This window comes from Suncus etruscus, chromosome 3 (genome assembly GCF_024139225.1).
Source record: "Suncus etruscus isolate mSunEtr1 chromosome 3, mSunEtr1.pri.cur, whole genome shotgun sequence".
Lineage (NCBI taxonomy): Eukaryota > Metazoa > Chordata > Mammalia > Eulipotyphla > Soricidae > Suncus > Suncus etruscus.
In genome coordinates this window covers 58,089,976-58,160,003 of record NC_064850.1, presented here as the reverse complement: position 1 = coordinate 58,160,003, position 70,028 = coordinate 58,089,976, and the positions used below count along the sequence as shown (strand labels likewise).

At 36.5% G+C, this 70,028-nt stretch overlaps 1 pseudogene; it reads right to left on the bottom strand.

Annotated features, from left to right (window-relative positions):
• Window positions 1-22,625: 22,625 nt before the first annotated feature.
• LOC126004324 (eukaryotic translation initiation factor 5B-like) lies at window positions 22,626-50,342 on the bottom strand (annotated as a pseudogene).
• Window positions 50,343-70,028: the final 19,686 nt, after the last annotated feature.

The following is a 70,028-nucleotide window of genomic DNA, read 5'->3' as shown; positions in this document are numbered from 1 at the left end:
AGGGACTAATGAAGACAATGAAGCAGGGAACAAACAAGAACAAGAAAGTCCAACAGAAGTTAGTCTGAGTCATATTAACCATTTGTTAGCCACTGGTGTATCAGTCCAGGCATTGGAAGCGAGTCGCTGCCAATCAAAGCACTGCAGGAGGGCAGGAGGGTCTGAGACTAGACAGGCTTTCAGGGATGAAAGTGATTTGAATCCCAATGGGGAGCTGATGGGAACCGTGTTCAAGAAAGCCAGCCATGGAGAGCTAATGAGGCTGTCAGGCTGTCGGGTTTGTGAGCTAACCCAAGCCCAGACCCATCAAAATGATTCAGCGGGAGGCACAACTTACAAAACAGTGATTTCTTAATAGCAAAGTTAGAAAGGACAAAATCTAGCTTCTTTCTTAAAAGGGAAAGTTATTTTCTGCAACTGGAACGATGATTTCTTTAGAGAAGAATGACAAGATAAGGAATGGTCTGACTTAATTTAGTGAATTAATTATTTTGCTGGGCAGATGAAATCCAAGAAACCATGTAAGCAAAGCAATGATTCTCATAATATACAAAACAAAATTTAAAATTAGATATTATAAAGCTGTAGGTTCGTCATTCAATGGTTCTATAAAGATGTTACAGGGGCTGGAGCAATACCACAGCAGGTAGGGCATTTATCTAGCGTTTGGCCATTTCTGGATTTGATCCTTGGCATCCCAGATGGTCTCCCCAAGCCTATCAGGAGTAATTTCTGAGTGCAGAGCCATGAGTAACCTCTGATATTCACCAGGTATGGCCTCAAATTAAAAAGTAAATAAAGATGTCACAGAAACAAGAATAATCTAGTTTTTTTTCCAAAGAACTCATAGATTGAACCACAGTCTTCCTCCTACTAAATATTTTTCCAGATTAATAAAACAAGTATCTGACTTACACACTGAATAGAAATGGGCCCTTCAAACTTTGAACTGTGAGAACACAGGAATCAGAGAGCCAAAGCGCCTTCCAATTTCAACACACACAATTTATGGGGAGTTCCATCTCCAGAAATGTCATTTCTCCCATTATTAACTGTATGACCATTTGCTTCATAACTCATTTCAGTTCTCTGTACTGTTACTGGCTATTATTAACCTTTAAGATGTAGAATTATTAAAGATTTTTAAAAGTGCTTGAGACACCCAGCGTCCAATCAATCTTAGATGTCTTTGTATTATAAGTAATTATCACTAATGGTCTCCACCCAGCAAGATTTTCTCCTTCAAAATGCTTCCATCCTTCTCTTCAATGAAAAGTGTACTGAGGAGAGGATAAGATTTGCTCTATCTCTGCCTGTGAAGTAGGTCAAGACAGCTAACTCCCACTAGTCTTCTAATAAACCCCAGGACAAATGAACCTAGTAAGCATAGGGTCAGGAGAAAAAAATAAACCTTGAGGGAGCACTGCATTATCTGCTTCCTAGGAGACCTGTGAGTTTCCCAGCATCCTAGACAATCTGGGTTGGAACAAAGATGATAAGGTCAATTTGATGGCTTTATTCCTTTATTCCTTGCAGCAGAACAATCTAGAACCCAAATGGCAATTGCACACAACAAGCAATTTACACCTTTAGAGACACACATGCATTGGATTTCTGTTGAATACTTTTAAAGGAGCTGCAATACATCAAGAAACAGCTTTTTTGAAAGAGTTTACTCACTGCTTGTAGTTTTCTTGCCAGGCCTTCTTTGATGTGATCTGCAGAAGGAACCCTTCTGTGTTCTGTGGCTCTTACAGGTGTGTCACTTATTTACTTACTTACTTACTTACTTACTTACTTACTTACTTACTTACTTACTTACTTACTTACTTACTTACTTACTTACTTACTTACTTACTTACAGGTGATACAGTAGTGCATATGGAAGAAACATGCTGTGACAATTCCTTATGTAATCTGAACTCAGACAACTGGAATACCTAGTGAGAGCCCAAATACTTTCTACTGTTATACCAAGTACAGCCTGAATTCCAAAGAAACTGACTTTTTTAGGCATAAGCTTAAAAGTTCCAAATGTTCTCCAGATGAATATAAATGATAGATTAGAAACATTCCAAAACTACTTTAATCAAAGTTGGCAGTTATAGGTTTATTGAATCTTGATCACATAATGGCTTCATGAGTTAAAATAGTTTGTGGTGTCAGCAACTGTCTTTATATTTAAGAAAATATGCAATTACTAATATAACTTTATTAGTTGCCAACAGAAAAATTTAATCCAAATCTTAATTTCCCATTTCTAGTTCATTAAGTAGTATTACCATTATATTTTTTATAATAATGTGTCTTAGCTCAGACTGCCTTAACAAAATGCCAAACAAGAAATTAGGGAAACAGAAGCCACTATTTTACAGTTCTGGAGGTTGACAATCTGAGGTCAGGATGCTAATCTGACTCTGAGTTTGAAATAATATACCTTCTATGGAGTCTTCATATCTTAAAAAGAACATTGGAGAGAAGGCCACTAAGAACTTGAGGACCTCATCCTCATGTGATAGTCTCACCCGAATTTTATCCTGCAGGCTTCAATTTCAAGTAACCACTTACTAAATGTTAGTGTTTCGGTATGTAGATTTGGGGAGCTACAAAAATTCAGACCACTATAAGTTGACCATGTAAACTATAGACTATCTGAATGTGAATTGTAATTTACATTGTTGAACACCCCAACTTCAATTTTTGTGTCTAGATATCTATGCATCCTTACCACATCCAAATGTAGGGGGTGAGAAATATCAAATCATATTCTCCTTTTATGCAATGAATTTGTATCTTATCACTATTTTCAAAAGAGTCATCAGAATTTTTTGGTACAGTCTCCTACTTCTGCCATACTTGTCATGCTGAAATTATAATTTCTTTGTGACATAAAACAGAAAACTACATACACTTAAAGCTTTCACAAATAAAACCCTGTTAAATAACCAGAACACAAAAATAAAATAAAATAGCATGACAGAACCAACCCTCATACCCTAATACTACCAACATCCATCCATACTCCTTTTACAAAAACTAATATCTCCAAATATAACAATAGCTATCTTAATGCCATTGTATTTCTAATAGTAATTCTCTGTGCTCTAGAATATTTTGTTATATGAGTATACAAAATTTTATTTACGCATACTGCGATCCATAGGTATTTGGATGATGGTCAGTTCAAATTGTACTACTACAAAAAATGTTTTGGTATATATGCATTTCTCTTGAGTGTGCTCTTACTAGGAAATTTTTGGGTCATTGGAAGTGCATAATTTTAGTTATAGGAATGGATGCTATGTAGTTATTCCAAAATGAAGAAAACATTTTCATCTATTTATTAGAATTTCTTTTTTCACATCCTTACTAACATTTAATATATTCCTTTGTCTTCAATTGTTAAATATGTAGCAGTATTTCCATGAGGTTTTAATTTGCATTTTCCTGATACATAATGAATTTATGTGCTTTTCATATGTTCATCAGAGATTTGGTAATCATCTTTTGAAAACATCTTTTGAAAAAATGCTTGTATATTGTTGCCCATTTTCTTCTTTAATTTTCTGAAATTTTTATTTATTACTAGGAGCATTTTATGTATTTTGGATAAGAACTGTTAAATGATTTGTCAAAAAAATATCCCCTATTCTAGAGGCTGGAGAGATAGTACAGTGCGTAAGGCAATTGGCTTGCATGAGAATGAACTAGGTTTTGATCCCCTGCATCAGCCCCACCAGGAGTGACCCTTAATACACATTAGTAAATCCTAATCATCACCAGGCATATCCCCCCTATAAAAACAAAATCAAATATATATGGGGTTTTTTAAACAGTTTTAGCATTACTTTTACTCCAATAAGTTTACTTTGTGGAAAAGAAGTGATTAGTTTTAACACAGTCATAATTTTTCTCTACAGTATTTTTTTATTCTATTTAAAAAATATTTGCAAATTTCAAAGTTATAAAAATCTTTTCTGATGACTTAATAGATTTATTGTTTTATCTTTCAAATTCATCATCTATCTGGAATTATTTTCATGTCTGGTTAAACTATTGCCTCATATATTTAGATGTTAGAGAACTATTTGCTGAAAACAAACAGAATAAACAAACAAACAAACAAAGCCTCTCCACCAGAATGAGTACACACGCCAGCTCCAAAGTAGCCATTAACTTAGTTCATATACCCACAGGTTTATTTCTAGATTGTCTACTCCGTTATGCTGTCTTAAATATCCTTACAATACTTACTGTAATGTCTTGACATTGGTACTGTAAATACTCCATCTTCATACTAAATAAAACCTTTAAATTTTGTCTATTTTTATTCTTTGACTTTTCCTAAAAGTATCAAACTAGTTTGTCAGTATACTCATATGCATGCAATCTGTGAGAATTTTTATGATTGTATTCAACTATAGACCAATTTCTATTAAATTTATTGATCTATAGATAAATTTATTATCACTATATTAAGTCTATAGATTATTTTATGAAATTATTTATTTGAATCTCCTAATCTGAGAATTGTATGTTTCTCACTCTTTCTCCTAATCACTAGCCCATTTTTTACTCTTAGTCCTTGTCAATTTCCTTAACTGTAGTACTGCAGTTCTTCCATATTTTTCTGTACTGTTTGGCTCAGTCCTGATCACATTCAAAGCTTATCACAACTAACACCTTACTTCCCCACTAGTGAAAATTCCCCTTTGTCTTTTCCTGGATTCTGGGGAATATTTTCTATCTCATCTTCTCATGTTTTACTTGTTCTTTCTTCTCCCTGGCACACAAATACTGCCACTATCTGCTCTAAGATTGTAAACAATTTGAAAAATAAGTATAACTTCATAGTTCTATTACTATTTCCTTATCAAATAGGTAGTTTTACCTACAACAGAGACTTTACAGAATTTCATAGCAAAATTTAAAGTGCATAAATATATATACATATATATATATTAGTACAGACTTAATATTTGGTATTTACAAAAGCTCAGCTATTAGTGTCCAGCTAGCTCAGTTGGTAGAGCATAAACCTTAAAAACACAACTGTAGGGGCCGGGAAGGTGGCGCTAGAGGTAAGGTGCCTGCCTTGCAAGCGCTAACGTAGGACGGACCGCGGTTCGATCCCCCAGCGTCCCATATGGTCCCCCCAAGCCAGAGGCGATTTCTGAGCTCATAGCCAGGAGTAACCCCTGAGCGTCAAACGGGTGTGGCCCAAAAACCAAAAAAAAAAAAAAATTCTAAAAAAAAAAACAAAAAACAAAAAAAAACACAACTGTATTCCAATTATCTCAGACAACATTTATATTGAGAAGGGACTGCATAATGGCTCTACTTTCTTTCACATGTTTATTCAATTTTGTTCCCCATAAAATGGGTATTATGATATACTTACTATGACTACTCACAGAACTGGTAGGAGGTATAGTTAATTAACATGTGCTGAAAGCACTAAAATTCTTCTCTAAAGATGTTTTATGACTCCAAAATTTCTTTATTTTATTCCCTAACAGTAGAGTGGTCTAGTTTGTCTGTTCTCAGTGAAAAATGAAAGGACATAAAGAATGGAAGCACATAAAAGACATTATGAATTCTGCAAACTTTGGAAGCATTTAGTCTTCAGATTTTGGAGATAGTCATTTTAATACATATTTTGCAAGTGTATTTAAAGCAGGGATGGCTTCTGAATTATGGAACAATTTCCTTGAATTACAGCTTAGATGTTAGCACAAAAGTTGACTACTTTCTCATGAAGATTTTTGAAATCAAATCAAATGCAGGAGCAGTAGCTCCATGTCTTTATTTAATGTTAAATTTAATTTTAAATATGTATATCAGTCAAATGTTTTTATTAGCAAATAATACCTTTAATTTATTGTGTACTGCTTAATAACAAAATCTGTATATTAACTTAGATGCATATTTACATATTTTAGCCTGTATTTTATAGGTTTAACCTGTATGGTCCAGACTTGTCTATGTATATATTTTTGTTAAAATCAGGCTACAATATCATCAAAAAACTAATAAAAATACTTACATATTGAGTTAAATAATTTATATATAATCTAAGTAGAGAATTCTTCCAAAGTCAACATAAATTTTAATATAATATTTTATTTTATAAAGAAATTGATCTAATGTAATCACAAATCACAATATTTACCTCCCCAGTGCCTTCTTGAACAAATATAAGATTTTTACAGATGGCTATTTTCATATTTATTGATGAAACTCAGATAAATTGAAGCAAAATAGACCTCAAAATGCAAATCCTAAGAATATACTATTAAATTCAATCAAAACAAAAATAATTTATATCTCACATAGTACACCAATGATGCCATGAATCAATTCTTTCATTTGTATGCTTCTAGAAAACACTGAATAAAACCATTTTGATAACACATAAATATTATAACCTATACCAATATATATTATATATATGGAATATATATGGGATATAAAATTTTAATGGTTTTGGGGAGAACATTGAGAGAATGGAATGTGGCCTATACCCAGCATCTATCATGGATTGATTATTCCTGGCTCTATTCAGAAGCAACCCTTCTTGATACTCAACGAACCACCATAATCAGGTCAAGGATCACACTGTGGTCAGCTGCATGCAAAGCAAGTGTATTACCTCCTGTACTGTGTTTCTGGTTGACAATTGTAAAGGTTTAATTGATTTTGATAGCATGCTCTGAACCAGGCTTCCAAACCATACCAATCGCTCCCTTTAACACAGGCCCACAGTTTGTTTACTGTTAGGGCTCTGGATCAATCTAAAGATGAAAAGGCTGAACCATTTCTGTGCCTGTTCATCTAGTTGCACACACACCAATACAATCAAGTCAAAAACGTCCAATTCCTGGTTTCTGTTAACAAGACAAACAAGCCAGGACAACCAATTCCTTTTCACTTCTTGATAGCTTTTTGAAGTCTGTCTTTTTAAGATCTTTTTAAGATCAGGGCTATTTTAAACCAGATTCTGGCTGCCTCTCTCAATGGACTCTTATCAATCCTCAATTTCTTTATAATGCAATTGTTAAGAGTGTTTCTAGTCTTCTCCCAATTAGGTTGTACAAAGATTTACAAAGCTACTTCCAGCCTGGGAAGACAGTCTTTATGATGGAGAGAGCCCTCAAATCCAGCCATTCTCAGTGTTTTCTACTGAAATTCAGCTTCCCGGGATGGTAATAGGTACCAGATGAAATCTTTCTTCACTAAAGGAATTCTGAGAGCTTTTCACATGAGCAGCCTGATACTTCAAGAAGAGGACAAGATGAGTGTCATTTCACAGTATAATTGTAGGAGAGAGTTTCATTTTATAGAGCATCTCTCAGTAATAGAAGTTCATGAAAACACTTTAGATAATTTAGATAATTGTTTGAAGCAATTATTCTAGAACCAAGTAAATTCAACGTGTGTACCTCCCTGATGTTATGCACATTCTGCTAGAACTATAATCCATAAAGGAAGTTTCTGTTCTAGATATTAACAAATCATGTGAACATTAATATATTAATTCATCTATGCTCTCCCTTCAATTTCTAAGTGCTTTTGGAGCTTGTCATTTTGTCCCAGTAAACCACTGAACCAAGTCATGTTTTAGAAAGATTTCTCTAAGGGTCTTCCTCATATGAAGCTCCAAAGAACACCTTTCTACAATTCTGAAGCTAGGAAGTGCTCTTTATTCCAACCTTTTTTATCTGGCTTTGGACAAAAGACAACTACAATCTTATCTCGGGATAGAATGCTACCTACAACCAGATATAAAACTATATCTCTGGTTTCTCTTTGCTACATAAATTCAATATACATTTTTATTCAAATAGTTTCTTACAACTTTTTACCTACTCCACAGTCTTTAGTTCCCAGGCTGGACTTAGATGTCAGAAATCTCAGTATTTATTTATATCATTTATGTTCTTTCAGCACCCTGTCTTGTCCAGAGTGTCCATTTCCAACTCACATTGTCATGGTGGTCATTTCTCTGCCCTAACTGCATGCTTCTATTATTTGTGGCAGAATTCCTGACATGGACCTGTCCTCCTGACCATTGTATCTATTGTCTTTGGGTAGAATTACCATACTATTTTTATTTATTTAATGCATTATAAATGAGCAATATCATTTTATGTCCATTCTTTTCCCTCTGAATCATTTCACTCAATATAATACTTTCCCAATCATCCTTGTATGAGCTAAGTTCATGATTTCAGTTTTCCTAACATCTGAATAATATTCTATTGTATAGATGTATCACAATTTCTTTACCATTCATATTCTCAGATACTTGGATTGTTTCCAGATTCTGGCTATTGTGAATAATGCTGCCATGAACATAGCAGTGAATATACTTTTTCTGCATATTTTTGGGGCCCCAGTAATATTGCAAACCACATTATCTAAAAGAAAAAACAGGGAAGAGGGAAAAATCTCTGCCATGGAGGCCAAAAGAAAGAAGGGTAGGATAGGAAATCAAGACATTGGTGACAGGACATGTGCACTGGTAAAGTTAATGTACATTGTATGACAATAAACAACTTTCTAACTATTTCACAGTGATTCAATGAAAAATTTTATCAAAAATAAATAAAGAAATATTTGTTCTAGTAGCAAGGTCTTCGCTTGATTCTCATTGTAACTGTCCTGGGCCTCCCTATGTCTGATTCCAGTTCTTCCTTATCAAATCTGTCCCCCATTTGTCTAAGTCTCAGTTCACTGTAAACAGTAGTTATCACTATGGTGAATAGCTTCATCTAAGGAATGTTACCTTCAAGGCTTAAACCTTAGTGATGTGCTTATTTATGTACCTTATTTATACTAAGGTATAACACAAAAAAAACCTGTATACTTAGACTAAATTTGATGATCTGGGACATAATCCAAACACAACAATCTCAGTTACACATATTTTCTATTTGTATATTATAATAACCTCCTCCACCCCAAACATAATAACCTCAAAGTGTGGAAATTTTAACAGCTGTCTTGTTTTCATTCAATACAATCCCCAGCCATTTGCTCTGCATAAATATACTTAATACAACTAAAGAATCACCAGGAATACTGCCTCATATTCAATATCAAAAGGGTAAGATTAAAAAGTAAAAATGTTGGAAATATTTTTTAATGTTTACTCATCTATTTTAAGCATTTCTCAGATTAGGACCAATTTCTGAGAATAAGCTATGTCACAAGTACAGACTGTTTTCTCACAGAGATATAAATAAAACAAAAATAATGAAGGAGATTATTTCACCTGAACTATGATTTTTTTTTTAAAAAGAACTAGCCTTCAGGATCACTTAAGACCATAAGATATGTATCCAGTGGAGGAGAGAACAGAGATTCCCTTATATACTTTCAGCCTCCAGAGCCTACAGTTTTGAGCTTGAGAACCTTAGGTAGCTGCCACAAATGAACCTCTAGCAGCTGCTTTAATCATGCTCAGCAATTGGTATAATAACCTCAACTTCCACTCCATACATCTAGGTAATGCTGATATCTAAGTTTGTTTCACTTAAGAATTTCTTAGGTGTTCAAGAGCTCCAGGTACTGTATTAAGTTAATAGTACTCTTTAGCCAGGCAGACCAGTGAAATATTGTGTTTGGTTCCAGGCCAATATTCTTATTTAAAAAGGGCAAGAAGCAAGTCACACAAATATTTTATGTCACAGTGCATATAAAAATATATATTTACACTTCTTACACTAGTGAAGATATATTAACATTATCAATTAAGTATACAAAGGCATTATGTTTAAAATATATATAACACCTCAATTAATACTTCATTACAAAAAAGTGATATCTGGGGCAGGAGCAGTGGTGCAGCGGTAGGGCATTTACCTTGCACAAGGCTGACCAAGGATGGACCACGGTCCGATCTCCTGGTGCCCATACGGTCCCCATAGCCAGGAGTAACCCCTCAACATCACTGGGTATAGCCTTCCCCCAAAAAGTGATATCTGGGCCCCCAGTGAATCAATATTTTAGCATGTGGAGAACTTGTTAAAACACTCTGCTGAAAACAATGCATAATGAATAATTGCCTGCCATTGTTTCTATTTCGCTTCTCTGCTTTGCTATGAAAAATTTCTCTTTCCTTCACTTATTGCATAACAGATTCTTCTTGTTTTCTAGTTCTGTCACCTACCTAACTTAGGATAACTGGTACTCAGAACTCATCTGGTACTCGTTTGCCTTACCAAGTTACAATTTATGCCTACAATCTTTGCATACACATTAATAAAATCCCCACTCTCAATGTGCTCTGGTTTGGGCAATAAATTATATCATCATCCTGTGATATGATTTGCTTATATTGCCAGGCTTCTCGGAAGCAAACAAAGGTCAACTTTGTTTGTTTGTTTGTTTGTTTGTTTGTTTCAAGCTACACCTGATTCTACTCAGGTTTTATTCCTGACTCTGTGCTTAGGGACCACTCCTAGTGGTGCTGGGCAGACCCTAGGCATCAAATCTGGGTCGGCTTAATCCAAGGCAAGCACTTAATCTCTTTATTATTATTCTGGTCTCAATATGAACAGATTTTATAACTTAAAGCTTTCTTAGCCATCATTACAGGCTTTGCTACTTATGACTTATTAGCCCAATTTATTTCCTCAGTCCTGGCTCTTGTCTGGTACCTGTTAATTCAGAACAGTTAGGTTAGTTATTAATTGCTTAATTGGGAATTTCCCATTTTTATGTAACATATGTACAATTGACTTTCCCATTAATATTTTAAGGATCAAAGAAAACTTTTGATCAAGATACTTTTACCATAAACACATGATCTGAGTATTAGAGCAAACTGGAGTGATAACCAGTGGGAAGGAGAGAATAGTCAAGTGCTCTGTAGGGTCCAGTTGCATCTAGGAAGGATAGCTAATGTCTGAGCTAAGATACAAAGGTGTATTTGAACAGAAGAAAAAACTGATTTTGACATTTTCTAAGAAGACAGCTTTGGAGAAGTAGTCTTCATCTTTAAGGAATATGTTTTCATTTTCTGAAAACAACTTATGTGATGAAAGAATGATGAAGTTGCAGGAAAAGTAACAGCTGACCTGGTTACTGTTGAATGAGCAGTTGGTTTTTTGGCTATTTTTTTTTCTGGTGCAAAATGGGCAGAGCAACATTTCATTAGACAACAGAGGACATAGCATGTGACAGGATAGAATTGGGGAAATTCTGTTAAACTTGAGCCCCAAATCCTTCACAAGTGCACCTACCTGTGGGTGTACCCATTTGAGACCCTAGACCCACCCATTTCGGGGAGGGGTCTTGGGAACCGGATAGTAGGCGTAACCTTACCTGCGAGCCCCTCCCATTCCTGGGAGGGGTCTGGAAAAGGTTAGATAAGGCATGGACCAAGGGAATTCGGCCCTTTGGCCGTTCCTCTCTTGGCCCGGCTCGGCTCCCTGGCTTTTGGATCATGGGGCCGCATGGAGCCCAAAGGAAAGATGGCTGAAAGGAGTTTAGATGCAGGGCCAAGAATAACTATTGCTTAAAAGGTTATGAGATAGGCCACACACATGTGGTGAATAGGGCTTGAATAAAGATGATTCTTCCTGAAGCCTGCCTGTGAGTGAGTCTTGTTTACGCCGATTACCTGGGCCTGGAATTCGCCAGCTGGATGGGGATGAAGCCACGTGGCTGGGGCCTAAGCACAAAGGCCTCCATCCATCGCCATCCAGCCCCATCGTTAATTATTTCATGCTACACCTACCTACTTCAGTTTGACTAAACATGTTTTTGATCTGCTTTCCCCTGATTGAATTTGGAAGACAATTTTTTAGATCTGACATGTTGTCAATATTAGCTTTTGGTTCAAATGAATAGAGAACATAACTTAGTATATCCTCACTGTCTTTCTTATGAAGAAAATTCTGGGTATACCAAAGTATTATAATAATCATGTGTGAAAATATAATTGTAGAAATAAAACTTCAATGTAACTTTTCCATACTTGTTTTTTAAGAAACAAGACTCAAAATGTACGATCATTTTTATTCCTTAAAAGATGTTGATCTCAAGAAAACAAAAAGAAAAGATGTTGATCTAAAATATTATATATATTTTTAAATTATTTGTGATTTTCCCTTGTTTCTTTTAACACAAAGGAAAAATATATAGTATTAACATGCCATTATAAATTTAAACATGCAAAGCTTTCAAATTGCAGAAATTGATGGAGCTGATTTCTGAAGTAAAGAAATCTTTTTAAGGGGCTGGAGAGATAGCATGGAGGTAGGGCGTTTGCCTTGTATGCAGAAGGACAGTGGTTCAAATCCCGGCGTCCTGTATTGTTTCCCGAGCCTGCCAGAAGCGATTTCTGAACACAGAGCCAGGAGTAACCGCTGAGCGCTGCCGGGTGTGACACGACCCCCCCCCCCCAAATACTAGCATCTCCCATTTGCAAATCTATTTATGTCTGGACTCACTTTGATCCTACTAACAGTAAGTAGAAAGTCCTCTGGGCAGAGAAGTGTGTCCAGCTGAAAAAAACAGCAAGCTCCTTGGCACGGAGAAGCCCTGACTTCTAGTTCCAGTCAAAAGACCAAGTTACTCAAGGTCTGCAGTTACTTCTCCCTCCAACACTGGCAATCCCAGGTCCACAGTAAAATAGGTAACCCCCAAAGAAACTGGGAGCTCCAATTCCCCTGATCTCCAGGAGGGGGCCTCTGCACCACTTTCCCAGTTTCAGTTTAGCTCTACCAAGATACAATAGGAGTAAACATTTCTGTAAAATGGCTTTATTTTCCAGGGAAACCAAGAAACAAGCACTCCTTGAATCAAGTTTCCCAACAAACAAAATAGATTAGCACCTTTGAGAGGCCCACAGGTGCCATTCGGATTTCTGTTGGGTCTCTTGTCTCCTTTCAGTATATTCCCTTTGGTATTCAATGTTCTTGTGAATCAGTTAAAAAGCTGGTTCGCAACAGAATGCCACCAGGTGTTAGGCATGAAGATGAATGCAGCGAAAATGTCCACTGCTTTCAACACCTGACAAGCATCCCTCAGAGTGATTGCACAAATCTGATGAAGAGAAACTAGGTGGAAAATCTGAAAGCACTGAAAGTTCCTAGTTGTTTCAAGATGGCACTGATAGTATATAGTAATGAAGACCCTGAATCTAAACAAATGTACCTTCAGAGTGAACATACACAGTGAGTTAATTCAACACATCAGATGTCTCTGATGTTACAAGAACCCCCACCTGTGTGTTCTTGTGTGCATCACCATTGATTTGCTTAGTTTCCCCCCAATATCCTTTTGATATCTGGTTCTAAATAAAACTATAAATTAGCCCGAGGGGAAAAGACTGTTTCATAAGTGGACAATATAATGAAATTTCTACCCATTTCTAAATTGCTCTCAAGTCTGAAATTTCTCAGCTTCAAGTTGGACTTATGAAACTTTATTCAGACGGGCCAGTCAAAACACAATAAAGCAATAATCTCATTTTTATAAAGAAAAATGAATGAAGTTTAGTCTTAGGGGAATTTCAACACAAATACTTTGTTAGGAACAGAGAGATGTGAGGGAGGCCAAATTTTCAATATCAGGAGTGAATCTGTATGCACCCAAAAAGGTATCTCACCATTTTAAAGTTTATCTAGAGATTTGAGCTGGATCACCTGCAGGAATACAACAAGTTATAATCCTCCTCCGATTTCCCCATCCCCATTTTTCTCGTTCCCTTGAGACTTCTCCTGATCTCAATTTTTATCTCTAAGTATAGGAGGTAAGAGCTATTTCCCAAATATATCCATGTTAGTATGTAAGGGCAAGAAGTGCACAGCAGTCCCTATCATCAAAACAATGCAGTCCTTCACCTCTCAAGCAATGGAAGCAAGACTAAAGTCTTTCTGGTGTTAATGTCACTATTTTTGTAATATCAACAAAGAATGTGAGAAATTTTTCATCTCTGGGAGAGACACAAAGGAAGTATTGGCCTACCATTAGTTAGGTTCATCATACCTGATGCTCAGACAAAACCCCTTTGTACCAAATTTATTTTCTCATTTCTAAACTCAGAATAGAAGTATGGCTTTATTCTTAGTAAAACCAACAATTATCAGTCTTTAAAACTTGTATGCTGTGTATGTAGATTATAGAGTTTAGAGAGAAACACACTGAGAGCAAGTGAATTCTTAAGGATCTCTAATTTGAAAATAAACTTGTGTTTGAAAATAAACAAAAGGAGGTCATGACCTACTTATGGCATCTATTGTAACATCAGTAAAATGTGGCTTTTCCATCTGGGAATTTGGTTTGTCCATATTGGAGGGCATTTCTCATGGAGAGCCTCTAAAGCCAGCGACCAGCATGGACTCAGGGGTCACACTAGATGAAAACATTCTAAACATACAACACAGAGCCCATGCTCAACAAGATAGTGTTGTGGAAGAGAGTAGATTTTATAAAAAATGCTCTTAGGACAAAAACAAAAGTGACACTAGGAAACTTTGGAAGTTTTATATGGTTATCAGTGTGATCGTGGCAAAGGTGACTTCACAAGTTCAAAGTCAAAATGTCCTCATTAAATATTTGTGACTCTTTGTATATAAATAGTGCCCCATAAAGTTACTAAAAATAATAAAAGATGCATATCAGCAGTCTCGCCTCAATCTATAAAAAAACATAATATGGTAGGAGACAGTACTTTATATGGATCTTTAAGTTGAGGAGGCCATTAGTGATAACTCCTACTTTGAAAGAATGACAACAAAGGTTCAACAACCATGTCTTCATTTCCCCCTTTGGACTAGTGTATAGGGAGAAAGAGATCAAAATTGACCTAGAGCTTCCATCATACAAATGATCAGTGCTTACAAATAGTTAAACAGACTCACTAAAACTTTAATCTCTAGTACACAGTGTTGTGACAAGTCTGGCCAAAAAAATACATGCATATACACACATTCTCTTGACTACAAAGATTAATAAAGCTCTCTCAGGAAAAAATGTAATTCCCGCCTTCTCTCAGTATCCTTCTGAGTTCCAGTGTCATCACTGTTCATCTGCCCTTTGGGGCCAGCCAGGTTGGTGCTGGGGAGGGAATAAGAAACCTCACTCTTTAATCCCTCTCACCAAATGCAAACGGGTCTTTCTCAGCATCTTTCCTTCCTTCCCTTCAGTTCTCATTTTCGCAAATCAAAGTCATTTCCATTTACGTCATAGACTTCTTGGCATATTGGATCTAGCACTTCTTTGAACAGCCTAAGAAATCCAGCACTCTAAATCATTAACTGCAAAGTTCAATGGGGAAGCTAAAGAAGACATCTACTGTGGGTAATACAGAGAGAAATCTTGGCAAATCTCCAAGTTTACTAAATGCCTGAACCTTATAGATAAGGACCTAAAATCAACACTTAACGAGTTAGCAATGAAAATCAAGAAGTCACTAGCCTGTGAAATTAAGAAATCTATAGATGAACAATTCAACCAATTCAAAGAAGAACTCTTTCAGAAAATGAGAGAATCCATAAAAATGGAACTGAAGGAACTAAAAAGCATGTTAGCAAGCCATAAGAGTAGAATTACACAGGTGGATAATTGTATAGACTTACTTAAAGACAAATTACAAGCCAGCTAGAATAAAAAAGTCAGAAGAGAAAAAAGAGACAAAACCCTGGAAGAAAATGAAAGATACTTTATGAACAAAGACAGGAGAAATAATCTCCGAATTATAGGAGTTTCAAAAGGGGAAGAAAAAGGGAAAGGTAAAGGACAAATAATGAGGGAGATAATAGCAGAGAACTTCCCCGCCCTTGGGAAAGAGGTTTCTCTACAAATTCAAGAGGCAAAAGAGTGCCAAACATGGGCCAGGGAGATAGCATGGAGGTAAGGTATTTGCCTTGCATGCAGACGGACAGTGGTTTGAATCTTGGCATCCTAGATGATCCCCCGAGCCTGCCAGGAGCAATTTCTGAGCATAGAGCCAAGAGTAACCCCTGAGTATTGCTGGGTGAGATCCAAAAACAAAAAAATAAATAAATAAAAATTTTAAAAAGGAGTGCTAAACAAAATAGACCATAACAGAACAATACCAAAACATTTGGTAATCCAAATGGCAAAAATCAAATCAAGAGATCAACTCCTTAAAGCAGTAAGGGAGAAAAACTTTCTCAAGTATAGGGGCAGGAGCAGTAGTACAAGCCCATAAGGTGTGCCTTGCATGCTCTAGCCTAGGACAAACCATAGTTTGATCCCCCGGCATCCCATATGGTCCCCCAATTTAGGGGGCATTTCTGAGCACATAGCCAGGAGTAACCCCTGAGCATCACTGGGTCTGACCCAAAAATAAAAAAAAAAATCTCAAGTATAAAGAAAACAACCTAAGAATCAAGTCAAATCTTCTATTTCAAACAGTCCAGGCAAGAAAGGAGTGGAATGACGTACTCAAACTACTGAAAGAAACTTTCAACATAGAGTCCACTACCCAGCTGAACTCTCATTTACCTGGGAGGGAGGGTTAAAAAAATTCTCAGACAAAAAAGAATTCACAATATTTGCACTAACCAAACCAACCCTAAATAAGCTACTCAAAGAGCAATTGCATGGATCAAACCCTCAATTGTAACAACAACAACAACAACCCTATACAATATAATGGCACAACAGCCCTTTCTGTCTATTGTTTTATTAAATGCCAATGGATTAAAATCTCCCATCAAGAATGGATATGGCTGTTTAGTTTGAACAGGTGACCAATCATCTGATCTTTATAGATATTTATAATAATGTTCTAAAGCTTTTATCCACAAAAACGAGTACAGAATGTGTTTGGAAGCCATGGACTTGCACTACAGTGCTTGCTATAAAACTACTTATATAGTAGTTTTAATTTTACTATGTTTATAGTAACTCCTTAATCTTTTTGCCACAGTGGTACTTGGAGATATAGGTTGGTTTGTTACCCCAGTTCCACATCACAATGTTATACTATATTAGACTCAGAAGACAGGGGTCATTATGATAATGTCACAAAAAAACTTTTTTTTTTTTTTTTTTTGCTTTTTGGGTCACACCCTGTGATGCTCAGGGGTTACTCCTGGCTATGCACTCAAAAATCATTCCTCGCTCAGGGGACCATATGGGACACTGGAGATCAAACCAAGGTCCATCCTTGATCATAAAAGGCAAATACCCTACCACTGCGCTATTGCTCTGGCCCCAACAAAAATTCTTATCTATTCATTTTCTACTTGATTATGCCTGATAATGTAACCTAATGTTTGTGTCCACAAATAGCAATGGAATATGCAACTGCATACCATGAACTCCTGTTTCAGAGCTCATTCATTGAATATATTATTGTAATATGTTTTCAATTGAAGGTTGTTTGCCATTATACTATAATTGTCATAATTTTAGATTGCTTTTAGAAAAGGAAATTGGGTGTTCAAAACCCACTAGACAACATTTCATGGTGTAGACTCCTTTCATAGTGTTCATTACCATATCACTTAGTTTTCTAGACTTAAACAATATGATTGCTTTTGAGAATGCTTTAACACAATCTAACTCATGAAGCTTGTGTGTACATGAGTGTATGTTTTGGTCATCTCAATGTCTGTCTAATGTCCATCTGTAATATATTTAATGTCTATGTTGTATGTTGTTTTCCCCACTGTCATATATAACCCTTCCTTCCCCCCCTTTACTTACCATCTTACCATTTCTTTTCTAGCCCTTCACTCTTTCACATCCCATCTGTTTTTTCCCCCTATTTAACCCTTTCTACACTTAGTTTTTAATTCCTCACAAAGAATATTCCCCCAGCCCAGCCAGCTGCCAACCTGCTCCCAAAGTGAAAAGATAGATTCTCAGCCTAAGAAGGAGCAGATACTCCAGTGCTACTAATTTGCTCTTGGCGGCCCCTTTACCCCCACCTCCATTTATTGTGAACTTTTGCTGGCTACCAAGTTGGTCTTATGCCAAAATACTTCATGGGTAAGGTCTCCCATGTTTAGGCTAAACGTTTTCCTTTTCTATTTCTCCCATGTTTTGCTGTGTCTATGCAAACAATAGCAACTGACACACACAAAACTTTTTATAGTATTTTTCTATCTCTCTCTCTTTTTTTGTTTTGTTTTCAGGCCACACCCGGTGACGCTCAGGGGTTACTCCTGGCTATGCACTCAGAAGTCGCTCCTGGCTTGGGGGACCATATGGGACGCCAGGGGATCAAACTGCGTCCATCCTAAACTAGCGCTGGCAAGGCAGACACCTTAACTCTAGCGCCACCACGCCGGACCCCTGTATTTTTCTATCTCTTATCTTTAAAAAAAATGAAGAGCTTTCAAAACCTCCTATTGCACTAATGTATTATTTCAAACCTCCTATTGTATTAATGACTTTATTGGAGATACAATAATTTTCACAAATATATTTGTTACTGAAATTTTTCTTCTTTTTTCTTCTCTTCAGTTTTTTTTTAGTTTTTCTCTATTTTATTTTTATTTTTTAATAACTTTGTTTTATGTCATCTTGAAACAAGCGTATTATGGTCTAATATGTCAACGGTGTGGTGCATTTTCTTTAATTAAAAATAATTTTAGGGGCTAAAGGTAAGGTGTCTGCCTTGTAAGTGCTAGCCAAGGAAGGACTGCATTTCAATCCCCCAGCGTTCTATATGGTCCCCCTAAGCCAGGGGCAATTTCTGAGCGCTTAGCCAAGAGTAACCCCTGAGCATCAAATGGGTGTGGCCCCCCCAAAAAAAGATTAATAATAATTAAAAAAAAAGAAAAATATATAATTCCCACAAGTCATATAGATTGACAATGGCATGATTTTTTTAGATTATGCACCTTTTATCTTGTAAATTATTGCTACCATGTTGAATCCCAGCTGAAGTCTACCCACTGAATTTACCAGTAGTATCCAATTAACTTTTATATAAGAAGTTAAAAATAAACATTAAAACAATTAACAATTAAAAAAACATAAATTAAGTGAACAGTCATGTCCCTCACATCCTATATCTTTTCCATATCTGAGAATAGCCATATCTTCATTTTGGTCCTCAGAGCACCTTGGTAACATAGTCAAGATCCATAACAATGAATACATTTTTAAAATATATTCAAAATTCTCATTCTCACTCTGTCTCTTTTTATTATGTTGCCATTTGATAGTGGGGGAAGGAAGGAGATCAAACTGTTGTAGAACCTCTGAAGTATAATGACCTAAAATGCCCTTGTGGTCATTCCCCACAGTTACCACTACACCCTTGTTAGAAAAATTCAAGTCATACCAAAATCAGCCTTAAACTTAAAACCTTCACATGAATTCTTTTCACTGAAATGCCTGCCAGGAAGCTTCATAACAGACAATAATTGCGTCAGTGACCCTTGCCTCCCATGGCCATTCTTTAAATCACAGGCCTTCCACTCTCTCTGCAACAAGCTAACCCCACACTTTCCAATGACTTAATATTTCCATTAGTCACAATTCTCTTTATAAGGAGGTCCATTAAGCTCAATCCCTTCTTTCCTCCATTTACTCCTCTTTTTGTTTTGGTTGGGTGAACACCTGATGGTGATTGAGATTACTCCTGGCTCTGTGCTCAGTATTCACTCCTGGTAGACACAGGGAACTGTATGGGATGTCAGGGATCAAACTTGGGTCAGTCACAAATAAAGCAAACACTCTAACTCTGGCCCCTGTACTCCACTCTTTCTGATCAGTTTTTCTATTAAGCAACAAAGTGCGGTCACACCCTATCTCCATCCGAAGTTCAGTTTCCCTCACCTAGAAACTATTACAAGAAATATCATAGATATATTCTCCACAATAGAGAATGAATGGGCTGGACATAAATGACATGTTATCAATTTGTTGACTATTTTTTCTGCATTGGAAGCATTAGATGCCAACCCATTCCAATAGCTTCCACATGGTACAAATTTTAACATGTATCACTTTGATAGTAGTGACATTCTTATTGATAGAAATTGACTTCTTAGGTATACTGAATTGCCATATAAAAAATCTTGGATCCTACAGTGTATCACAGATCTATATTTAGTCCAGATATACAACCTTGGATATTCCACTAGGAAAGGAAGCACAGGGCTAGAGCAATTGTACACTAGGCAGAGTACTTGTCTTTTGCACAAATGACAGATTAATAAGTAAATCCCAAGTACCTCCAAGCCTTGCCCACAAAACAAAATGGGGTGGGGGGTATTTTGTTTTTAGAAAGGAGATTCTATCTCTCCCCAGCGTTGTGTTGTCCAGTTATGTGTCATTTTCATTGTGCAATTCTGTCATAAATAATAGTGCTAATGCTCATTAGCATTAGGGATTCGCAGTATTTTTCTTCAGTAAGGACCCAGATCAAAATAATTCTCATGGAATTATGTCTCTGGAACACTTCAATCATGCCAGTGCTCAAAGAAAGCTACGAAATAAACACTAAGTCTTGCACACAGCAATGCCATAGCTGATATGCACACTGCAGCAAGGCAGATATAAAGGTTTATGTACTGTGACTTGCTAAACTGACTTTCTATACTGTTTTAAAACTTGGTATCTTTTATTTTTAACCATATAGTAATGAACAGGTACAAAGAATCTGAATATGTCTGATTTGAAGGTTTCTCATTTAGTTACTTTTCTATAAATAATCACCTGGCAGCTCTCATGGGAACTCTCTTCACGACTTTATGGAGTCATTTGTAATAAACACGCCACCAAAATGATGTCCCTGAATGTCACCTCCTACCAACAGTCAGGGAAAAAGAATAGGATAATGTTAGTCATTCTAGATAGATGTGATTAGTTAACATATTTTAAAAATTAATGACTGTAGGTTACAAAATGAATATCAAGGGTGTTAGATTCCAGCAAAACATTTGATCTAGTGCCGCCCAAAGCCTTCATTTAAAAATTCATGGAAATTGACTCCGATAGGATGGTTCCTGCAAAGACTGCAAAACTGTCAAGAGAAATGCAAACAACAGGGCAGGAATGATAAATAACCGTCTGTCATGAAACGAGAAGGAAATCGGGTACCCGGGAATTGGCGCTTCTTAACATCTCAACATTGCCAGTTCTTAACATTTTATTAATGATCTGAAAAAGTGAGTCAACAGCCCCTTTTCATTATAGCTTGCCGATGAAGGGTTGAGGAAGAAGAGTGTGTGTGCCTCAATGACTCACAGCACAAATCTGGAAAGATCCTGGCCCATTCTGGGGACGCAGCAGGGAAATAGTACACGTCGGTCTTCGCTGACAATCTACTATCCAATGAAGGGAGCATTAAAAAGAGGGGAAAATTCAATAGCTCTCATTAAAAGATGATTCCTCTTTCATGGCAGAAATAATTGTGTCCTGAAGAGGAAGCATCTGAAAAAGACATCCATGGCAGCATCTGCGTCACCAACTGGGGAGATGCAGGGACATCTCAGACACAAATCCTCACGCTTCCCTTATCAGGAACAAAATCATTTGCTCTGATTATGTAAGAGACAAGTGAAAATTGTATCACTATTTTTAAATTCTAGCAAAGCCCTTCTAGGTTTAACCCTCACGTGACAAATGCATGCTATGCCCAACTCAGCCCTTTTGTCCTGTTTCCTTAGTGCTTGATTAGTGTTCAGTTTTGTGTACATCGAAGACATTCCATAAGATGCTTTTCATTCTCTTTCCAAAGTCTTATCAGTCAAATGTAAATGACCGGGTGAAAACTGCCTGCATTATGGGCTCTAAATTAAAATTGCTCCCATAAATTCACTGCTCAAATGATCTGACAACTACTGTTGCATTAATTTTGTTGCTGAATACATTTATCCACTGCAAATTCACTTTCTTGATAACATGATAATTACTTCAGACATTGTTCAGGTACTGCCACTAGACACGTAGGAATTCATTTAATATTTAAAGCCTACTTAAAAGCCAAAGATTTATCTCTGTAAACGACCTTGCTAATGTGACATTATTTCCCTGCACACTAAAATTATAGATATTGTCATAAAAACAGCTCCCATTCAACTGAAAACTAGGGCAGACCTGGGACAAAGCAGGAATTTTCCAAAGGTACTAAGATGTGAAATTCCAACACAAAAATTTTTCTTTTTTTTCATAAAATTATATTTGTAAAGGAGCATGCAGAGAGAGATAATAGGAGGTAAGGTACATGTCTTACATGAAGCAGTTTGATCCATGGCCCCCTTAGAAGTACTGCAGGGTGTGGCCCAAACACCCTCAAAACAGCAGAGATTACATAGAACAAATGGGATTCCCAGTGTCTATTGTGGCATACAGAGATATCACCACTTCCACACTAAGCGTTAGAAAACTTGGAAGTTTGTTTTTGTTTTTGTTTTTTAAAAAAAGCAGGTAGTAGAGAAAGATAGGGAAAGGAGTGGGTAATAAACAGGCACCTTGGAATTGTGGGGACATGACACATGACATTGACCACTGTCAAACTACTGTAATTTTCTTGATTTCTCATGGAAAGCATTTTATACACCTATTTTTTTCCTTTCATTCTTAAGTTCATTCAGATACATACTTTCCATTTTGTCTCCTGTTTGTGAAATCACAACATAATCTTGCATTTACTTTAGTTCCTACCCCAAGTGGAAAAATTAGATGATTTCAATTACTTTCTTCAGCTCCACAATATGCTGTCAGTCACTCTTCTGCTTTCCATCTCTGAACCAGTCTTTGAGGGCATTAATGGACTGCTTGCTGATCTTACTGACAAGAATGTAAATAGCTTCAAAATGTCTTCCATACAACTGGAAACTTATTTATGGAAATAAGTTCTATTTTGACGCAGATTTCTGGACCTTTTTTTTTTTTGCACTTGTTTATGGTTAATTTCAATTCTTGTTACTATCCCAATATCAACAAAATTTTTGTTAGGGACACAAATGTGTGTTCCCTGCTTCACCTGACCTGCCTGCTTCCACTGTCATTCCCATCACAATCAGATCTCGAGAATTGAAAATAAGCTGAGGGAGGATTTTCATCATGCAGGGAATATGTGCTTAAATTCTTTGTGTTTCTATTTCTTGTTGTCTTGTCTATATTTCATAAAGGCGTCAAATATATGATAAATTATTTCTGCACGAAAAATTCTAACTCCTAAACTATCAGCCATTTCTTGTGCATCCCCTTCAATTCTCACATCAAAGGACAAAATTACTGCATATTGAAGATTATGTTTCAACATCACTGAAGCCTTCATAACATCTCTTCTTTTTTTATATATAATATCATTTTTATGGACTGGGACAATGTTAATTCCTGCATAGGCCACTTCTGATGTTTTAAAAAAAATTCAAGCAGTGCTTCCAACAAATCCCAGTGTAGATGCTTGGATATAAACCCCTTTCTCTTCTATTTTTATTTTTATTTCTTTTTGCTTTTCTTTTGGGTGGTCCACACCCTGTGATGCTCAGGGGTTACTCCTGGCTATGTGCTCAGAAATCGCTCCTGGCTTGGGGTTCTATATGATATGCCAGGGGATCAAACCAAGGTTCATACTAAATCAGCCATGTGCAAGGCAAACACCCTACAGCTGTGCTATTACTTTGGCCCCTCTCTTCTAATTTGATGTCATTTAAAGTCAGCTTTAACTCTTGTATCAATTCATCTTTAAGAATTGGAATTTAGTCTTCTTTATAAGCCACCAGGAGTGGTAAGACAGCCAAAGTTTACTTCAGATCCTCTCCAAAAATCTTTACTTTCTAAGCTGCTTCTACTTCTTTGTGCTTTTGATACTGATTCTTCCCTCTTAATTTCTTTATAGGAGGAGGTAACAAAAGGCCTCGTATCTGGGTAACAATTGGCCCTTCCACTCCAGGAACAATAATTGTATCTCCTGCCTTCAAATATCCATTGATTAATATTTTATCTATAGTGGTGCCCATTCCTGGGAGAGCCTTCACCTTCATCACCTGTGCTCTCAGCTTTTCATAGTATGCACGTCTCTTGCTCAATATAGTCTGAGTTGACTCAACAAGAAAAAAGTAGATGAGACTTCCCATGCCATCACCAGTATGAACAGAGGTCGATAGCAAAGACACGAAAGTGTGGGGATCTTTATTCTCATAAAACAAAGCTGCCTTCAAATCCTGCTGTGCAAATTCCACAATAATAGCTTTTGCTCTTTCCTCAAATTCATCTTTTGTAATTTTTTTCTGCTTTTTTAAAGTGACAGCCACATCAGAGTCAGGACTCTTCTTCCAATCATACAATCTATCAATTTTATTGAATGTGACAATGAAAGGACATTTTTTAGATTTCAGAAGGTTAATGGATTCAATTGTTTGAGGTTCCAAACCATGCATAATATCAACCACTAGAATAGAAATATCACAAAGAGAACTTCCTCTATTTCTGAGATTACTAAAAGACTCATGATCCGGAGTATTAATAATCAACATTCCTGGAATCCAAATATTTTCTCTATAAAAATTTTAATCATCTTAGTCTGTTCAAGTCTGTTCATTCATAGCTTCAAGGGAAATATTGGTAGCCCCAATTTGCTGTATGATACCACCTGCTTCAACCTTTTGGTACATGTGTGGTGAAGTTTATCTAAAATTTTTCTTCCCTATGTCCACATGTCCAAGTACACAAATAACAGGGGTTCTCAGCTTTTTGTATTTACATTTTTCTGTGTTCAAGTCATTTCTCAATTCTTCATTTTTCTTTGTAATAAACCCTTTCTTCTTTGGGTCGATCATCATCAGAGCCATACTCAGATTCTGAGCTAATTTCTTTACTTGGCTTTTTATCTAATGTTTTTCCCAAATCCTTTCATCTGAAGTTTTTCATCGTCTTCATCACAAAAGTTTTCCATTTCTATTTTCTCAAGAAAATTATCTTTTTTAAAAACCTGTAAATCCTCAGGGCCAAAGAGATAGCATGGAGGTAGGGCGTTTGCTTTTTATGCAAAAGAATGGTGGTTCAAATCCCAACATCCCATATGGTCCTCTTAGCCTGCCAGGAGGGATTTCTGAGCCTAGAGCCATGAGTAACCCCTGAGTGCGGCCAGGTGTGACCCAAAAAGCTAAAAAATAATACAAATAAAAATAAAGAAAAAACCCTGTAAATCCTCAATTCTTTTAAAATCAGAACTGAGATCATGGGGTACACTATTGACAACCTCACACCCACAAATTGGATTAAGAAGCCCCACCTACTGTAATAGAAACCTCCAAACTGAAGCCAACACCAAGGCAACATTTCACCTGTATTTCATAGACTTCTGGAGACTCATTGTGCATGAATTGGGAGAACAGAGGAGATGGAGGATGGGAGGGATGCCCACTCTTCCTTTAAGTTTCACTCTGAAGACCAAAGGAAAACTTCTTCTTGTTCCCAACAGAGCAAGAAAAGAAAAATGCCATTCCTAAGCCATTTGTTCTCTTTAGTAAGGCTTCAATACTTAACTCAAGGTTAACTATTTCACCAGAGCATAGCCAACTTTGTAAAAGGAAAATATACAACTTAGCTCTAGTTCCCTGCAGACTGGCATGGGAGAAGATGGTATCTCACCTAAAATCCCCACATCCTTCCATGTGGGAACAGAGAACTGTTCAATTCAAATTCTATGAAACACTAAAATAAGGGGCAGTATGGTGGTATATTTTAGTGGAGGATGTGATATATTTATACAATCCTATTATTAACAGTACTGTAAATCATGCTGCAGAAAATATTTTTTTAATTATGAAAACAGTGAGATCATAAAGAAGTCCCATGCCCCTATACCCTACTAATCTATCACTAAACCTTTAGGAACATAATAGTTCAATGCCCTATTTAAATAATCTCTAGTAAGCCCTAGAGATAGTAAAGACAAAATCAGAAGACTATATGGCAAAAAATTATTAGCCATATCAAAAAAAAGTCTTACACTGAAGATATATCTCTACCAATGTTTTTACCCTATACAATCATGCCTGGTTTTCAACAAAGCATTTTGGCCTGGATTTTATTTTCAAGAATGTCCAAGCATACATCCGAATCAGACTAAATCAGCAAAGCTATAATCATAAGTCTAAAAATTTAAGTATCTATCTATGATAATCATATTAGGAATCCCCATCAGAAAGGCAGACAACTGAAGAGTCAAAAGAAAATTAGAACTTAAACCATTAACATTAATTAATGCCCATGTAAGTCTCATAATACTAACATGGCCCAAAAAATAATCTGATAAATTTCATTACTCATCAATAATAACTCCCCAAATTTAAATCTGTAGAATGCTGCAGAACTATAGGACAACTACAAAATAAAGAGTATCAGAAAGCTACAAAGAAAATATTTGAAGTAATAAAACAAATAAAAGAACCATCTCTGAGTGAAGACCAAAACGTTACCCTTCCTCTGATTGTTTCCTCTGAGCAATGCTATTATTAATAGAGGAAATCCAGTTGGACTGGTCATTTGAAATCATTCCCTGAGATTTTTAATCTCCTTTGCTCCTTGTGAGTCTATTATCTACATGAGTTAATACAGTGTTAACTTGAAGACCAGACAATAGGCAGTCATACACTCTATTGTATGCATCTATCATCTCTATTATTCTTAAGGAGATTAACTGCAGAGCACTTATTTGTAACACAATGTGCTCATAATAAATTTATGTTCCTTTTCCACATGGATTAAGAGGAAAAAAATCACCATGTTTTGGCACAGCTGCAACCTTCTTTTATTTAACTCACTGGTAGCTATTTGATTAACTTCATTATTGTGCAAAATAGCTGATAGCTTTTATTACAAATTAAGCCCATACTTCCATAAAACACTTAAAATTTCAAGAATTTTTTTTCTAGGGGAAGGGTCCACATCTGCTGATGCTCAGGGCTTATTCTTTTATGTTCAGTGTTCCTGGGAGTGCTCAAGGGACCATATGTAGTGCTGAAGAGAGAACCTAGGGTAGTGACATGCAAGTGCCCCCCCCTCTGGCCCATATGTGAATTTTACTTAACTTGTTAACAATCCTTGATTTCCAAATTATTATAAAAATAGATAAGTCCTATAGATCCCTTAGCCAGTTTCTATTAACACTTTACATCATAATGTATATTGATCAAAATTAATGAACCAATGTTAAACACTATGAAAGTTCAATTTTATTTTATTTAAAAATTAATTGAATCATCATGAGCTATAGAGATAGTAAATTGTTGGTAGTTGAATTTCAGTTATACACAGTTCCAACACTCATCCCTTCACCAGTGTTCATTTTCTACCAATGTCACTATTTCCCTCTTGTTTTTACACATACACATACACACACAACAGCCTGCCTCTCTGGCAGTTTTTTTCTTTCCTTTTTTTTTTTTTTTTGGCACATTGAATTACCTTTAGTTCATTTCATTTCCTTTTTCTATTCCAGAATCATAACTAAAGTGCCTCATTGCATTTGACTGGTGTGTTTCCTTAAGCTTAATGTGTTTGCAAGTGTCCTATACTTTGTTCTTGATAATTTGGTAGTTAGATTTTGGACCTGAGAAAGTATAGCAGAGACATCCACTCAGCAGCACATGTGCCCAAACCCCAGTTCTGAGTGACCTCTGAATAAGGATCAGAACCAGGAAGCATCTCTGACAACAGCCAGGTGTGGCCCCAAGCCAAAACAAAAAGGTTTAGAATTTAGCTATTTGACAAAATGTCCATCCACTTGGATTATTCCAAATTTTTCTTATAACCAGTCACAATTTTTGATTTAGCTTTGAGGGAAGATCACAAAAATAAGCTACTCTCATAACAGTTTAATGGTAGTAATTATAAAGATGAAATTTACTGTTGATGTTGACCTTGGTAATCTTGATCAACTAGTGCCTACTCTATTTCCCTACCATCAAGATATTCTCTCCTGCCATCTCTTTTCAGACTGCCACAGTTCTGAAGTTACCACATAGAGTTCACAAATGAGAGTCAAACATCTATGTGAATTATTAGGCAGTCTTCTGCATCATCTCTTCCTTCCATTTATTTACTTATTCATTTATAGAAATGAGGACCTGATTAACTTTTTATGTTGGATTATCTTCAAACAACTCTTTATCACATTGCTCAAACTGTGAAGCTTTTACCCTTAGACACACTGTGAATTGTCTCTGGTGTACGGTGAAGTGGGGATTTGCTTAAGAATTTCCTAGTATTACATGATGCTTCAAAGCTCATATTAAATATTTTCTGTCCTAGTTGTAAATTAAACATTTTTCCAGGAATGCCTGATTCCATTCAAGTTGCTACCAGTCTAACATTGTTTTTATGCCCTCCTATTTGACAAAATAAGAAAAATATGTGTGTACTATCTCTCTCTCCCTTTTTCACTCCTTACCTAGGAGTTTGTCAGAGGCCCCTAGGCTTCTCTAATAATATGTGTTATATCTGAGATATTTGTCAGAGTCTCACCGGCAAGGTCCCATGGCAATTTTGGGCCCATCTCTGGCAGTACAAATATGACATTTCCCCACCTGAGGTTGGACTCTGTTTTCAAAACAATGACCACCTGGCAGGCAGCCAGTATGAGGAAGAAGATTACCAGACTACACGTGTTTCACCTCAGCCTGGTCTGGATCATTTCGTGCAGTAACTCTGCTTTTCACCTGGGGTTGATGTACAGTTCATTACTTAAAATTACAAAAGTACAACCCATGATGTGAAAATAGTCTATCAAAAATATTATAAACAAGTGGTGAAAACAAGTAGAAAAAAGAAAATCTGGGGCCGGAGAGATATCATGGAGGTAGTGCGTTTACCTTGCATGCAGAATGATGGTGGTTCAAATCTAGGCATCCCATATGGTTCCCTTAGTCTTCCAGGAGCGATTTCTGAGTGTAGAGCCAGGAGTAACCCCTGAGCACTGCTGAGTGTGACCCAAAAAAACAAAACAACAAAAAAATAAAGAAAATCTAGAATTGCTATTGGTAAGAAAGTGAATTGGCACTGCTTTTCAGAAGACTTATGCTATGAAGATTTTCTTCAAAAGTAATAATGGAAAGTTTGTATGATATAGCACTGTTAGACATTTCTCTATAGGATACAAAAATGCAACCTTAAGAGAATACTTGCACCACACTATATTCTAAGAAGCGTTAGTCACAATAACTAAATTTAGGAAATCAACCTAAATGCCCATCAACTGAACAAAAACCTCTGATACTTATATTCACTGTAAAAAACAACAACAACCCTACTCTGCTTTTGGGGAAAATGGAGAAATCATGATGTTGTTGTGCTAAATGAAACAAGTAAGTAGTAAAATCCAATTACCTGATTGTTTCACAGGAACATATGTACAAATAAGTAAAGAAAACAGCATAAACTAATTTCTACATTTACCAAAAACCATGGTGGTTTTTATAGAGAAAGGGGATGAGTTGGAGAGAAATATATAAATAGGGTTATATTAGCATAGGAACATTGGTGATGGATTTGGTGAGAATTAATACATACACAGGTTGAGAAGCTAAGCCCCTGTTATTTTTTAATATTTAAAACTACTCATAACTTAATTACAATTGTAGTGTAAAAAATAAGAAATTTCTGTGGGTGTCAAAAAATTCTTGATGTAATTTCAATTAGTGTCAAGTAGAATTTACACTTCTATTTATAAAGTTTCACTATTTGTAAAGCATATATCATGCTTTATCTTTGCAATTCTTCCCCCTCTGACCTCCTTTCAAACATACCTAGAAAACACTCATGGAAATCTTCTCTAAAGTTCTACTTCACTAAAAAATAGCATAAATGGAATTAGTGTGTAATTCTTTAATATGGCTTTTTTCATTTTGCCATGCATAGCAAAAAAATTGCCCCATGTCTGCATACCTTGATAGCTCAAGTCCTTTTATTACTTCACTTGAAAATGGTATCTCACCTTCTGAGATATCAAAATATATATTCATTCACTTACTGAGAGGCAGCAGTTGTGTCTATATCTGGGTTATATAGATTTTTTTATACACAGTAAATTCCACACCTATTGGGTAAATATCTAGAAGCACAACTGCTCAATAACATTTAAATTGATAAGAAATGACTAAGCTATTCTCCAAAATATTGTGAGAGCCTCCAAGAATCTGGTCCCCAGGAACGTATCATTCTCATCCTAGTTCATACTATATTTGAATACCATTTGCTCCAATTACTACTGAAGTGCTCACCAGTTTATAGTCCCATTGGCTTCTGCTCCAAAGGAACTGCTCTCCTCTCCAGACTTTATGGATACAGTTTAATTGCTTTGAGGAGCCCGGGAAAACTCAATGTTTTTGGTTTCTGTGAGAAGAATAGAGAAGATTTTTAAGCTTTCATATGTCATAGCAGAATCCAGTAAGTTTCTCCAAAGTTTGTTTCTTGAGTTTTCATTCTAAAATAGAACAGGTAAAATAAACTGCATAATTAACTTTTTTCTACTTAGAAAAGCAAGCAGGATAATAGTGGACTAAACAATGCAGGCTTTGAGAACTGATTGCCTACTTTAACAACCTAACTACTTTGAATTTACAGTGTCATGTCGGATAAATGAGGACAAAGAGCCTATCTTCGAGGTCTGTAGCAAAAAGGCACAATCTCTGGCATGTAGAAATGTCTTGATAAATTGAGGTAGTATCTAAGTCAAAATGGTTCACGTATGCGATAAATGCAATCCTACAGTAGTTAGTAGACTAGTTCAAGAATTAACAAATCCAAAGTCCACCTAGAATAGGTCATCCAAAGGTATTAAAGGCAAGAAGAAATCTGTCTTAGGAAGGTTCAAACTCTACATATAAACAATAGCCCAAAGTAAACTAAGTGAAATGGAGAGAAAAGGAAATAGTCTATTTTCCCTTCAAATACTCCACTTTAGCCTTTACTAATTAAAGGTGAAATAATCAAACCAATTTGACCACTTCTCGAAAACCAGAAATCTCAAGGCCACTTGCAAATGAGGATCGAGTTAAGTGGACAGAAAATATAGTTGCAGTTCATTGGTAAAACGTTTCAAGTTTGTGCCTTATGTATGAATTAATAGATACTAACATCTCCCAGATAATCAAGTGCTAGAGACACAGACTAACTTGAAATAATATGAAAGGAAACAAACTTAATATGACTTCTGTGAATATATCAAGTTGATTTAACACTTCCAACTACTAACAAATGTCACATCAGCAAATTGACTTTTCGGTCCCTCAGGAGGCACAAGGAAAGAGCCAGGATTATTACCAATTCCTTGTACCTGATTGACAAACAGGTACATATTTAAAGTCACCAAGAACAATTTTAAGAGGTCAGGAAGATTTCATATCCTGGCACAGAAGATGGGAATAAAGATCTTGACAGAATGCACATTGTTCTGGGGACATCACGGGTAGGCGGGTTGTGTCTGTATTCATTTAACTGTTTTGGTTTTTTTTTTGTTTTGTTTTTATTTTGTTTTTTTGTTTTTTGGGGCCAATCTGGTGACGCTCAGGGGTTACTCCTGGCTATGAGCTCAGAAATCGCTCCTGGCTTGGGGGACCATATGGGACGCCGGGGTATCGAACCACGGTCAGTCCTAGGCTAGTGCCTGCAAGGCAGACACCGATACAGCCCCTTAATTGGTCCTTTTAAATCTCAACCACCCAAGAGTTAGCCAGTCAACCTAGAAAGAGCTAGAGGTGAAACAGGGTAAGATATCCAAGTGGTAGCCAGTCAACCTAGATAAGAGCCAGAGGTGGAACAGGGTAAAATTAACCCTAGGTCTGTACCTACATACCACAGCCTCACTACCTCCTCACCTGTACCCAGGCAGATAGGAAAACATAGCATGCTGGAGAACAAAGCTAAGGCAAAGAGTAATTGAGACTTGAAGGGGACCAGGCCTTAAAAGGTTGCTCAAGGAGTTCCTGAGACAGACTCATGAGCAACAAGCATCAGAAAGGGGACACAGATTATAGGGTTCTTGCCACAGACTTCAGATCCTGCCAGGATCTAGTCTGCACATGGGAGCCAACGGTGAAATGACAGGATGAGTGGCATCATGCATAGGGGAGTGGGGAATCAGCCTATGGTCTCCTAATGTGTACAATAAAATACCTTCAAAAATACACAGAAAAAAGGCCTGTTTTTCAGGAAAACTTGCCCATGTCAGGTAACTACAGTGGGAAGGCGTGAAGTCAGAAAAGTGATTTGGTCACCTGAGAGATTCAACCACTTGGAACCACGGGATCATTCACCGGGAACTCACCACTGCTTCACTGAACAACCATTATCAAAAGTATTAGTTCAGATTAACTTCTGAGGAACTGCAGCCTCAGCCTATGTCCTTGCAGCATTGAGCCCATCAACACACAACTGAACTCAGGATGAGAAGCTCATAGCAGTTCTAAGCCAAAGGTACCATGTTAAGGATCATCAGAGTCAGCAACACACCTATCAGAACAAACATTCTCTGACTTAATCTCCAAAATCTAAGATCTCTAGATATCAGAAAGACCCTCCTCCTGTCTCTACAGTCTCTGGCAGTGCCAAGGAGGTCTTAGCTCTGAAGAGTCTCATAATTCATGATATGTTTGGAAATTGCACAGCAGGAAAGATACACAGTCTTACACATGCCTGGCCCAAGTTGGATCTGGTATGATATCTGAGCCCCACCAGGAGCAATCTTTGAGCACAGAGCCAGGACAAAGCCCACCTTTGTGGCCCATCCACAAAGTTCTAAGCAAATAATTAATGGCACCCATTTCTTCTTTCCTTCTCCATTATAACCACATTAAAGAGGATCAAAAAAGACCTTGAAAACAGTCCCTTCCACGTGAGGCTGGTAATCATGAAGCTGACAATATAGCCCAAATCAAAAAATAAATAGTGTAAAAAGAAACAGTTCATTCAGATTTCACTCTTCTTTCATGGGTCTCACCAACAGATAATTATAAATCTACCAAAATATGGCAGTCAATAATTATGCAAAGGCTTGGAGGGAGCCTCTTTGGAGTATCACTTCAAGACATGCTCAGATAAAGGGAGAAGATATATCAGAAACAATGGAAGTTCTTCTGTCAGTTACAAACACACACACACATACACACACACTCACACTAACACACAACACAAATTATTTTATTTGAACTCAATGTAAGCAGGTATTCCTTCATATCAAATTCTAACATAGATCTACTTTGGTTTTCCATATATATGTTGAAGGCAAAGTAATAAACTTGTTCATTACTAAGACTGGCATAAAAGTCAAATACATACTACTGCAAAATAACCTCACCACTGCTTCACTGAACAACCATTATCAAAAGTACTTATTCAGATTAATTACATTTTGTCATTCCTCATCCCTTCAAGAGGCAAGGATTTCGGGGCCAGAGCAATAGAACAGCAGTAGGGCATTTGTCCTGCACATGGCTGCCCAGGATATACCTGGGTTAGATCCCTGGCATCCTATATGGTCCCCTGAGCAAGAAGGATTTTTGAGCACATAGCCAAGAGTAACCCCTGAGCATCACCCGGTGGGCCCCAAAACAAAACAAACAACAAAAGAGAGAGAGAGAGAGAGAGAGAGAGAGAGAGGGAGAGAGAGAGAGAGGGAGGGATCTCAATATCTGAGAATGTTTGCTATTCTCTGGAAGACACTGCAATATTCGAAAGAGCTCTCAGGAGGGAAAGATTCTACTTTATTCCTGCTTTCTTATCAGAACTTCTAGAATCTTCTCTCTTGTCCTAGAGGAAAAACCATTTCACCGCAGTCTTCATTTTAGAAATAGTGATGTTTAATTTAGAGCCCCAGAATGATTCCAGTGTGTGCACAGCACATTCATTGAATGTGTAACTATAATGCCTTTAGATATGTATTATATTTGCCATGGAGTCTATTGATCCATTGAAAATATTTTGCTTCTCCTAAGAGGCACAAGGGGACATTCATAAAGAAAGTGAAATGTGCCTTATTTTTCAGCTTCCAACATTAAATATAATGGGATTGGTGATATGAATAAAAGACTGAACCATACCTACTACTTTATATTTGTTGTATATAATTGAATTGAGCTGTCCCTTTTCCCAATGCCTTAAGGCATGGCCATTAAGCTAGGGTACAAAGACCCCTGGAACACACTGTGATTTTCCAGATATGTGGGAAATGATCATCCTTAAGGAAATAAATTTCCAGCCCTGACTAATCCTGTGTTCCTGTGTCCTGAGACCTATCTTCCTGCTTTTTCTGCCCAATGTGTCACTTAGAATCAAATCTTCCTCTTTCATGATCACACTTCCCTTGTATTACAAAGGAGAAAAATAGTGTCAGCTTATAAGTGGAAAACTTTGGAGATTCCAAGTAAATTAAAAGAAATTGGTGCTGGAGTGCTTTATACATTAAACCCTACTACTAGCAGTTCTGTAGACCACAATGCCTAAAATTAAAAAAAAAAAAAAAAGAATGGATTATTTTTACAGGTAATGGCTTAAAACTTAGGTGTGTTTGAATGTTTTCCTTTTAACCAAATCAAAGGAGGATTCAATCAAGGATGTCAGTTGACATGTTGCTAAATATATTTTGTAGGCGAATGGCTCTGAAATGTTGAGCATGTAACTTAAAAAGAGTCAAAGCAGTGAATGACATTACCATGAAAAAACTTTCCTTGTTCAAGGCATGTGCATCCTCAAAAATAGGAAGGGAGAGTGGGAGAGGGATTTATGTGAGCACTTTTGTGGTGGGTGTAGTGCAATAGCATTTTATGCTACATCATACACATAAACAGTTTATAAATCATGTACCTCAATAATAAAATAAAAAGCAGCATTCAAGAGAATTTTAAGTCTCCCTTAATTTATTGTTTAACTATAGACTCTTGATTTTTAATTTTTAACTATTTTATTAAAATGTGTACTTAAATTTTATTTTTTTAATAGTTGAATAAAATGTATATTTACATTTTTGGCTAATTTATGTACTAAAAACCATTGGAACCTTGTCTAATTTCATTTAAGGCATATAAAGACTTCTCTAATAACATTTGAAGTCATTGATAAATACCTTATAGATTAAGATAGAATATAAAAATAATAAATACTGGGGCCAGAAAGACAGCATGGAGGTGGGGCGTTTGCCTTGCATGTAGAAGGATGGTGGTTCGAATCCTGGCATCCCATATGGTCCCCCGAGCCTGCCAGGAACGATTTCTGAGCATAGAGCCAGAAGTAACCCCTGAGCGCTGCCAGGTGTGACCCAAAAAAAGAAAAGAAATAAAAAGAAAATAACAAATACAATGAAGGAAGACTATGAACTCAAACCAGACTGGGGAAAAGTAAGACTTTTTACACTTAAGTAACTTCAGTCACTTAAAATCACTTTAATCACTTGGGTTTGGAGAATTCAGGAGAGCCTCCTGGTAGTATGATAGTGTACAGGGGATGTAGAGAGACCATATGTAGTTCTAAAAATTCAAACCACATGTATATCTCCTTTGAATATTTCTTTAGATGTATTTTCTTAATAGCTATAGTCCTTATTGGATATCTTCTTATGTTGTGGCAATTTCCACCATTTTTGGGGATCTATTTAGTAGGGAATTCTAGAATCTAAGTTTCACTAGTGTTCTGAGTTCATGTTTGAACTATGTTATAGGGATTGTTTAACTTGTTATTTTTACCCCCATGCACCATGTGGCATTGTTCCTTTTTGCATAGGCTTATTAAAATGGGGTAAATCTTACATGTGCAAACAAGTTCTTATCTAATAGAGATAGGAACACATAAATTTTATATATCGGTGGGGCCTTACACCATGAACACTTGTCATAAATGACTTAGCTTAGCCTACAGAAGATCGGACATTGACCATTCTCCCCTAAACCTTGGATACCATCTACAGAAACAACCACAGTTTTCTACACCAGCACCAGAAATTTGACTTCTACCAGGAAAGGTCCTATTGCTGCCCTGGCATTGATTAATTCCAGAGTGGGTTCATAGGACACCTTCACGACTTAATAACAGCAACAACCTGCTTTCAGGTCAGGGTTCTCTGCATTGCCACCTAATGGTGAAATAAAACCAGAAGGTGCTCTGCATCACCCTTACTGGGACATAGGATTTGTAAAGAAACCAGGATCTCTAAGTACAGATACCTGACAGCAACAACCGTGATTGTAAAGAGCTTTTACTAGGATCACAGAGAAAGACTTTGAGGTTGGACAACTTAGTATGCCTAGAACTTGGAGTTGGTCTTATGCCAGGATACTTCAAGGGGAAGGTCTCCTTGTTTTTTAAGCCAAAGATTTTTCCTTTCTATTTTCCCCATATTTTGCAGTACCTTTGCAAACAACAACAACAACAACTGCCACACACATTGTGTGCGTATTTATTGTATTTTTTATCTCTTATATTTAAAAAAGAAGAGTTTACTAATCCTTCTGCTCTGGTGAGCATTGGTGGTAAAGCAGCGGATTCTGTTTATGACTGAAACCCAACTACAAACATGCTTGTAATCATGGTACTTAAATACTTATTAAAAAAATACAACTTTATTGGAGATACAATAATTTTCACAAATATAGTTGCTACTGAACTTTTTCTTCTTTCTTTTTTCTACTTTTCCATTTTACTTTTTAGTTTTTCTTTCCATTACTTTCTATTTTTTCAATAACTTTGCTTTTTCTTATCTTGAAACAAATATATTATGATCAGTTATGTCAATTATGTGATGCATTTTCTTTAAATAAAAAAAAATTAAAAAATTTAAACCAGGGTCAGCAGGATACAAGGCATCCCTGCTCTACTAAACCAAGACAGGAATTGAGCATTTAAGTAATAATGGATATGTAAAGGAATCAATGAAAAATTTTTGTTTTAAAATGACAATAGTGATAGATTGAAAATTACAACTCTTGTAACTATTCTATTTATTAATGGAACTTTGAAAGGTCAGACTTATATAAGGGGCACTTAAGTTTTCCAGAATACCTTTAAGAACTAATTTTTAAGGAGCTGAAACAAATCTCTGAAAGTAATAATGTCATAGGATAATTAATAATTAATTTCTAAGCAATCCATTCAAGTCTATAATCACTGGCTTATAAAACACTACCCTTAATTTTTTTCCATGATCCACAGTTTAAAGGATTACCTAACTTTTATGTCTCTTGCTTTTAAGGAGTTCCTATATTTTTAATAGCTCACCATTAAAAGAATTCCATTGTTTATCAGAAAATAATAAGCTCACACACTCCACATTTTACTTAGAAAAACCATAAAATGCTATGAGCTAGAAATACTCAGTGAATCCAATTACAAATATCCCAAATTATTTTGAAATTTTTTAACACATGCATAATAACCATTTTAAAAGAAAAAAGAGAAAATAGATGTGACTTTTATTTACCTGAAAAAATATGTATTAAATACTTCCCAACTGCCAATGTCCTTCTAGGAATCTGAGGCTAGTGGTTGCAGGGTGTTTCCTTCCTCTTTTATAATGATATCAGTTTCCTTACATGTACCAAGACAACTAGAGAAACATTCAATTCCATTAACATTTGCAGTAAAATCTTATTCTACTTCTTAGTTTGTCTTCATGGGGATGGATGGGGGTACAGTGTGGCTTTGTTATAGAAAATTTCCATGACATTTTGTCTCATTACAAATTTTCTCATTCAAAAGTTCAAATTCCATTTGTAATCTTCTAAATTATTATTATTATTATTATTATTATTATTATTATCTTCTTGTTCTATGGAAAGTATCCCATCTCCCCATTACTGTTTTCTAAAGTTCAAGATTAGAAAATAACACAAAAATTTGCTACATACATAGATTGCTGTCTCAATGTGTTGGATTATAGTATGTTAAGACCATTGTTATTTCTGATTTATTTAGTCAAATATTTAAACATCCCATCCCCAAATTCACCACAAAGCCAGTTGTAAACCCCAAATACCAATAAGTGTGATTCAAAAGCAGAACAAAAGGGAACACACACGCACACACACATACACACACACACACACAGACATACACAGACTACCTCTTCACTTTTTCACTTTAAATCTTCACTCTTTCACCCTACCTCTTCACTCTTAGTGAAAGAAACTCTTCAGAAGGAAATCAACACAATAACTTGAGTTTAATGGTTTGACTAGGTTATCCAAATACTTTTTTTCATTTTATTGCTTTTACTGATGTATTTTTAAGTTTTCTATTGTTGGGTTCTTTAATACTGCTCCTCCAAATTCAATTGCTTAAAATTACTTTTATTTTTTCCACCATGTACAAGTGTTTTTATAGCTTATTCTTACTTACATTAAAACTGAAGTGCTTTAAAAGGTATGTTTCCATATAAGCTCAGAGAACCTCTTCCTCATATGTTCAAAATGGTTGCTCTGGAAAATAGTTGACTTATGTGATTTCATGTTAAATGTTAGATCACAAAAGCTAATACCAAGAAATAATATTCTGAATATGTTAATTAGCATTTTACATTGTTCATTAATTGTATCCTGCTATTGATTATGGATGCAAATATATATAAATATATATATGTATATTGGCTTGGGGGCCACACCTGGTGACGTTCAGGAGTTATTCCTGGCTATGCACTCAGAAATTGCTCCTGGCTTGGGGGCCATATGGGACTTTGAGGATTTAACTGTGATTTGTTCTAGGTCAGCTGCATGCAAGGCAAATGCCCTACCCCTACACCACCACTCTGGCCTCCAAATATATATTTTTAAAATGTCAAAATTTCAAGATGGAAGATGGGAAGGACCTGCATTAACTCTTCATTGATCACAGTAAGACTATGTCAAGATTTAAATCCATGTGCAGAGAAGCTGACCTGAAATCCAAATCACCAGAGCTTGCAGAATAAGAGGCAAAAAAAAGCACTAAAGCAGATATGAGACAGATAATCTCCTCTAAAAAATCTCACCATAAGAACCAGAGTGAAAATGGAGTATTTGTCTTGCATGAGGCTGACCTGGGTTCAATCCATTATGGTATACCAAACACTGATATAAGTAATTTCTAAGGATAGAGCTAGAAGTAGCCCCCTGAACACTGCCAGGTATGGCTCATAAATGAGAGAAAAAGGGAAGGAAGGAAGGAAGGAAGGAAGGAAGGAAGGAAGGAAGGAAGGAAGGAAGGAAGGAAGGAAGGAAGGAAGAAAGAAAGAAAGAAAGAAAGAAAGAAAGAAAGAAAGAAAGAAAGAAAGAAAGAAAGAAAGAAAGAAAGAAAGAAAGAAAGAAAGAAAGAAAGAAAGAAAGAAAGAAAGAAAGAAAGAAAGAAAGAAAGAAAGAAAGAAAGAAAGAAGAAAGAAAGAAAGAAAGAAAGAAAGAAAGAAAGAAAGAAAGAAAGAAAGAAAGAAAGAAAGAAAAGAAAGAAAGAAAGAAAGAAAGAAAGAAAGAAAGAAAGAAAGAAAGAAGAAAGAAAGAAAGAAAGAAGAAAGAAAGAAAGAAAGAAAGAAAGAAAGAAAGAAAGAAAGAAGAAAGAAAGAAAGAAAGAAGGAAGGAAGGAAGGGAGGAAGGGAGGAAGGGAGGAAGGAGTAAGAAAGGAAGAAAAAAGGAAGAAGGAAGGATGGAAGGAAGGAAGAAGAAAGAAAGAAAGAAAGAAAGAAAGAAAGAAAGAAAGAAAGAAAGAAAGAAAGAAAGAAAGAAAGAAAGAAAGAAAGAAAGAAAGAAAGGAAGGAAGGAAGGAAGGAAGGAAGGAAGGAAGGAAGGAAGGAAGAAAGGAAGGAAGGAAGGAAGGAAGGAAGGAAGGAGGAAGGAAGAAGAAAGAAGAAAGAAGAAAGAAAGAAAGAAAGAAAGAAAGAAAGAAAGAAAGAAAGAAAGAAAGAAAGAAAGAAAGAAAGAAAGAAAGAAAGAAAGAAAGAAAGAAAGAAAGAAAGAAAGAAAAGAAGGAAGAAAGAAAGAAAGAAGAAAGAAAGAAAGAAAGAAGAAAGAAAGAAAGAAAGAAAGAAAGAAAGAAAGAAAGAAAGAAAGAAAGAAAGAAAGAAAGAAAGAAAGAAAGAAAGGAAGGAAGGAAGGAAGAAAGAAAGAAAGAAGAAAGAAAGGAAGGAAGGAAGAAAGAAGAAAGAGAGACGAAAGAAAGAAAGAAAGAAAGAAAGAAAGAAAGAAAGAAAGAAAGAAAGAAAGAAAGAAAGAAAGAAAGAAAGAAAGAAAGAAAGAAAGAAAGAAAGAAAGAAAGAGAAAGAAAGAAAGAAAGAAAGAAAGAAAGAAAGAAGAAAGAAAGAAAGAAAGAAAGAAAGAAAGAAAGAAAGAAAGAAAGAAAGAAAGAAAGAAGAAAGAAAGGAAGGAAGGAAGGAAGGAAGGAAGGAAGGAAGGAAGGAAGGAAGGAAGGAAGGAAGGAAGGAAGGAAGGAAGGAAGGAAGGAAGGAGGGAGGGAGATATTATAATGAGAATGAAGAAATAAATCCCAATACAGTACAATGATCATATTGATGAATGGAGATTGGTGGTGGCTGTAGACTTGAACTTGGTATTAATCAAAGTAGTATTATCAATATTGAAAATCATGGTGCCTCAATACAATGTGTGTGGGTAAAATGTCAAGGATATGGAACTTTATCCTGGAGGGTAGAGGGCTGGTACCAAACATGCAGCTCTGCAAATCTCATGATCTAATTACATCCCTGAAATGGTAAGCAAGAAACAATAGGTATGAACAAGGCTAGCATCACTGACAGATGCTTTCTCACAGTTTGGTGGACAGAAACACAGATTTAGCTCAGATTATACCTTATTCACTCTCCATAATCACACATCCTGAAGGCAACCTTGTAAGTACAGTTCTAACTAGCTATCAAGAAATTGAGCTCACTGGGGGCTCAGAAACCACCCTCAAGTGTGGTTGATACAGGCAGCCAGACGAGGCACCTGCAAGTTTATGCCTGCTGGCTCACCAACACTTCACAAACATCCCAAAGCACAGCCAGTTGGAAAATAGCCCTACCTGCTCTGCTTCCATGCTGGCTGGCAGCCACACACCAACTTCTGCCAACCTGGGAACCCATATTTCTGGGTTTGAGATCCAAGACCTTTCAGACCAGGGTCTATAATACTGCTTTAAATTGATAGTAGGCTATAAGCTTAGTTTGCAGAAGACAGACAGCAAGTTAAAGAGAACAATAGGGATAAACTGCCTATCAACCAGTATTCCCCCTAAAATGGTATTAAACATCAATAAATTCACTATTCAATAGCCTGAGCTCAATTAAAAAGAAACAAATCAAAGGGAACAACGTCAAAATCAACCCACAGGCTCCTAACAGGGTTATGGAGAGCAAAAATGCGTTATATGGGTTTAGGGAATGAGTTGAAAGGGTGGAGTGATTTTGGCACCAGTGAGTCTGGGTGACAATAAACATTTTTGATAAGGTACTAAATTATATTCCTCAATGAAACAATTAAACAATGTGACATTAGTGGGGAAAATTGTTTATAAGTCTTAAGGAAGTTGTATTAAAATGGATATATAAGGTTTATAACTCATATGGTAGTCATTTAGCTTAAACTGTAAAACATTTAGTGTTCTAGAAGAACAGCAATAAAAAAATATACGATTTGGTTTACTTAAAAGATCTTCCAATATAAATTAAATACTTCTCCTCCAAGCCATAGGAGGCATCTTATTGACTGGGGAGAATGCCAGTCTCAAGCATACAAAGTGTGAAAATGAAGTTACAGGTGGGGAATAAGGTAAAATAGAATAAGAAAAGAGTTGTAAATTAATACAGTTTTAATCTGGTATAGTTAAAAAGATTTTAATAATTGTGACCATAAAATATTCAATTAAAATTTAAAGAAAGTTTATGAGTAACCAGTTAAATTATTTTTTAAATCTGAAATTTTAGTACCAAAAAACCAACTGGTCTTTTTACTTTCTTGTTTATCTTGGGCTTTCCCTATAATCACTTCCAATTTAGAGTCGTAAGCACAATTCATTATTGTACTCATGTATGAACTCTCAGATATGTATTCTAACCTACTTTTGTACATAGATGTCTTCAAAGACAGAAGTTTTCACAAGAGCAAATGCATCTGTTCTAAGAAAAACCTCTGAATATACTAAAACCTCCTTTCAGGACTATTATTTTTATTTTCTATTTTATAAAAAAATATTATATAGTTTTCTATAGAAATTCTTCTCAGACATGCTTCTCTTTCCTCTACCTCTGCTCCCTTGTTGGTGTATGTCCCACATACTTCGACTTGCCCCACAATCAATTCTGAACTGAAATTTTCATCAAGAATAATTCATGACCTTAACATTTATAAATATAGATTCTTTGTTATGGTTAGTCAACCACCCCTAGCCAGCTCTGACTTACTGTTATGGCCTATGTCTAGAGAGAAAATTGTTTCTTGGGGGTGGGGGGGAGGTTGGGGCCACACCCACTGGTGCTCAGGGGGCGTTACTCTTGGCTCTGCACTCAGAAATTGCTCCTGGCAGGCTCAGAAGACCATAAGGGATGTTGGAAATCAAACCTAGGTCCATCTTGGTCAACAGTATGCAAGGCAAACACCCAACCACTGTGCTATCACTCCAGCCCAGATTGTTTCTTCATCTGGTAATTTTCATTGTGTTAAACTGATAACTTTCACTAACAAGTTATCAGATAAATAATTTGCAGATAAACAAATAAATAATATCAGATTATATTAATAGTAGATAATATATTATATGTAATATATAGATTATATAATAATCATAGACAAATAAATAATATCAGATAAATAATTTGCAGCTATCGTCACATTTCTAGACTGCCTTTTGATTGGCAATCCCCTCACTGTGCTGTGTACCCATTTTATGCAGTCTTGCTTTTTTTGCTACTCTTTCTTGCCTCTGGCATAAAGCTTCATGAACACCATTAAGATCCATATCTATCAAGTTGCTACCTATGCTTTCCTGTAGAAGGTTTCGGTATTAAATTAAAATCTTTATTCAACTGAGCTTATTTTTGTGCAGATAACATGAGTTGGGGTGAGGGTCCCATATTGTTACTTTGCATATGGCTCTCCAATTTTCCCATCACCATTCACTGTAAAGACCTTTTAGCCTAGTTTATTTTCTTCTTTCCTTTGTCATAGCTTAACCATATGAGATTGAGAATATCTCTGAGGTCTCTGTTGATCCACTTAGCTCCTTTTTAAAAAAAAGTTTAGATTCTAGGACTTATAGTTAAGGTATGGTTTCCCTCAGTGTTCTGATACCATACCATCCATCAAAGAGTCTACTTTCAGCCACCACTGTCTCATTCACTTTATTACCTCCTCCATCTCCCTACCTTGAAGACCCTCATTGAAAATATGGGCTAAGTTTTTTGTTCTCTTTCACTTCCTACTTCCTCCATGCTTTTTTATACTAACACCAAACTGTTCTGGTCAGAATAACTTTGCTCTGTAGTTCAAAATCAGGAAGTATATATGGTGTTTTAGGCTTTGTTCTACTGTGTTGTTTGGAATAAATTTGAGGTCACATACAAATTTTGATTTTTTTATGTTCTATATTTTTGTGATTAAAAAGATAAGGCACTGGAATTAGGGGGGCATACGAGGCAGAGCTCAGGGGACCATATGGGCTGCCAGGAATCTTGGGTTGGATTGTGTTCAAGCAAACACCCTACCCACTGTACTACTGCTTGGGACCTGGCATTGGTATTTTATAAAGATTGCACTTAATCTAAAACTGACTTTATAGATTTTAACAATCTGTATTCTGGCAATATAGATTTTAACTTTAACCCTTCTAAAATAAGAGCCTGGAAACATCTTTTCATTTTTTTTGTCATCAATTTTCTTCAAAGTTTTACAGATTTTATTGTATGAATATTTGTTTCTTAATTAAAACTATGTCCTTGGGGCTGAAGCAGTAATTTGCCTTGCACGTGGCTGACCCAGGACGGACCTGGTTTGATCCCTGGCATCCCAAATGGTCCCCCAAGCCAGAAGCATTTTCTGAGTGCAGAGCCATGAGTAATCTCTGAGCGTCATAGTTTGTGGCCCAAAAACCAAAATAAACAAGCAAATATAAACCCCCCTAAGTCCAAACCAAAATAAGATACTACCTTACTTCTGTAAGTATAGCTATTGTTAATACAGAAGTTAAAGTACCTGTCTTGCATGCAGTCAACTCTGATTTGATCCCCATCACTGTACATGATTCTTTATGTACTGCCAGGAAGTGATCCCTGGGCATAAAACAAGAGCACCAATATATGTGATCCAAAAACAAATAATGGCTAGAAAAAAGAGTTGCCAATGATGGAGAAAATGGAATCCTCTGGTTGACTGGAATGTAAAGAAGAAAGCCACTCTGAATAAAAGTATGAAGATTCCTTACAAGATTCCTTTAAAAAATAAAAATAAACTTATGTGATCCAGAAATTCCACTTCTGGCTATTTACTCAAAAAAATATACTAATGAGAAAAGATCTGTATCTTTAAGTTTACTGAGATATTTTAATATTCAATATGACATAGCATTGAAATTTTGAAAGATATTAGGTAATAGATTTGTGATTATTTTTAATTGGATACCAAAATCAAATGACATGTTGTATACCTGACATTAAATAATATATGTTAATTGTACTTGAAAACAAAACTATGTATCAAAGATATGCTGTAAAAGACATCCTCATTCTCATTGAGATGTTGACTGGTCCAATGAATGTGCTGCATGCAGAAAATTCCCACACACAACAGTAACTGTGTCATAGAGACCTGAGAATTAATTGAAATCACAGTTTAAACAGATTGAAGCCCAGAAGTTTTGGAATGAACAAGATCTAGAGATGATTATTTTATAAAGAATATACTATCAAGAAAACAGGCTTGTAGGGAGAAAGGAGTAGAAAAAAAACCTGGTAATATTGGTGGAGGGAAGCTTTCACTGGTGGTGCAATCAGTACACTACATGCATGCATAAAACTCAACTCTGAATAATTTTGCAAACTACAGTGTCTTAATTAAAAAAGTAAAATGTCAGTAAAAATTATCATAGACTAACAATTCTGGGTTTTGAATTTTTGTTGTTGTTGTTGTTGTTGTTTGGTTTTTGGGCCACACCCGCTGACACTCAGGGGTTACTCCAGGCTATGCACACAGAAATTGTTCCTGGCTTGCACAGGGGTTCATAATAGATGCTGGATTTCGAACCACCATCCATCCTGGATCAGCTGCATGCAAGGCAAACACCCTACCATCATGCTATCTCTCCAATCCCTGGGTTCTGAAAATATTTGAATTACTCTCTGAACTCCAGTGGCATGTCCATGTGTAAGTTTTTTAATATTTTCTTGTTTATTTGTTTTAAGGTTTTTTTTTTTTTGGATGAGCCAAATTAAAAGTTTTTCTAGCCACCACATGGCTTAATGACAGGATTACACTTGATTACTACCTCTCTTTTTAGTATAACACATTACAAGGAAATGTTCATATAGTATAACTCAGCATTTTTTTCTTACTACATAGCACTATTACTAAAGTGAATATCTCCAGGTGCCTATTATACATTTTGTTATTGAAAAGCAAATAGAATTATATGCAGATTAGTACAAATTCCCTCCTACCATCCTGTTAAACAGATGTCATCTCTTTGGAAATTGATATATAGCACTTTATACAAGAAAACATAAGCCAGTGAGCGTCTGCCTGATATAAGCTTTTTCTCTAGAACAGTATTTCCTAATTAGGGTGCTCTCTGGACCCCTCAATATCCAAAGAAATGACAGATGAAAATAATATGATTGGGGTATGAAGGACAAAACTAAGAGGCCAACTATCAAGACAAACAGTCACAGAAAGAAAAACAGGTTGGATAGGTATCATATCCAGGAAAAGACTGAGAAATAGTGCTTTTGAATAAATGTACAAATAAAAAATATTTTATAAAAAATAATGGCATTGTTTTAAGCTGAAATTGCTTAAATATGCAAAGAAAACGTTAAAATTCAAGCTAACAGTTATTTATCTAATTTACAAAAGTTTTTCTGACAAATACCAAAAGCCCCGGTCCTTCTCATTATCCAATCAGATTTAGGTATCAAAGATTTAATATTTCTGGCAATTAAAAATATTGCATGTTCACATGTCATTTGACTCCACGTTTGCTTTAACATTAAGAAGTGGAGAGTAAAAATATTCAAAATTTTTAGAAGCATATATAATTAGCCATTGAGTTGTGGAATATGTTTTATTTTTCTTGTTTTAATTCTTAAAGAAAAAAAGAGAGTCAAATCTGCTGCTTAATAGACTTATTTAAATGGGCCATCTTTGTTTTGTACTCTGAAGGTAATATTATTTACCTTTCAATAATATTTTTCATACATACATGAGTTTTTTAAGGAAGGAACAAATTGGTAATTATCTTCACTAATGAAATGTGCAATCATTTCAGTTAGATTTTTAAATGGGGCACAACTTGCATTCATAAGGGCCATTGAATAAATGCCTATTAGGTACAGTATAATGGCTTGCTACTTGATTCATTTTTTCTTTCTGTGATTGATTCTTACTGCATATTCAGAAGAAATTTTGTTTCCCTTCCTAGTTTAGCTATAATCCCCATATTCAGAAAGTTTATCTACCAAAACTAAAATCAAAATTCAAACTACAACAATAAAATATGTTCTCTGGTGGTGAGGTGTTTGAGACTTTTGTTAAATATATACCTTTAGCAAAAGAAGCACAGATTGAGCATCAATAACCAACAAAGCACAATTATCCTGAGTTACATATATTATATATATATTACATATATTTTACATATATCCTAAATTAAAAATGATTTCCATTAAGAAAACAATTCCATTCATATTAGTGCCACACAAACTCAAATACCTTAGAGTCAACTTAATTAAAGAGGTAAAAGACCTATACAAAGAAAACTACAAAACACTGCTTCAAGAAATAAAAGAGGACACAAGAAAATAAGAGACACATATCCCATTCATAAATTGGGAGAATTTAATAATTTAATAATAATTTAATAATTAAAACGGCAATATTTCCCAAACCTTTGTACAGATTTAATGCGATTTCTCTAAGGATACACCTGACATTCTTCAAAGAAGTGGACCAAACACTCCTGAAATTTATTTGGAACAATAAACACTCACAAGTAACTAAGCAGTCCTTAAAAAAAAAAAGAAGATGGGAGGCTTCACTTTCTCTGACTTTAAATCATACTACAAAGCAATAGTCATTAAAACAGCATGATATTGGAATAAAGACAGACCCTCAGATCGATGAAATAGACTTAAGTATTCTGAGAATGTTCCCCAGACATAAAATCAATTAATCTTTGATAAAGGGGCAGGAAAGTTAAAATGGAGTAGGAAAGCCTCTTTGACAAGTGGTGTTGAGACAACTGGTCAACCACATGCAAAATGTAAACTCAGGCCTTCATCTAATACTATTAAAAAAGGTCAATCCAAGTGGATTAAAGATCTTGATATCAGACCCACAACCATAAGGCATATAGTATACCTTTACATAGGTAAAAACTCTCCATAACATTCAGACTTAAGGCATCTTCAGGGAGGAAACAGCACTGTCCGAACAAGTGGAAGCAGAGATAAACAAATGGGACTATATTAAGCTGAGAATCATTTGTACCTCAAAGGATACAAAGGCCACCCATAGATAAGGAGCTAATATCTAAGATATACAAAGTACTGACAGAACTTAACAAGAAAAAATCCTAACCTCATCAAAAAATGGGGAGAAGAAAGAAAAGACACTTCCTCAAAGAAGAACTACAAATGGCCAAAAGGCACATGAAAGATGCTCCACATCACTAACCATCAGGGAAATACAAATCAAAACAACAATGAGATACAATTTCATACCACAGATACTGGCACACTTCAGGAAAAAAAAATAACAATCAGTGCTGGTGGATGTGGTGAGAAAGGAACTCTCATTCACTGCTGGTGGGAATGCTGTCTCGTCCAGCCTTTATGGGAAACAATATGAAGATTCCTTAAAAAACTGGAAATTGAGCTCCCATATGATCTAGCTATACCATTCATAGGGATATACCCTAGAAACACAAAAAAAAAAACATAATACAAAAAATGCCTTCTGCATATCTATATTCAATGCAGCACTATTTACAAAAGTCAGACTCTGGAAACAACCTAGATGACTGACAACAGAGGAGTGGCTAAAGAGACTATAGTACATATACACAATGAAATACTATGCAGCTGTCATGAAAATCAAAGTCACAAAATTTTCCTATACATGGATGGATATGGAAACTATTATGCTGAGTGAAATAAATTAGAGGGATAGATATAGACACAGAATAGTCTCACTCATCTGTGGGATTTATATGTTTGTAGTTGCTCCCAAGAAAGTCTGAGGTGGGACATACACAATGTCTGTGTTTTCTTATGCAGAAGCATAGTTTACATCCTATGAGATGGTCTGGCTTTTTCTTTTTTTAATTTGAGTATTGTTAATATTGACTTTAAGGTCAATATCTACAATGAAACTATGCATTAGCTAGTTCTATTACTTCAATTGCTTTTAGTAAGCCTAATATTCAACATGAAGTTCTGCAAGAATCAAGAATCAACAGTCTTGAATATACTCCAGAACTCTACTTCTCAAGCAATGACAACCCACTATATTTTTATAAACTCTCTACTTTAGGTCATGTAAATAATTAGCTCAATATTTCATGTTTAAGAAGATGCAATCATCAAATATCACTGCCAGAACTTTTTGTCAAAGAATAAAGCCTTTTCCTTTCAAGTATCAAAAGCACATAGGAATATTCTTTGTATTTCATTCCCTGAGGATCTTGGGAACTAAGGCATAAAGAATTTATACATATCAAAAAAATACACACACAGTCTATTTTGTTGTCTTTCAACCAAATGTACCTGTTTAAGATGCAAAAATACATTTCATGTGGCTGCCAAATTCTTCTTTTGGACATTGTACTACTTAGGTGGTTGTGACGACCAAGTTTAGAGTCTCAACTACAGCTCCAGCCTTCTCATATTATATAGACTTCTAATACTAAAAAAGACTTGAGCAATAATTTTTTATCCTGTTTGGCCTTAGGTATATATTGGGAGATACAAAATGATCTACCTTGTTCATGATTGTGAGACCAAAAGATATTGTGACACTAATATTTTTAAGAATTTGGTCCTTAAAATGCTGAGCTGTTTTTAAGAACCTGTGGTGGGAAGAATGGGACCTGTAACCAAGTAAATGTGAGCTTCAATATCAGCTCCAGTACTAATCACTTACAAGACCTTAATCAAGCTATGTAAAATACTTTAGAGCAGCTTCCTTATCTCTATGATAGGCCTACAACAGGCAAAAAGCTTTTTCAATAATCATAAGGGAGATACAGAGTTATAACTTCATATTTATGGCAATGACTCATCAAAAAGCAAAAGGCAAAAAGTGTTTAGAAGGATGAGCCAAGAAAGCAAGCATCCTATACTACTGATAGGAAAAAATTGGTGCAATTCTTATAAAATTCTGGACATTCTTTAAAAATAATACTAGAAACTCCATATAATCCAGTTATATATTTCTGGGACTTACCCAATGAATAAAAGAATATAATTTAAATCAATGTAAACACACACACACTGACAAAAGCCACAAAATGGAGATAACCCAAGTGCCCAACAACTGGTGAATGGATAAAGAAGATGCAATAGTATTCCTGATAATATGTGTGTATATATGTATATATATATATATATGTGTGTGTGTGTGTGTGTGTGTGTGTGTGTATACATATAGCAGGAATACTATGCAGACCCTGGGTAAGCTAAGCCTACAGGGTCCTCAGCTTAGCAAATTGAGTCAGACAGATGAAAAAAAACACATACTTTCATGTGAATGTGCTCTATTATTTTTAATCTTAGATAAAATAAGGTATCAGAAAGGAAGGAGATGGAGCACATAAATCAAGTAGAAGATACCCACTATACAATGGTACATGGAAATTAGAGCTTAGGCACTGAGGATAATATGGTATATGAGTATGTCTGCATACCTGAAACTTCTATAAGTCATTATTAAATCAGTTTTAAAAAATAAGCATACCAATAGAGATGATGAAAAGATGAAACATACTGGTGATGTAAGATATCAGAAAGACTGAGCTAATATTAGGTAAAATCCAAGAGTAATCATGAAATGCCTAAAATGATCTCACCACCATGCTGGGCTGAGGTAACACAAGGAACAAGTCTGCAAACCTCTTTTCTTGCTCTCTGCAGCTCTGAGGCCCACAAGGCATTGAATGAGACTGCAGACTGTCTCCCGCACCTCCTGCAGCACAGAATCTGGGAATCCTAGAAATCCATCCTTCTGTTTCCTCATGTCTGTCAGTCCTGGCCCCCAACCCCCACCACACACTTTCTCGGACACCCCAAGCAGCCTTGCCAATGCCTGCCAGGAGCCCAGAATGAGTGTAAAGAAACACCTGTGCCTGCCAGGCTGCTGCTAAAATCCCTTCTGTGGAAGCAAATGGAAACCTTTATGTAGTGTGCAAGCAGCAGGTTTTCCTGCCTCTCCCACACTGCCCTGAATGGGCGTTAGTCAGCAATTCTACATGTTTCAAGCCCTCATTCCTACTACCACACATGCTCTGTCGAACAGAAACTGTCCTCAGCTTACTGAGAAGGTGCTTGCTCTGTTCTGAAAGACCCTTTCCTCAGGGACACACCTGATACTCAGGAACTTCAGGTACCCTCACTCCAGGCCTCGCCTCTCTGACCTAGCCACCCCACCACCACCACCACCACCACCACCACCACCACCACCACCACCACCACCACCACCACCACCACACTGCACTGTCCCCACAAGCTGTTTGCTCTCCCCAGGTTGACCAGAAGTTCCTGCTTGGTACCCGCTTTAGGCCACATTCATGTCCTGTGAAGAGGTACACTTCAGCCTGCCTCAAGTTGATTCCTTTCAATACTTCCCAGGGAAACAATGAGAATTTACCAGAACTACACAGGTGTTTCTCTTCACCAGGGGGGAAAGTCAAGTGTGGCAGATTTTCCTCCTCTTCCCACAAGCAGAGCACACACATATCATGGGTTCCAAGAACTCAGATTAATGCAGATGTCAGACCTGAGAAAGAACTATGGAAAGAGATTCGTTGGCTCAAAGGCAAACATCTCCTCAGCAGCTGTCAACACCCCCTTCCGCAGCCTCCAGTCTAGGTCAAATGAAGTATCTCTGCCAACCCAGCACCTGAAAATTGCATTACTGGGGTGTTAGGAGAGTGCCAAGGTACAAGGCAACCACCCTTGGACAAGGCACACCTCTCTGTCTTCTTCCCTCCTTAAAAACAGGCCCCCAAAGTGCCTTTCAGAGGGAATGTTCAATGTCATCACCATTACTGTTTCCTGAGCAAGGAGAGGGGACTGGCTGGGGCAGAAGCACCTCACAGTTCCTTTGGGCCCACAGTTGTGGCTGTCAGAAGTGGAGAAAGCCCATTAGGAGCAGCACATGTGTGAGGGAAAAGGAAACCAGCAACCTAGGAGAGGCCTGCTTCATACCTGGCCTACTTGCATTCAGGGGCACCTTCCCCTGGGGCTCCCAGCTGCTCTGCCATGAACCAGCCTTAGGAGTTACGAGCAGCTATTTCAGCATCGCTTCCAGAACCAGAAGCATCAATGTCTGGTTTCATTTGATGGTCTTTGTTGTTGTTTTAGGGGGTTCTATATTTAAAACAAATTTCAAGGATTAGAGGCTTTAGAAGGAAAGCTCTAACATAATTCACCTAGATTCATAAATACCAGCTAACCTGCCTCCCACCTGCAGCTTCTGGCCAAGCCTGGGAAACGGTCTTTCGAGGGAAGCCATTTAAAGATGCTCACCCCATCCCCTAGTTCCAACAGAAAATGAAGATGGAATTCTCATAATGCCTATGATGAAAATGGAGAAACATTGGACAGTCTGTCCAAAAGTTTAAGAATTTGAGAATTTTGTCAAATTTACTTCATAGCGAATTTATATTAGGTTGCCATAGAAAGGAAAAGAAAAAGAAAAGGCTTTTGATCACTTTGAGGACTTCAAGGAAAATCTTTGCTGTGCCTGTCTATGTTTCTTGAATACCTGAACTCTCCTCAGAGACCTAGGGAGCGCACCCCCAAAAAAACTGCATTCTGAAGCTGCCTAGCAAAAGAGTGAGTAAAGTCTGGCTGTGGGGGGTCACCAAGCAGTAAGCTGAGCCCCCTGGCCTGCGGAGGCTTCACCCTGCTGTGCTTATGATCACTATGAGGACTTTAAGGAAAATTTTTGCTGTGCCTGTCTGTGTTTCTTAAATACCTGAAGCTCTCCTCAAAGGCCTAGGGAGCACACCCGCAAAAAACTGTCAATTAAAGGCAGCAGAAGAGCGCAGCCGCGAAGCGAAGCGGAGCAGCCACGCACTCTTTCTAACCAATGAACCCCACCACAACACGCAGGAAAAACCACACTAAAAGTGTGACAATGGGGAAACCTCACAGGCAAACACCATGCACAGAGAATGAACACGATAGCTCAGATGACCTAAAAAATTCCAATCATCTGATTAACCTCTCAGATAAGGAACTTAGAATAGAAATATGGGAGATGTTTGTTGAACTCAAAGAAAGCATAGGTCGATCTGAACAGAACACAAAGACAGAAATCAGAAACTACAAACTGAAAAAACAGATCTGAAAAACATGGTAGCTCAAATGAAAAACTCAGTAGATGGCCTCTCCAGCAGGGTAAAAGCAGCTGAGGACAGAATTGGTGTACTGGAAGATGAGATGCAGAAAAACTCAACACAGCAAAGGAAATTGGAAAAGAACCTTAAGACAAACGATGAGGCAATGGAAAAAGTACTCAAGGAATGTGAACAGATGAAAATAGAAGTCTTTGATAAACTCAACAGAAACAACATAAGAGCAATTGGAGTCCCAGAGGCCCAGGTAGGAGATCTCCAGGAAGAATCAACTGTCAAAGACATCATCAAAGAGATACTCCCAGAGTTAAAGACTACATGTAATCAAATCCTGCAAACCCGAAGTGTACCAGCTAAAAGAGACCCAAAGAAAAACACCCCAAGACACATCCTCATTAAAATGACAAATACCACAGATAGAGATAGAATACTGAAAGCAGCAAGATCAAAAGGGGAAATTCAAATGAGCATCCCTAAGACTTATAGCAGACATGTCACAAGAAACTCTCAAGGCCAGAAGACAGTGGTGGGATATTGTGACAAGACTGAATGAAATGAATGCCTCCCCAAGAATATTGCACCCAGTCTGACACACGTTCAGGTTTGAGAGAAGGATACATAGCTTCATGGATAAACAACAGCTCAGAAACTTCACAGATGAAAAACAAGTCTTAAAGGAAAAACTGACAGGTCTACTCTAAGACAAGAGAGACCAACAAGTACAGCAAACTTATCTAAATGATGACATTAAATCCCATGAAAATCATCTCCCTCAATGTCAATGGACTAGATTCACCAATTAAAAGACACAGAGAGGCAAAAGGGGTCAAAAAAGATGAATCCAACCTTCTGCTGCCTACAAGAAACACACTTGAAAAGTCAGAACAAACATAGACTGGAAATCAAAGGCTGGAGGAAAAGCATCCAAGCAAACAACACCCTTAAAAAAGCTGGGGTGGCCATATTAATATCTGATGACACCAAATTTATACTCAGAAAAGTTGAAAGGGACAAAGATGGACACTATGTACTAATCAAGGGATATGTGCAACAGGAAGAAATCAGACTATTAAACATATATGCACCCAATGAGAGATCAGCAAATTATCTAATACAATTACTGACAAATATGAAAAAAGACATCAATAATAACACAATAATTGTGGGAGACCTCAACATGGCCCTATCAACACTTGATAGGTCAATCAGACTGAAACCCAACAAAAACATACTAGCCCTGAAAAGAGTAATGGAAGAAAGAGGACTAGTAGATATATATAGGGCACTACATCCCAAAAAACCTGGATACACATTCTTCTCTAATGTACATGGGTCATTCTCTGGGATAGACTACATGCTGACACATAAAACATACGTCCATAAAAATCAAGAGGATAGAAATCTTGCAGGCTACCTTTGCTGACCACAAGGCTATAAAATTAGATGTGAACTACAAAGTCACACAGAAGGAAAACTTTAACATCTTAAAATTATACAGCTTACTACTGAACAATCAGTGGTTCCGAGATGAAATCAAAAAGAAAATTAAAACTTTCCTGGAAACAAATGACAATAAAGACACAAACTGCCAAAATCTATGGGACACAGCAAAAGCGGTCATGAGAGGAAAATTTATAGCTCTACAAGCACACATCAGGAAGGAAGAAGGGAAATACCTGAATAACTGAATGATGCACCTCATAAAATTAGAAAATGACCAACAAAAGGAACCAAAAATAGGGAGACAGAAGGAAATAACAACGCTGAAAGCAGAAATCAATGAAGTGGAAAACCAAAAAAAATCCAAAAGGTCAATGAAAGCAGAAGTTGGTTCTTTGAAAAATAAACAAGATTGATAGACCATTGTCAAAACTCACAGAGAAAGAGAGAGAGAGAAATCTAATAACCCATATTAGAAATGAAAAAGGGGAGATCACTACAGATATTGCAGAGATCCAAAGGGTAATCAGAGACTACTTTAAGAAACTTTATGCTACTAAACATGAGAACCTAGAAGAAATAAATAAATTCTTGGACACTTATAACTTTCCACAGTTAAGTAAGAGGATGTAGTATATCTAAACACCCCCATCACTATTGAGGAAATTGAAACTGTAATCAAACATCTGCCCAAAAAGTAAAGCCCAGGCCCAGATGGATTTACTAATGAATTTATTCAAACCTTTCAAGAGGAGCTACTACCAATCCTAGCCAGGCTATTCCATGAAATTGAAAAAACGGGAATACTCCCAAACAGCTTTTATGAAGCCAACATCATCTTGATACCAAAACCAGACAGAAATGCTGCCAAAAAAATACAGACCAATATCCCTGATGAATGCAGATGCAAAGATCTTCAACAAAATCCTGGCAAATAGGATTTAATTCATCATCAAGAAGATCATACACTATGACCAAGTAGGTTTCATTCAGGAATGAAAAGACGGTTTAACATTCGTAAATCTATCAACATTATACACAACATCAACAACAAGAAAAATAAAAATCACATGATCATATGAATAGATGCAGAGAAAGCATTTGATAAGGTCCAACATCCATTCTTGATCAAAACTCTCAACAAGATGGGAATGGAAGGAACCTTTCTCAATATAGTTAAAGCCATCTACCACAAGCCAGTGACAAGTATTATCCTCAATGGAGAAAAACTAAAAGCCTTTCCTCTAAATTCTGGTACAAGGCAAGGCTGTCTGCTCTTACCACTCCTCTTCAACATAGTACTGGAAGTGCTTGCTATAGCTATCAGGCAAGAAAAAGATATCAAAGAAATCCAAATAGGAAAGGAAGAAGCCAAGCTTTCACTGTTTGCAGATGACATGATACTCTACTTAGAAAACCCTAAAGACTCTACCAAAAAGCTTCTAGAAACAATAGACTCATATAGCAAGGTGGCAGGCTACAAAATTAACACACAGAAATCAATGACCTTTTTATATACCAATAATGATAGGGAAGAGATGGATGTCAAGAAGGCAACCCCATTCACAATAGTGCCACACAAACTCAAAAACCTTGGAGTCACTTTGACCAAAGATGTGAAGGACCTATACACAGAAAACTATAAATCTCTACTCCAAGAAATAAGAGAGGACACATGGAAATGGAAACACATCCTGCTCATGGATTGGCAGGATTAACATCATTAAAATGGCAATACTCCCCCAAGCATTGTACAGATTTAACGTGATTCCTCTAAAAATACCAATGACATTCTTCAAAGAAGTGGATCAAACACTTATGAAGCTCATCTGGAACAATAAACACCCTCAAATAGCTAAAGCAATCCTAGAGAAAAGTAAAATGGGAGGCATTACTTTTCCCAACTTTAAACTGTACAACAAAGCAATAGTTATCAAAACAGCATGGTATTGGAATAAAGACAGACCCTCAGATCAGTTGAATAGGCTTGAGTTCTCAGACAATGTTCCCAAGAATACAATCATCTTATTTTTGACAAAGGAGCAAGAAATCCTAAGTGGAGCAGGGAAAACCTCTTCAACAAGTGGTGCTGGCAGAACTGGTTAGTCACTTGCAAAAAAAGCGAACATAGACCCCCAGTTAACATCATGTATGAAGGTAAAATCCAAGTGGACTAAAGGCCTTGATATCAGACCTGGTACCAAAAGTATATAGAACAACATGTCGGTAAAACACTCCATGACATTGAGAGTAATGGCTCTTCAAGGAGGAAACTGCACTTTCCAAAGAAGTGGAAGCAGAGATCAACAGGTGGGAATACATTAAGCTGAGAAGCTTCTGCACCTCAAAAGAAATAGTGCCCAGGATACAAGAGCCACCCACTATGTGGGAGAAACTATTCACCCAACAGCCATCAGATAAAGAGTTAATATCCAAAATATACAGGGCACTGACAGAACTTTACAAGGAAAAAACCTCTAACCCCATCAAAAAATGGGGAGAAGAAATTAACAGACATTTGATAAAAAAGAAATACAAATGGCCAAAAGGCACATGAAAAAATGCTCCTCATCACTAATCATCAGGTAGATGCAAATCAAAACAATGATGAGATACCATCTCACACCACAGAGATTGGCACACATCACAAAGAATGAGAACAATCAGTGCTGGCGGGGATGTGGAGAGAAAGGAACTCTTATCCACTGCTGGTGGGAATGAGGTCTAGTCCAACCTCTATGGAAAGCGATATAGAGATTCCTCCAAAATCTGGAAATTGAGCTCCTATTCGACCCAGCTATTCCACTCCTAGGGATATACCCTAAAAATACAAGAATACAATACAAAAATCCCTTCATCACACCTATATTTATTGCAGCACTATTCACAATAGCCAGGCTCTGGAAACAACCAAGATGCCCTTCAACAGATGAATGGCTAAAGAAACTGTGGTACATATACACAATGGAATATTATGCAGCTGTCAGGAGAGATGAAGTCATGAAATTTTCCTATACATGGATGTACATGGAATCTATTATATTGAGTGAAATAGGTCAAAGGGAGAGAGAGAGAGATGAAGAATATTCTCACTCATATGGGTTTTAAAAAAAATAAAAGTCATTTTTGCAACAATCCTCAGAGACAATGAGAGGAGGGCTGGAATTTCCAGCTCACTTCATGAAGCTCACCACAAAGAGTGGTGAGTGCAGTTATAGAAATAACTACACTGAGAACTACCATAACCATGTGAATGAATGAGGGAACTGGAAAACCTGTCTGGAGTACAGGTGGGATTGGAGGGAGATTTGGGACATTGGTGGTGGGAATGTTGCACTGGTGAAGGGGGGTGTTCTTTACATGACTGAAACCTAATCACAATCATATTTGTAATCAAGATGTTTAAATAAGGATATCATAAAAAGAAAAAGAAAGTGCTTGAAATAACAATATATAAGTGCCATGATCAAAGGATTTCTATTTCTGAACTAATAATGATTATTAGGTATGTCTCCCACAGTACTGAATTATTAATTTGTATTTATTATGTCTTGGGTTACCATGTTTATTATATTTTTCTTTATAGATTTTTAAAGAGCTGATTATATAGTTTTCCTGTTAATTAGGTCACTTTGCAATGCCAGAATATTAAAGACATTTTGAAAATAATAAAGGGAAGGATTTCCTAATGTGTAATGACAATAAAGCAAATCATTTAATAATTTGTTGGAAATAATGCAAAGCAACATTCATTATTACCTTTCATACTTGAATAGGTTTCTAAAAATAGAAAGAATGTAACACATCTATCCATCTGAGAAATTAAGATTTCAACTATCCTAGTATGAGTGCAAATCACTTCATTAAAATTTAAAGAGAACACATCTGGGTTATCTGTCTCCACCCTAACCCCAGCTTTACAAACTGTCCTCTTGGTGAGGTCTTTCTGAAAGTATAAGTGTGGGTGCTTCAATCTATTGTGTGACTCCTGATCTGGAGCCAGACCAGATGCAGCCTGTTGTGAGCCAAGATCCAGCCTTAAGTTGGTATGTACCAGACAGATGGCACAAAAAATCTAAATGCAGAACCCAGAGAACACTTCAGGCAGATGCACCCACAGTTCACACTGTAAATAGTATTGTGGACAAGTCATGAGACTTCTCATAAGTAAACATAGAAAATAAATTAAGATGCAGGAGGAGCCAGAGAAATGGTAGAGTGGTTAAGTCACTTGCCTCACAACCTGCCAACCAACACTGCTGGGTATGAACAACAAACAAATGTAATAAAGTAATAAAGTAGATTTTGAAAGTGGTTAAGCTGTTTGCTTTACATGCAGTCAACCCCAGTCAGATTCCCTGGCAGTATAATTGGTGCTCAGTATACTCCTGAGCAGAGACAGGAGTGATCCCAGAGAACAGCCAGATGTGTAATAAAAGGAAAATAAGATAAAGAAGGCTCAACTAGATCTCAATAGACAAGCATTCTGAAAAAGCACACCCTATGAAAGAGTTATCAAGGACAAAGATCAGCATTTGGGGTATCCATTCTACTGCCTCAATATCTACAGCATCATCTTCTCCATCCCTTTGCCTTTAGATACAGATGGGTCTGATTCTCTTAAAGCTTCGATCCTATTTTTTCCTCCCTTGAGTTCCCCCAAATTTTCTTTAAGTTAGTAAGTGTATTAATTTCTTTTGCATGCAAAATATCCCTAGTGAAAATACATGAACAGACAAATGCCTGTTTATTAAGTAAACCTTTGCCATACTGAAGCTGTTATTTTAAAAATCAATGACTTGTGAAGAAGAAAAAAAAAAGTCGTTACCACCATATCAGCACTTATAAGCAAAAGCTACAATGCCATAAGCAGTTAAAAATTTGAGTCAATTTGCTTTTTTCTACATCTTTGATTATAATTTGATCGTTTTCTTGTTGATGAGCTCGTGTCAAGATAAATCCAAGAGGGTGAATGCAAAACAGTATGCTGTGCAGTGGGGTAGAGCCAACCTCTGATTTGAGAGATTTGTTCATTGGGGGTGTAAATATCCCCACTGTCCCAATTTCAAGCCACCAACATGACATCACTAAACACAGGACTGAGAACAGCTCATCAAACAGCCTTCAGAAGCGAGAGCAAGCCAGCCACAGTTGAATATTCAAGTCAAAACAGACTAAAATTTAGTCCCCAACTCACAGATGTGAAGCAACTAAGCCTTTCATTGCACAGTAAGGACAATACCTGGAGTTTTCCTGGCCTGATTTCAGAACTAAACTGACAGTGATGACCTACTGATAACAAAGTCTAACTATACCAATACCTACCAATAATAACAAGTAAATAAATTCTCACATTCACAAATTATGCTTTTAATTTGTTTAACTAAGACTGAAGACCAAAGTCTCAAAGCATTGATGCTTCCTGGCTAGAGAGGAAGAAAGATGCAACTGAATATATGGCAGCTTATCAATTGCTACTTAACACATTTTAATTAAGTATAATTAAATGTTAAGTGTAATTACATTGTCTGGTGGGCTCCAAGTTAAGAAGGGATTCCACTCAATGCTTTAAAATGACAACCAAAAATGTCATTTTTAATAACAACTACTGTTCTACAATTATACCAACTAATTTTCCTAATAATAACTCCTCTACAAGATTGTGTTTGTGCATGTGTAGGTGGAAGAGAAAGTTGCTCAAAAGAAAAAGTAAATGAAATGACAGAAATTTTTATAGGAATTTAGAGATTGTTGCATAATTGCAGACCTAACAGTGAGCAGACTGCCATCCCCAATGGTGCTGCACATTCTAGGTACTAGTTATATATGTTTCTTTCAGAACCTGACAAAGTTCATTTATTCTTGGCAACAACTGACAAAAATTTGCACAAGCAGTATCACTGTCATAATTTTATCAATGCATTTAATTGAACCAAAGGTACATTCTATGTAAACATGTATTTTACTTTTTTTATCCCAAAATGGCTATTTGAGGTCAGACATAATATAAGGATGAAGGTAGTTTGCCTTGCCTATAGATCAACCTCCATTTGCTCTCAGGTATAGTGGAAGTCTCATCCCCCAGTCAAGAAAAGACTGGAGAATGCAGTTCTGAAAGCAACGCTGACACAGCAAATAATCCACACAAGATTGAAGTGATAAAACAGGTTCAGGAAACTTCTGAACTATCTGTCAGCTGGCAAAAGATACACAGCTTACAAGCCAGCTGTGGAACTGAAATCACAAGCAGTTTCTCTGACCTAAAGGTCTTTATTGGGAAAAGAAGGACTATCCCCATGGGTGGAGAACAGATAGGGCTGGAAGCCAAACTAGAGGTACTTCCAGTCCATGAGTGACAAGCACGAGCAAAAAAAAAATATGTGAATAAAAGAAAAACTGGATTCTTCAATACCACAGTATCAGCATGGAGCCAGGAGAGCCCCTGAGTGCCACAAGCCAGACTTAAAAATCAAACCATATTACAATTCATTAGAAATGCTTACAGCAAACTATGATTAAAGTGGTCTTAATTTTTATCATATTATGTCTTTAATAGAATCAATTGCTATTATAAACATCAAGTATCACAGATATAAACAAAACAGTAAAGTGCATTATCTTATGTGTTTTAAATGAAATGTTCAGAACTAAATTTTAATTGTACAACCCAAATTGTAATATTTAGAATAACCTGACTGACAGCCACTTTTCTACTGTCCAATTTATTGATGTGGACCCACTAGTTCTTATTTCTCTGTCTGAACAAAAAAAATTAAATAAATAAACCAGCTATGTCTGAGAAACGAGAAAGGTGTTCTGTGAAAAGCTGATATGAAATGTTTTCATTTTTATAAATGACTTGCCTATACAGTTTTTCTCTATTATATATTAAATGGCTCCTCTGATTTGAAGAACTTTCAAGCCAAACCTACAAGCCTTCCAGTATCACCCAATATAAACAGTCATTTGGCAGGATGAGAAAAGTCATTCCTTCTTCTCTTTAATCTTCATGCTTCCTTCTCTGCCCCTTTCCATTTGCAATACAGAATGGACTTCAGAATATCAGTCTGGGCTCGTCTATAATGCAGTACTTCTTTCAAGGCTATTCAATGCATCACAAATGGAGAGGAAATGAAAATATGTTCCAGCAGCTGATTAACCTCCTATCATATTTAGATCGACTTAATTTTTTGCACAGTATCCAAAAATATAGAAAATGTTCTTAGCTGCTGCTCTGAACTCATATCCTTTAAGAAAAACCACAGCAACTTTTTCCCAACAATTCTTCCCAGGTCATAAGGCAAACCAAACCCCTTAATTCACACTAATTTAAAAAAAAAGTTGCAAGTCTAGTTGAAGTCAGAAGATGAGGGAAAAAAATCAAGTTTAAGTTTTAAGGCTGCGGGAAATTTGAAGAATTTAGTGGCCAAATAAGCTACCAGTCTCTAAGACAGATGTGCTTATATACTTGAAAATACATTTTGTGATGATGCCATTGGTTTCTGTGCAAGAGGAATTGCCTATGCATTCATCCAGGTTTGTCAATGATTTTTATATTCCCAAATGCTGATTTGATCAATAGCAGTTCAGTATCTATCACAATCTTTGCAGAAAGTTTCCTTCATTGTTCTTACTATGAAAACTGCCATCAACAGCCTTTCTCACTCATATTCAAACATTTTTGTCAGCTGGAATATAGACACTATTCAAATTGTCCCTATTTCTTGACTGAATCTCTATGTTCTAAAATATTTATGTTTGGGGCCCTACTGATGGTGCTCAGGGAATCATATGAATTCAGGTTGAACCCACAAGGCAAGTGCCCTCTCTGCTGTGCTTTCACTGCAACCCCTCACTCCTTTCTTCATTAAATTCTATCTTAAGTCTATTTCTGCCCTACTGAATTTTTTTTCAACTCTTGCATCATTATTCCTCTTATTTTATTTCTCCTTTTGCTCTTCCTGACTAACCTCATGGCCAACTCTGCAGACTCAAATTATTCTCTTGAACTTAAACAGAATTTCTTCTTTCTCTAAATTTTTTCACATTCATTCCTATTTTGTATTACAAAAGTAGTAACTATTACAATAAAAAATGAAGGAGAAATGAAAAGCAGTCCATATAAGTAAATCTCAATCATTAAGTGCTTACATTTTATTTATGCAGATTACTACAAAAACTATGTATTCGGTGTAGAAATTTTATCTTTTCTAAATAAAGTTGAAGTAATTTTTGTTGCCTGCATCTTTACATTCAAGTATTACTATAAACTTTCATCCTTCAAGAGGTGAAAGAACATTTTTAAAGCCTAGTAAAATGCGCATGGAGGGGTACAACTTGCCCTTGTGTCAACTCAGACCTTCAACTGTGACAGGGCTTTGGTCTCTACCGCTTTAATGCTATTACTTCCAAAATGAATTGTGACATTTTAATTATCCGATGCAGTTTTCATCATTCTTGATGTCTACACATGATCCGATAATGATCGTACCCTTCTTTTGAAACTTCCCCTAATAATTTCAATGGCATTTTTAGTCATTGAACCACTCTCATTTTTAGCTTTTCGTGATTCTTTCACACCTACACATCTTTCACATCAATGTGATTTTAGTTCACTGTTCAGAGTTTCTCACTTCATCTTCCCTAAGTTGACCATCTCATCCACTCTCCATTAGAGCTGACATCTGTCAGCAGCCTGTCCTTCAATGCAGCTGCCCCACCAAATCTCTGCTTTCTTCCAAGATAGACTCACCCTTAAATTCCACTGCTCACACACAAAAGAAATTGTCAGATTTAAGCACAATTCTACCCTCTTGTTCCTCTCTCTAGATTTCCTCCTGCCACTGCTATATGAATTGTCTTCCTAAATTGGGAACTTGACCTAAAAATTTGCTCAGACTGAAATGGAGAGATAGTATTGCAGATAACTTACTTGCCTTGCACACTGCCAACACCAATCTAACCCCTAACACCAAATATGATCCCCTAAACATAATCGGGAGTGATCCTGAATGCAGAGCCTATAATAAACCCTGAGCATCAGAGGGTGTCACCCCAAAAACCAAAATTTTAGTTTTCCAAGAATAATCCCCCAGCCTTGCCAACTGTTCTTGGTCCCATTTCCCAGCCCCATGATGACAATGTCAGTGATGAATACTCTGCACATTCCCTTGCACAGGACATCTGGACTTGCCTTCCTCTCAGTGACCTGTACCTCCAATTTCCATAGGATCCCCAACCCCTTTCCCAGCATGCCTTTCTCACACTCACACACTCTGTTAATGAGAAAGCTGAGCTGAGCCCACCCAGATGATCAGAGGGAATATGACTCCTGAATTCTCAACTTCTTAAACATGGAAATAGCAAGAAGACTCTGAAGAAGAGCGAGAATCCAAGGAGTTTATCCCGATTTGATTTCCACCTGTAATTTTTTGCTTTCTGCTGAGTCTGACAAACAAGAATGGTCCTGGGAGTGCAGAGTGGTGAGCAACAATGAAGACAGCCTACAGAGTAGTGGTGCTGAGGCTGCATTGACAGCACTGATGCAGGAGGCTGGGGTGCTGGCTAAGCAGACTCAAGCACACTCATGTGTAGTGGACAGAACCAAGACATTTATGGGGCTTTCTAAGAAACAGGCAGGAAGGACACTTTCCTAGCCTATGAGAACCACCAAACCCTATGTCCAATGCCACACAGAGAGTCAACATAAGAGCTGGTGGAGGATTGTGAAGGCATAGACTGATTTTCTCCAAAAACAGAAGACAATTAAGACATTGAGGAGAAGCAACAGTGACCATGTGATCAATGTAGCCTGCATTCTCATTACCATGCAGTTGAAGTTTCATTGTGCCCCCACTAAGGCAGATTTGGGAAGGGCCAATGCACTCTCTTCCCGGTAACACTCCCACAGGCTCTGGTTTTCAAAAACTAACGTATTCTTTACAAATCCTTTAATGAATATTCAGGAGATAGAGAGCACTGACAATCCCCTCCAGATGGGAAGCTAATTAGCCGCTGAGACCTAAGCTTAGCATCAAGCTCTCCAGTACAGAAAAGGATTCCTCTAAAGGTGTTCGTTTGGAATGTAAAAGATAAACTGGAAAGTATGGATTAAGACCTCAAAACTGTCCTCTCAAAGGGTTCTCGTCATCGTTAGCAAAAGACAAAGAAGATAAATAGGAAATTCAAATTATTGCTAGGGTGGAGGGCAATGTGAGGAAAGGAATTCTTGAGAAATCAAGTATTTCTCTCTGACTTTTAATGCTGTCAGCATTTTAAACTACTAATCCCCTCAGAGATTTTTAATAAGAGTATAACACCCCCAGATCTCAAAACTTTAATAACTTACAGAAAACATCGCTTCTCCACAAATATTTTACCCTACTCCCTTGGCTGTTTTTCCCACTTGCCTATTATTTCACCAACAAATTTGGTCCTATTGACCAGCAGACAACAGGACAAAGATTGGGGGGTTGCACTACTGCTTGTGCTTAATCTCCACAGTCAACTAACTACTCAGAGACCTTGCTGTCAAACAGCAAGATTATACTGCAAGGAAAAAAAGCATCTATGCAGGTTACCATGGTTTCACAAGCACCCTACATGTAAACGATTTTCAGAGGGGGTGGGAGAGGGGAGTGAAGCACTCTAAAAGTGATCAGACCAGGTACAGTTCAGGTTACAGCAGGTAGTACCAGGGGGCCTATGGTATTGGGGCTCAAACCCAGAGCAGCATTTAGGCAAGGCAGGTGCTCTAGCCACCACTTGAGCCACACCTGGTCTTCGTTAACTGATCACTACTGTGGTCTCCTCCAAGCTGTGCAAACAATGTGGTGCAGGCTCCAGAGAAGCTATGCTTTTCTCAAGAGTCACATGCTCTCTTCCCTGTTCAAATAAAATTTGCAATTATTGTTTGCATTTCAGCCTTTTCACTTGAGTAGAGTTTTTATTCGGTCCCTGAACAGGATGACACAAAGATTTTAAACACACTAAAAATTCAAGGCATGTGTTTAAGGAAATTGAAGCACCAGTATTTATTTCTCCAACAGATCTAAAGTACTTGTTTAATACAAAATCCTCATACCCAGGGAAACACAGATGTACTCCATGATGTCCAAGGGAGGTCTTATGCACACACACACACACACACACACAAAAATTAGTCACCAACTCTAATCAATGCAATGAATTAATAAGCTTAAATGCAAGAACAAAATTGGCATTTTGTTTGATTTATAGACAATAACTAATAAAGTATTATTTTGTCCAATATGAGTATAAGTGCTTGAAAATTTCAGTAAGCATAGCAGTCCATTTAAAAATGAATATATAAACACACACACACAAACTAAATACTGTATTTGCAACTCACTGCCCATATGTACATCATTTGATCTCACTTTACCCTGCACTGGTGGAGCCCTCCCCCTCAACACTCAGTGGCATGAAGCCAGAAACCCACAAATCTTCTGGAAACAGCCAGGACCTGGCATCAGGGAGGGATTCTAGAAGTCAGCAAAAACAGCTTTACAAGAATTCTATTTTCTCCAAATAATCTCTCCTGCTTCCTTTCGCTAGATAATTGAGAACTATGTAGTCCACCATCAAATTTATGTACTATGGCACAATGTGAAAGCAAACTAATTACTTCTTCCGCTATCATTAAGTCCAGTCTTGGAAATGCTTTTGTTTAATTTATAAGAGTTTGGGGTCCTGTGTGATTTACTGCAACACAGATCTATCAAAATAAATGTGCACATTTTTGCAGTGCGCTTGGTCGAAGGGAAAGATTTTATCCTCTGCCGTCCAAGAGGCATCAAGAATTAATGATGCACAATTTGCTGGATGATTTACATTCTCACTGGTTCTAGTCTTCAGTTAATAACATACTGCAGCTGTGCATGTCTCCCTAAATGAGGTGGGGATTGTCACACCTGCCCAGATGTGGGAGTTAGAGTATCTCTTTGGGTAGAAGATTACACATTGGATGTATATGTTTCTCTATGTATGTATCGATATATCTATGCATAAATGGATACATATGCAAGATGAATATATGGAAAGAGGAAAAGGACTAATTACAACATATTTAAGAAAAGAGACAGCAGGGAAGAAAGATGTATAATGGTCTTCGACTACTGTTAAGAAATCATGGAATTAAATGCATGGTTTTTATTATGCTTTAAATGTAATCCATTTTTAAATCATTTGCTCTTCTCTTAACTGTTTGACCTCACTCATTTAAAGCCTACACTGTCAGGTTCCAAATGCTGGTAACAGTTTCTTTAAATATTAAAACAAAATCATTGTTTTTTAACAAATATCTAAATGTTTTATTTCTTCAAATTGGTCATCGGAGGGAGATACTGGGTTTACTGTAACAATGCAGGCAGTAGTAAAAATTATTTAAATTTACCCTCTGGCACTGCTTTCAAAGTACATTTTATGTAATATCCTCAGTGGGAACAAATGTTCATGTTTTGAAATTACCTGTGAATAAATTTGGAGCTTCTGTTGGGTGATAATATTTGGAGTTCTGAGATTCTATGTAGATCTATGCAAGGAATTATGCAATTACCTAGTTTGGAAGCCATCCTACATTAAAGAATGGATATACAAAAAGAACAATTTGATGCCAATATAGCTCATTGTCTAAAGGGAGAGTGAGAGAGAGAGAGAGAGAGAGAGAGAGAGAGAGAGAGAGAGAGAGAGAGAGAGAGAGAGAGAGAGAGAGAGACATACAAATAGAGCATCTCAACCAAATGCATGCAGTGCGGGCTATGCCTGGAATACACAGTCTGGAGTCTCACAACAATGCTTGCCAGGAATGAAAAGACTTATATGAGACAAGGGACAAATCGGAAAGTAAATAAAAAGGGAAGGAAGGACATTCTAAGCAAAAATTGTGTGTTTAAAAACTGATCTAAGATAAAATAGAAAATAAAAAATTATGAAATAAAACTATATTTGATGTGCACAATAAATTCTGTAAAAAATTACTGACTGATGATAATGATCATTTTGGAAACACTAGAGCATGGCAGTAGAGGTGGGTAAGGCAAGGAAGAATAGCTGAGTCCTGGAGGGTTATTGGTAGCCTTTGACCTACTTCAAAGTTATGTTGGGAGGAGGTAAATTAAAGAATCATTTTCAGAATTCAAATAGCTCTCACTAGAAAAGATCATTCATTATGGGTGGGTTTGGAAAAATAGAGCAATGATATGGAGAAGAGAAGAGAAATAAATATGTATACATATACTTAATATATGTATATATGTATCTTACATAGTTCAAGGGAAATCCTTTTTCTTACTATCAAGGCTATATATGTTGAGTTCATGAAGGAAAATCTGAGCAGCTATCTTTTAGGCAAAGAGGAAATATGCATGCATCAATTATCAAAGACTCTACAAATTCAAAACCAAATTTACAATAAGTAGTCTTACTCAAAACAAAGATACCAAACATGATTTAAGGAAGAATGCCTTTTGCTTGCACAGTCCAGAAAGTTGACTACCAATAGCTCTATCCAAAAAACAACTCACAAATGCCAATTAAAGAGGCCTAAGATGTAAGGATGGCATAAGCAGGAAAGAAACTGGCATATGAATGGATAAATCAAAATACAACTGTCTAAAGGATACAGAGTAGAGATTTAATGGTAAGATTGAAAGAAAAAAATAAAAAGTAGAGTACTAACATGGGGGAGGGCTAAATATAAAGAGGCTATTTAGTTTGGCAAAATAAAGTTTAAAAAATCTTTCACGTTTAATAGATTAGGTGTATGAATTGTTTGAATAAAAATTTAATGGGGAGACACAAAACACCAAAAATTCAAACTTGTTTTGGGACCACACCTAGTGGTGCTCAGGGATCACTACCAGTAGCACATGAGGGACTATATATGGTGCCGGAAATTTTCCCATTACAGCCCCGTGCAAGGCAAACACCCATCCACTCCAGCCAAATATGAACATTTTTTAGAAGGAACACTATTTTTGAAAGTTAAACTAGTAGAATATAGAAAGACCAGAGGCTAAAAGTTATACAAAAACTAACTGACCTGTGTTAACAGCATGCACAAACATACTTAAATGGAGCAGCAGGGTCCCTTAAACCCCAACAGGACTTCTCCCTCAGCATAGAACTAGGAGAAAACCCTGAGCATCACTGAGTATCACACACAGACACACACAAACCAATACACACACAAACAATACACACACATACTTAACACTATGCAAAAGACTCAAGATACAATTCTTTTTTTTTAAACAAGATACAATTCTTAACACAAGTCTACATAATAATATATAAAATAGACAAAGCAAAAGTTTCACATGAGTAAAAATAAAATTATGGGAGATTTACACCTTTCCAATACAAAACAAAAGTTTGAATTTGTGGTGATTTATGTGTCTCTATTAAATTTTTATTCAAGAAATTCACACTCTTAATCTATTAAACTTTTTTTTTTGTTTTTTTGGGCCACACCCATTTGATGCTGGCTAAGCACTCAGATATTGCCCCTGGCTTGGGGGGACCATATGGGACGCTGGGGGATCGAACCGCAGTCCTGATCCTTGGCTAGCGCTTGCAAGGCAGACACCTTACCTCTAGCGCCACCTCGCCGGCCTCCTAATCTATTAAACTTGAGTGAATAGTTTTAAACTTTTTCCTCCAAACTAAATAGGCTACCTGCCTCTTTATATTTAGCTTTTAGTGCTAAATTTATAATTCAGCACTTGTAAATAATGCAACCAAAAAGACAGGAGAGATAATTAACTTGATTTTTAAGTCTGATGATAAAATTTGTAAGCATGTGTATAGGTAAATTTATATGTGAACAGATATATATGTATGTATTAATACAAAAATAAAATATTTTTTCAGTATATTTCATGTAAATATACATAAGGCAGTCAGAAATACTTGAAATATTGACTAAAAACCTAAGTGACATGCAGATCTCATTTTCTGAAATAGAACAAACATTGAAAATATGATATTGACTGTATATTCAAAATGTGAATTTGAAGATAACCTGGTAGTTCTCCAATTATTTAGAGCTGTTAAACTTCTCAAGCTAACAAATTAGCAGGAAAATCAGTGGGGCTATAGTTTTTTTAATAAGAATTCGCAGTTTATATCATTTGCAATTTACATAAATGTGCTTAAAATAAATATTCGTTATCTTCAAGACATATACAATACTTCTAAATTTTGACCATTGACTTGACCACAAGTCTTTACAATTCTTATCTATCATAAAATAACCTACAAAATCAAAATATAAAATTAGACAAAATAATGTTTTAGAAATTAATATTATATAAGTTGAAAATGATTGATATTAAAGGAAAAGACAAAAATAACATTTAATACTGGTTAAAAGAACACTAGAATTTAAAATTATAGAAAAAACTTATAGCAATAAGGACATAGAAATCTAGAATTATAGGGAATATATTATTCAAGTGTGATTAGGGACACATTAGGGTACTTGCTTTGTATGCAGCCAATCTGGCTTCAATTCTCAGAATCCTATTTGGTCTCTCAAGCCCTGCCAAAAGAGATCCCTGAATATAGAGCCAGGAGTAAACCCTGAGCAGTACCAGGTGTGACTCCAAAACAAACCAAAAGAATAGTAATATATAGGTGCCTATTACAGGAAAAGCAATAGTACCTGGAAATACATATAATGCCAACTGTGAAAAATTTGTCAGGGTGATGCAACTCGTGTTCTTCTGTACTCTGAGATTGACCTCATAGATTGCAGACAACAGAGGACATACTTTCATATCAGTATGTCAGAAGTAAATGGCATCTGAGAAATATCCAAGTCAGATGAATGGTTTTTGTCAAGATAAATGACCAAAAGTCCCTTGGGGGTTTTGGGTGGG